Source organism: Sminthopsis crassicaudata, chromosome 1 (assembly GCF_048593235.1).
Source record: "Sminthopsis crassicaudata isolate SCR6 chromosome 1, ASM4859323v1, whole genome shotgun sequence".
Taxonomy (NCBI): Eukaryota; Metazoa; Chordata; class Mammalia; order Dasyuromorphia; family Dasyuridae; genus Sminthopsis; species Sminthopsis crassicaudata.
This window is the reverse complement of record NC_133617.1, coordinates 122,413,161-122,485,249: the sequence shown is the minus strand read 5'-3', so window position 1 is coordinate 122,485,249 and position 72,089 is coordinate 122,413,161. Positions and strand designations below refer to the sequence as shown.

Sequence of the window (72,089 nt, the reverse complement as noted above, 5' to 3'; positions counted from 1 at the left end):
CTTTTTCTGAAACGACCTCCTTCCCTTTACTACACCCCCCTTTTTTTCTTTTATATCAGTAAAATCAAATTATCCTTGTGTACTTTTTATATACCCACAACCGAGTTTCAGTTCTCAAGGGTTCTGTGTACCTTTTTATGTTTCTCTTCAGTCCTGTGGATGTAGATCAAATTTTTTGTTTAAGTCTGGTTTTTTTTTTTCTTAGAAACATATAGAATTCCTCTATTTCATTGAATTACCATCTTCTTCCATGGAAAAAGATGCTAAACTTAGCTGAGTAGTTCATTCTTGGTTGCAGTCCTTGATCTTTTGCCTTAAGGAATATCAGGTTCCAGGCCCTTCTGTCTTTTAATGTGGAGGCAGCCAGATCTTGAGTGACCCTTATTGTGGCACCTTGGTATTTAAATTGTTTTTTTTTCCTAGCTGCTTGCAGGATTTTCTCCTTTGTGTGGTAATTCTGCAGCTTAGCCACAATATTCCATGGTGTTCTTTTTTTAGGGTCTATTTTAGAAGGAGTTCTATGAATTCTTTCCACATCTACTTTCCCTTCTGTTTCTATTATCTCTGGACAGTTCTCTTTGATAATTTCCTGTAAAATAGAATCTAAGCTCTTTTTTTGGTCATAGTTTTCTGGAAGTCCAATGATCAGCAGATTATCTCTCCTAAATCTATTTTTCAGGTCTATAGATTTTCCCAGTAAGTATTGGATGTTGTTCTCCAGCTTCTCATTTTTTTTTTTGTTTTGTTTGACTGATTCTTGGTTTCTCTGTGAATCATTCATTTCTATTTGTTCCATCCTGACTTTTAAGGAGTTATTTTCTTCTTTCACAGTTTTAGTTCTTTTGTAAATGCCCAATTTCGTTTTTAAATGAATTATTTTGCTCTATTGAATTTTTTTCCATTTCCCTAATTTTTTTTTGAGAATTATTTTCTTTTTCCAATTCAGAAATTCTATTTTCTTGAGACTTTTTTATCTTTTCCAATTCAGAAATCCTACTTTCCTGTGATTTTTTAACCTTTTCTAATTCACAAATTTTGTTTCCCTGCATCTCCTGTGAATTCTTTATTTTTTCCAACTCCAATTTCAGGACGTTGTTATTCTCTATCATAGCTTCCCTTTCCTTTCCCCATTTTTCTTCAAACTCCCTTAACTTTTTAATAGTCTCTTCTAGGAGCGAGTTATGTGATGGGGGGCAGGAATCATTACCCTTTAGGTTGTTATCTGCTGTCTCTCTGCTGTTAACTTCCTCGGGGTTGGATACCCGCTCTTTCTCTGTGTAGAAGGAATCTTTGTTTTTTCTGGCTTTTTTGTTCATATTTAAAAAATCTTTTGTGGTCTGTCCCTGGGGTAGGAAATTAATTATTTACTTCTTTACCAGCTTCCTCCCAGACCGGATGGATGCAGCGGCTCTTGGGCCTGAGCTAAGAGATAGCTCTGGGAGAGAGTTCCCCACCCCTTCCCTGGAAGTGCCTCAGAGGTGATTAGCACTGCTGTGCCCCGAGGGCGCTGTGTTTTAGGGGCTTCCCTGAGGTTGAGACTGAACAGTAAAGGCAGCACAAAGCCTAACCTAAGTGTCCCGGTGGGGCGTGGATGTCTGCAGCAGGTGAGGTGAAAAGCCCCTGCGCTCAAACTGGAAGTGTCTACCAGAAACCTCGGTCCCTAGTTCAAAGGTTCCGCTTCTCTGGGACTTCCTGGAGCTGAGTTCCACTCCCTCCAGCTAAACTAGGCAGTGTGTGTTGCCTTGGGCCGTATTCACCCACTTGTCAATCTCTTAACTAGTCTCAGGAGGGAGCTGAGGCCACACCCCCTGGTGCCGAGATCTGCTGAGTCACCCCCAGGGTCCTGGAAAATCTAATCTATCTGAATTTTTAAGGTATTTTAGCTTTCTCTTCTGAACTGCTATATTATAAGCAGAGAAGAGCTAACAGCCTGTGCCAGATTCCTTTATCTCAGTGGCTTCTCTGATCCCAGAGCCCTTCCCAGCACGATCGGCGCAGTATGCTAGCACCCAGGCGTCTGTGCTGGCCTCTCTTCTTCCTCCCCTGGGAACTGACCTTTTCTGTTGAAACTCCAGATTCTCTTCAGCTGGTAAGTCGTGCTTCCAGTCCTTGTGGTATCTATCAGTCCAGGGCTATTTCTGAGGCTGATTTATCTAATTGGTTGTGAGGGAGTGAGGACGTTCACAGAGACATGTGTTTCTTCTCCGCCATCTTGGCTCCGCCCCTCTGGAAAGGTTTTAAAAGGATTTAAATTCAAATCCAAACTATAATACTATCATTATCAACTTGAGCAACTAATTTTGATATTTTGAATTTTACATTTCTCATCTTTTAAATGAAAGTTTTGAAATTGCTTATAATACAAGGTACCTGCGACCTTTGAACATAAGGTTCACATCATATGCTCAAAACATAAGGTAAATAATCATTTGACAGGATACATGAATTGTTTATAAATGAAAACACCATTTGCATTTAAATTGAAGGAAATGGATAAAGGCTTATTTTAAACCTTGACAGTAGGTAATCATAAAATTGAAAGGAATACATTTTCTTTTGTTTCTTAACTTACTTTATTGAGTTAGCAATGTAGAAATAACTTCTGGTACAAAAAGGGTGAATTGAGTAAAGAACCCTCTGAAACTCTCCCAAAGCCCATAAAAAAAAGAAAAAAGTAGAAAACCACCTCTAAATTGATATGGAAGGAAGGAAGCAGCTTACCAGCAGATAAAAATGAGCAAAAATGAACAAAAAGCAAATTACACACACACACAAACATATATATATATATATGTATATATATATATATATAAAATAGAAAATTACTAATATAACAGGATTGACCAAATCATAAAGTTGGAAGAAGATAATTGTGTTAAATTGCCTTTATGTGAAAACCCCAGACATGTAATTTGATCTTAGTCTGCCAAAAATATTTCCTCAAAGAATTTAAAATCAGAAATGGTAGCAATGAAGTAAAATAATGAAAAAAGTTACAGGAATGGGAAAGATAAAAAAATATATACATTCAGGAAAATAATTTTCTGAAAATTCAAAATGGCCTAAGGGAAAAGGAAATATAAAAGTTCCCTGAAGAAAATAATTTCCTTAACATTTTAGTTGAACAATTGGAAGCTAATGATGCTATGAGGCATCAAAATGCAGTATAAACAAATCAAAAAAGTTTTAAAAAATGAAATTTCTCCTTTGAAAAACAATTGACATAAAATGGAATCAAAAGATATATGGATTTTTAAATTACACAAATACTATGTTTGAGAAGAAAAAAAATCTGGAAAATATCTTTAAAAATGTTTCAAAATGAGAAGATTCTGGAAAAATGGCAGAGTAAGTCACTAAACTTCATATTCTCCAGATTTCCCATAAAAATAGAACAAATTTGAACTCAGGGTGAACATATCTTGGTGAAAAATCAAGGAAACTTGAGGCAGAACAGGGATCTTCCTAGTACAAACCAAGAAAATTCAAAGAAAGATCACAGGCAATGGATTAATCAATGTGAATTGCAAACATCCCCAGGCTAGCTCCGCATAAACAAGTGGAGATCCTTGGGGTTAGCTGGGTTTATCTGCTGTCTTAGCAGAAATCACAAAAAAAATTCACATCTGAGACATAATGGGGAGATTAAGTCTGAGTCTGGGTAGACTTAATTTAACCTTGACTTATTAGGAGCAAATAGCCCATCTGTACTACATGACTGTAGCCCTAGGCAAAAAGGAACAGGAGCACCTGGTGAATGAAGAAGCAATAGGGCAGAGATGCTAATGGATATCAGCATTTGCAAGAGGATGGAGCTTTTGATTTAGGGATCCAGGTCAGAGGTTAGTGCTGAAGTGAGACTAGAGAAACTATTCCCCTTATCACTTCAGGTTTGGAGGTGCTTATGCTAATATTTCTTATTAAAATTAATTGTCAATGAAAAAAATAATCCAAATAGAAACCTACAATGGGAATATGGAAGATTGGGGTTCATCTTCAAAGGACAACAAAAGTTAAAAAACAAAACAAAACAAAACAAAACTTCTACTCCCCAAATAAACATAAAATGGATCCCTGCCCAGAAACAAGTTATAAAAGAATTAAAAAAAAAAAAAAAAAAAAATCTAAAAATCAAATGACAGACACTAAGGTAAAACTAAAAATAAAAATCATTCAATAAAAATTAAGTTATGTTAAAAATGTTGATCAACTAGAAATAGAAATAGTGTCCAAAAGAGGAAAATAAATATTTGAAAATGGCAAAGAAAAATTGGGCTTTTATATCCTAATACATAGTTAATTTTTATGCAGGTTCCATATTCCACCAAGAAAATAGTATATCATTTTCTGTCTCCATTCAATTATCTCCAAAGATATCATGCCTAACTTTGCTAATATTCTATTTACTTGCTTAACTTCTTTGTTATTTTTTTTGTGTGTGTATGTGTGTGTGTTTTGATTTATCCAGTTCTGAGAGAACAAGGTTGAGATCCTCCACACGTAAAATTTTCTTGTCTAATTCTTACAGTTTTTTTTTATTTTTTCCTATAAGAATTTGGATACTATGCTACCTGGCACATGTATGTTTAGTTTTGATATTATTTTAGTATCTATGATGCCTTGTAGCAAAATGTAGTTTCCTTGCTTGTCTCTTTTAATTAGAACTGGTATTTGCTTTTGTACGATGTGAGATCAGGATGGCTTACCTCCCCCCCCCTTTTTTTTTTACTTCAATTGAAGCATAACAGATTCTGCCTCCAGCTTTTTACCATCATTCTATATGCAACACTCTGCTTTAAATGTGTTTCCTGTAAACAACAAATTACAGGATTCTAGCTTTTAATATAGTTTGCTGTCTGCTTCCATTTTATGGGAGAAAGAATTCCATTCACAATCACAATCACAGTTAAAATGATTAAATCTGCATTTTATGCCATCTCATTTTTCACAAGTTAATATATTTTTTTTCTTGATGGTTCAAGGAACCTTCACAAAAATTGACCATATATTATAGCATAAAATCCTCAAAATCAAATGCAGAAAGGCAGAAATAAAAATAAAAAAAAAACGCATTTTTTAAGATAATAATGCAATAACAATTCCATGTAATGAAAGGCCAGGGAAAAATAAACCAAAAAATAATTGGAAACTAAATAACCTAATGCTAAAAAATTAGTATACATAACAAATAATTTCATCTTGGAAAAGGACAATAATGATACAAGGTAACAAAATTTATGGGATGCAGCCAAAGCAACACTTAGGGGAAGTTTTCTAAATGCTTATTTGCATAAAGTAGAGAAAAAGAAGATAAATTAATTTGGGCATGCAATTAAAAAAAAAAACTAAAATCACCAATTAAATACCAAATTTAAAAATTTAAGAATAAAATGGAAGATTGATAAAATTGAAGGTTTAAAAAAAAAACAACCTATTGAACTGATAAAGAAAACTGAAGTGATTTTATGGAAAAAAAACCAAAATAGATAAATTTTTTGTTATTCAAAAAAGAAAAAAATAAAACTTTTAGCATCAAAACTGAAAAGAGTGAATTTTCCACAATGAAAATTAGAACAATATTTAGGAGGTATTCTGCCCAATATATGCCAATATGTCTGATAATCTATGTGAAATGAAGGAATACTTACAAAAAATAGATTGCCCAGATTAATAGAAGAAGAAATTTTACATAAATAGGCCCATTCTAGAAAAAGAAATTGAATAAACTATTAGGTAACTCACTAAGAAAAATGTCCAAGGACAGATGGATTCACATATGAATTCTACCAAACATAAAGAACAATTAATTTCAATACTATGCAAATTATTTTAAAAATAAGGAATGAAGGAGTCTTACCAAATTTATTTTTATGACACATATATGGTGTGGATATGTAAACCAAAAAGTCAAAACTTAAAAAGAAAATTATAGACAATTTACCCTTTTGAATATCGGTGAAAAAATCTTAAGTAAAATATAAGTAAGAAATGTTATCAAATCATCCCCAGGACAATACACCATGACCAAGTTGAATTAATACCAAACATATAAGGCTAATTGGATATTAGGAAAACTATTAGCATAATTGACTATATCAATAACTAAACTAGCAAACATCATATGATTTTATGAAAAAATGCAGAAAAATCATTTGAAAAAAGCCAACACCCATGTCTATTGAAAACACTAGAGTATATGAATAAATGAAGTTTTCCTTAAAATGATTGTAGAATCAATTTAAAACCACCAGCAAGCATGGTAAGTAACAGGGATAAACAAACACTATTCCCAATAAAAGCAGGGTAAAACAAGTTTGTCCACCATCACCATTACTATCCAGTGCTGTATTAGAAATGTTAGCTTTAGCAATAAAAGAAAGAAATTAAAGGAATTAGTGTAATACCTTTACCAAATTATCACTTTTTGCAGATGATAAGATGGCATACTGAGGTGACAGAAACCTTGAAAAACTACTAGAAACAATTCACAACTTTAGCAAACTGGCAGGATACAAAATAAATCCACATAAAACTCCAGCAGTTTTGTATGTTAACAAGTGATACAAAGAGAAATTCCCTTAAATTGGCTGTAGATAATATAAAATATTTGTGAGTCTCCCTCCCAATACAAAGTCAGGAACTATATGAACACAATTATCAGAAAGTTTCAAATAAATAAAGTCAGACCTAATCAATTGGGGAAAATATCAAATGCTCATGGATAGGTTGAGCTAATATAATAAAAATGACAATATCACCTAAATTAATCTACTTATTTAGTGCCATACCAATTAAACTCCCAGAAGTTATTTTGCAGAGCTGGGAAAAATAATAACAAAGTTCATCTGGAAGAACAAAAGGTAATGAATGTCAAAGTAATTAAAGAAAAAAATGCAAATATAGGTGGCTTAGCTATACAAGAGTTAAAACTGTATTACAAAGCAACAGTCATCAAAACCATTTGGTACTGGCTAAGAAGTGGGTAATCAATCAGTGGAGCAGGAAAAGTTTACAAAACAAAATAGTCAATGACTGTAGTAATATAATTTGATAAACCCAAAGACCCCAGTTTTTGAGAGAAGAACCAATTATTTGATAAAAAAAGTTTATTTGGAAAATTGGAAATTAGTATTGCAGAAACTAAGCTTTTACCTACACCTACCCTATACCAAGAAAAATTTTGATTGGATTCATGATTTAGACATAAGGAATGATGCTATAAGCAATTTAAAAGGAAACAAAGGATATTCTACTTCTCAGATCTGTAGAAAAGGAAGGAATTTGTAGCCAATGAAGAGCTAGAGTACATTACAGAATGAAAAATGGATAACATTGATCATATTAAGTTATTTTTTTTGTACAACCAAACCAATGCATATAAGATTAGAAGAAAAGCGATAAATTGGGAAAAATTGTTACATCCAAGTGTTTTAATAAAGGCTTCCTTTATAATATAGATAGATAGATAGATAGATAGATAGATAGTTAGATAGAAATAGATAGAGATAGAGATAGATAGATACAGATAGATGTATGTATATATATAAAATTTAAATTTATAGGAATTCAAACCACTCTCCAATTGATATGTGGTCAAAGGATATAAACATTAAAATTTTAGATGAAGAAATTAAAACCACCTATAATGATATGAAAAAAATAGTTAAATGATTATTAATCAGAGAAATGCAAATTATGCTAACTTGAGGTGCCAGTATATACCTCTAATATTGGTAAAATTTCAGAAAAAATAATGATGAATGTTGGAGGGAATGTGGGAAAACTGGGACACTATTATATTTTTGTTCGAGTTGTGAACAGATCCAACCATTCTAGAAAGCAATTTGGAACTATGCCCATAGGGCTATCAAATTGCACATACTTTTTGTTCCAGCAGGGTTTCTACTGGGGCTGTATCTCAAAGATATCTAAAAAAGGAGAAAAAAAAAACTATCTGTGCAAATGTGTTTGTAGCAGCCATTGTAATATAAGAAATAATCTGCTGGATGATTTCAGAAAAGCCAGGAGAGACTTACATGTCTAATTTTCATGCTAAATAAAGTGAATAGAACCACTAGAATAATGTACACTGCAACAGTGAGATTATACAATGATCAAGTCTGATGTATGTGACTTTTCAACAGTGAGGTGATTCAGAGCAGTTCCAATAATCTTGTAAGGAAAAGAACCATCTATACCCAGAGAGAGAACTATGGGAACTGAGCGTGGATCACAACATAGTATTTTCAACTTTTTTATTGTTATTTGCTTGCATTTTGTTTTCTTTCTCATTTTTTCCCTTTTTAATCTGATTTTTCTTTTTTTTTTAAATTTTATTAATTTTATAATTACACATTTTTGACAGTATATAAGCGTGATTAATTTTTTATAACATTATCCTTGCATTCATTTTTCCATATTTTCCCCTCCCTAACTCTACTCCCTCCCCTAGATGACAGGCAATCTCATACATTTTACATGTGTTACAGTATAACCTAGATATAATATATGTGTGTAAATCCAATTTTCTTGTTGCACATTAAATATTGGATTCAGAAGGTATGAGTAACCTGGGTAGATAGACAGTAGTACTAATATTTTACATTCAATTCCTAGTGTTCCTTCTCTGGGTGTAGTTGTTTCTGTATATCATTGATCAGCTGGAGGTGAGTTGGATCTTCTTTATATTGAAGACATCCATTTCCATCAGAATATATCTTCATACAATATTGTTGTTGAAGTATATAGTGATCTTCTGGTTCTGCTCATTTCACTCAGCATCAGTTCATGCAAGTCTCCAAGCCTTTATGAATTGATCCTGCTGGTCATTTCTTACAGAGCAATAATATTCCATAGCCTTCATATACCATAATTTCCCAACCATTCTCCAATTGATGGACATCCATTCATCTTCCAGTTTCTAGCCACTATGAAAAGAGCTGCTACAAACATTTTGGCACAAACAGGTCCCTTTCCCCTCTTTAGTATTTCTTTGGGATATAAGCCCAGTAGTAGAACTGCTGGATCAAGTATGCACAGTTTGATAACTTTTGGGGCATATTCCAGATTGCTCGCCAGAATGGCCAGATTGGTCACAACTCCACCAAGAATGTATTAGTGTCCCAGTTTTCCCACATCCCCTCCAACATTCATCATTATTTGTTTCTGTCATCTTAGCCAATGTGACAGGTGTGTAGTGATATCTCAGTTGTCTGAATTTGCATTTCTCTGATCAGTAGTGATTTGGAACACTCATATAAGTGGATATAATTTCAATTTCATTATCTGAGAAATGTCTGTTCATATCCTTTGACCATTTATCAATTGGAGAATGGTTTGGTTTCTTATAAATTAGGATCAATTCTGTATATATCTTGGAAATGAGGCCTTTATCAAAACTTTTAATTATAAAAAATATTTTCCCAATTTGTTACTTCCCTTCTAATCTTGTTTGAATTAGTATTGTTTGCACAGAAACTTTTTAGTTTGATATAATAAAAATCTTCTATTTTGTGATCAATAATGATCTCTAGTTCTCCTCTGGTCATAAATTCCTTCCTCCTCCACAGGTCGGAGAGGTAGACTATCCTCTGTTCTTCTAATCTATTCATGATCTCATTCTTTATGCCTAAATCATGGACCCATTTTGATATTATCTTGGTATATCCTGTTAAGTGTGGGTCCATATCTAATTTCTGCTACACTAATTTCTAGTTTCCCCGACAGTTTTTTTTCAAATAATGCATTTTTATCCCTAATGTTGGTATCTTGGGTTTATCAAACACTAGATTGCTATAGTTATACCCTCCCTTTTTTGTCCATTGTACCTAATCTGTTCCAATGATCGACCGAGCTATTTCTTAGCCAATACCAAATGATTTTGGTGAATCCTGCTTTATAATATAGTTTTAGATCAGGTATACCTAGACCACCTTCATCTGACTTTTTTTTTCATAAATTCCCTTGCAATTCTTGACCTTTTATTCTTCCATATGAATTTTGTTGTTATTTTTTCTAGGTCATTAAAATAGTTTCTTGGAAGTCTGATTGGTATAGCACTAAATAAATAGATTAGTTTGGGGAGTATTGACATCTTTATTATATTTGCTCAGCCAATCCATGAGCACTGGATGTTTTTCCAATTCTTTAAATCTGACTTAATTTTTGTGGCAAGTGTTTCATAATTTTACTCATATAATTCCTGACTTTTCTTTGGTAGATGGATTCCCAAATACTTTATACTCTCAACATTTGTTGGAATGGAATTTGTCTTTGTATCTCTTGCTGTTGCATTTTGTTAGTGATATATAAAAATACTGAGAATTTGTGTGGATTTAATTTGTATCCAGCAACTTTGCTAAAGTTGTGAATTATTTCTAATAACTTTTTATTAGAATCTCTCGGGTTTTCTAAGTATACCATCATGTCATCTGCAAAGAGTGATAGTTTGATTTCCTCATTTCCTACTCTAATTTGTTGAATCTCTTTCTCAGCTCTTATTGCCGAGGCTAGCGATTCTGGTACTATATTAAATTGTAATGGTGATAGTGGGCAACCTTGTTTCACTCCTGATCTTACTGGGAAAGGTTCCAGTTTATCTCCATTGCATATTATGCTTACTGACGGTCATAAATATATGCTCCTGATTATTCTAAAGAATAGTCCATTTATTCCTATACTCTAAAGTGTTTTTAGTAGGAATTGATATTTGATTTTATCAAATGCTTTTTCTGCATCTATTGAGATGATCATATGTTTTTTATTAATTTGATTATTAATATGGTCAATTATACTAATAGTTTTGCTAATATTAAACCAGCCCTGCATTCCTGGTATAAATCCTACTTGATCATAGTGTATTATCCTGGGGATGATTATCTGAAATCTTTTTGCTAATATCTTATTTTAGATGTTGGCATCAATATTCATTAAGGAAATTGGTCTATAGTTTTCTTTCTCAGTTTTTGATCTACCTTGTTTAGGTATCAGTACCATGTCTGTGTCATAAAAGGAGTTTGGCAGAACTCCTTCATCCCCTATTTTTTCAAATAGTTTATATAACATTGGGTCTAATTGTTCTTTAAATATTTGGTAGAATTCACATGTAAATCCATCTGGTCCTGAGGATTTTTTCCTGGGCAGTTGATTAATAGCTTGTTCTATTTCTTTTTTCTGAAATGGGACTATTTAAGCAATTTATCTCTTCCTCTGTTAATCTAGGAAGCCTATATTTTTAGAGAAAGTCATCCATTTCATTTAAGTTATCAAATTTATTGGCATAAAGTTGGGCAAAGTAATTCCTTATTATTTCTCTAATTTCCTCTTCATTGATGGAAAGATCCCCCTTTTCATTTATAAGACTAACAATTTGATTTTCCTCTTTCCTTTTTCTGATCAGATTTACAAAAGGTTTATCTATTTTATTGGCTGTTTTATAAAACTAACTCTAGGTTTTATTTATTAATTCAATAGGTTTTTTTTAATTTCAATATTATTTATTTCTCCTTTTAATTTTTGTATTTCAAGTTTGATTTTTGGTTGGGGGTTTTAATTTAGTCTTTTTCTAGCTTTATAAGTTGCAAGCCCAATTCATTAATCTTCTCTTTCTCTATTTTCTTCAAATAAGCCTCTAAAGATATAAAATTTCCCCTTATTACTGCTTTAGCTGCATCCCAAAGATTTTGGTATGATGTCTCATCATTGTCATTATCTTGGGTGAAATTGTTAATTGTTTCTATAATTTGCTCTTTCACCCAGTCATTCTTTAAGATGAGATTATTCAGTTTCCAATTTCTTTTTGGTCTATTTACTCCTAACTTCTTACTGAATGTAGCTTTTATTGCATTGTGATCTGAGAAGAATGCATTTATTATTTCTACCTTCCTACATTTAATTTTGAGATCTTTATGTTGTAATATATGGTCAATTTTTGTATAGGAGCCATGAACTACTGAGAAGAAAGTATATTCCTTTCTATCACCATTCAGTTTTCTCCAAAGATCTATCATACCTAGTTTTTCTAATGTTTTATTTACTTTTTTAATTTTTTTCTTATTGGTTTTGTGGTTTGATTTGTCTATATCTGAGAGTGCAAGGTTGAGATCTCCCACTATTATATTTCTGCTGTCTATTTCTTCTTGCAACTCTCTTAACTTCTCCTTTAGGAAGTTAGATGCTATACCACTTGGTCCATATAAGTTTAGTATTGATATGGCTTCATAGTCTATGCTATATTTTAGCAGGATATAGATTCCTTCCTTATCTCTTTTAATTAGATCAACTTCTGTTTTTACTTGATCTGAGATAAGGATGGCTACCCCTGATTTTTTGGTTATACATGAAGCATAATAGATTCTGCTCCAACCTTTTACCTTTACTCTGTATGTATCTCCCTGCTTTATGTGTGTTTCCTGTAAACAGCATATTGTAGTGTTCTGACTTTTGATCCAGTCTGCTATCCATCTCCGTTTGATGGGAGAGTTTATCCCATTCACATTTACAGTTAAAATTACTAATCCTGTATTTCCTGCCATCATATTATCCCCAGATTATGCTTTTTTCTTTTGACCCCCCCTGAACCCCTTCCCCAATATTTAATTTATAGACCCTACTTGTGACATGCAGCTCTCCCTTTTTAGTATCCCTCGCCTTCCTTCCAAATCCCTTCCCTTTTCTTGTATCCTTCCCTTATTCCCCTTTTCCTTTTGCCTTTTCCTCTCCCACCTTTTAATGAGGTGAGAGAGAATTCTATAAAAAACAAATATGTCAATTATTTACTCTTTGACCCTATTCTGATTTGAGTAAGATTCACACAATATTTCACCCCCTCTCTAAATTCCCTCAGATATGATATATTTTCTATGCCTCTTCCTGGAATGTAGTTTCCCTTTTTTTTATCACTCCTTCCCCTTTTTCTGATACTACACCCTTCCCTTTACTACTCCCTCCCCCCTTTTTTATATCAGTAAAATCAAATCCATGCAGACTTTCTATATATCCACAACAGAGATACAGTTCTCAAGAGTTCTTTTTACCTTTTTCTGTTGCTCTTCAATCTTGTGGATATAGATCAAATTTTTTGGTTCAATCTGGTTTTTTTCTTAGAAACAAATGGAATTTCTCTGTTTCATTAAATGACTATCTTCTTCCATGGAAGAAAATGCTAAATTTAACTGGGTAGTTTATTCTTGGTTGCAATCCTTGATCTTTTGCCTTTTGGAATATCAGGTTCTAGGCCCTGCGATCTTTTAATTTGGAGGCAGCCAGATCTTGAGTGAACCTTATTGTGGCACCTTGATATTTGAATTGCTTTTTTCTAGTTGCTTGCAATATTTTTCCTTTGTTTGGTAGTTCTGCAGCTTAGCCACAATGTTCTGTGGAGGTTTTTTTTTTTTTTTTTTTTTTTTTTTTGGGTCTTTTTCAGAATGTGTGCGATGAATTTTTTTGATGCCTATTTTCCCTTCTGTTTCTATTATCTCTGGACAGTTCTCTTTGATGATTTCCTGTAAAATAGAATCTAGGCTCTTTTTTTGGTCATAGTTTTTGGGAAGTCCAATGATCTGCAGATTCTCTCTCCTATATCTATTTTCCAGGTTTATAGATATTCCCAGTAAGTATTTGACGTTATTCTCCAGCTTTTTTTTTTTGTTTTTTGTTTAACTGATTCTTGGGTTCTCAAAGAATCATTCATTTCTATTTGTTCAGTCCTGATTTTTAATAAGTTATTTTCTTCATTCACATTTTAAAATTATTTTTGTATATTCCCGATTGAGTTTAGAAATGAATTATTTTGCTCTATTGAATTTTTTTCCATTTCCCTAATTTTTTTAGAGAATTATTGTTTTTTCCAATTCAGAACTCCTATTTTCTTGAAATTTTTTTATCTTTTCCAATTCAGAAATACTACTTTCCGGTGATTTTTTTAATCTTTTCTAATTCACAAATTTTGTTTCCCTGAATCACCTATGAATTCTTTATTTTTTCCAACTCAAATTTCAGGACATTTTTATTCTCTATCATAGCTTCTCTTTCCTTTCCCCATTTTTCTTCAAACTCTCTTAACGTTTTAATAGTCTCTTCTAGGACAGAGTTATGTGATGGGGGGCTGGTATCCTTCCCCTTTAGGCTGTGATATGCTGACTCTCTGCTGTTAACTTCCTTGGGGTTGGATACTTACTCTTTCTCTGTGTAGAAGGAATCAATAGTTCTCTTCAGCTTTTTACTCATTGTTAAAATCTTTTGAGGTCTCCCTTGGGGTAAGAAGTTTATTTATTTACTTATTTACCAGCTTCCTCCCAGAGCAGATGGATGCAGCAGTGGTTCATATGTCTGAGCTAAGAAATAGCTCTGGGAGAGAGTTCCCCTCCCCCTCCCTGGAAGTGCCTCAGAGGTGATTAGTACGACTGCGCTGTGAGGGTTTCCCAGTGAAGGTACCCGCTGTGTGTCCTAGCAACTTCCCTGAGGTTTAAGACTGAACAATTAAGGCAACACAAAGCCCAGCCAATGTGTCCTGTGGGTGTGGATATCAGCAGCTGATGTGAAAAGCCCCTGTGCTCAAACTGGAAGTGTCTGCCCGGAAACCAAGTCCCTATTTCAAAGGTCCTGTTTCTCTGGGACTTCTGTGGCTGAATTCTACACCTCTGGCCAAGCCCGGAACTATGTGGATTAGATATTGCCTCAGGCTGTGTCCCCACTGTTCAAGCTCTTAAGTACCCCAAGGTTAATCCCGGACAGCAGAAAGTGGCTGCACAGCCATGCTGAGATCTGTTAGGTCACTTTCAGATTGGGGTGGTTCTAGTATCTGGCTTTATATTTTAAAGTGGCTTGATTTCTCTTCTGAGCTGCTGTTTATAAGCAGAGAAGAGCTAATAGCCTGTGCCAGATTCCTCTATCTCAGTGGCTTCTCTGATCCCAGAGTTCTTTCTCCCCAGCCAGATCGGCACAGTATGCTAGCACCTAACCCTGTCTGTGCTGGCCTTTTTTCTTCATCCCCTCTGAACTGACCTTTTCAGATTCACTTCAGCTGGTACGTTGTGCTTCCAATCCTTGTGGTTTCTATCAGTTCAGCATTATTTTTGAGGCTGATTTAACTAAATGGTAATGAGGGAAGAAGGGATCTTACAGATTCATGTGTATTTTCTCCACCATCTTGGCTCCGCCCCCCAGGAATAATTAATTTTCTTGAAAGAGTTGATACCAAAAGAACCTTTACACAGTAATAAAAGGAATAATCCCAGAAAAATTGTCCTTGATTAAAAGATTATGAGGAAAAGTAGAAATAGGAAAAATCAACTGATCACCACCTCAAAGATGTATGTTGTGGAAAACACATAGGAATATCATTGCCCGATTTTGAAACCCCCAGGTCAAAAACAATATTTTGCAGGAAACAAGAAAATAAAATTCAAATACTCTGGAACTACAATCAGAATTATTCTGGATTTATCAGAAGCCACAATAAATGTCCAAAGGTCCTGGAACCATATCTACTGGGAAACAAAAGAGCTAATTTTATGGCCAAAAAATGTTATATCCAGTAATATTATCCTTACTATTGAATGACAAATTAGATATTATTATAGAAGAAAATGTCCCAAATATATAAGAATCGGGGGCCAAAATAGAAAATGAAATAATCTGCCCATCCCCTGCTTGAAGGGGATAATTCCTGAAGTAATATCATAATTAAATTTCAAAGTTCACAGATCAAGGAGGAAGTACTGAAACCAAATAAACAGAAACATTTCAAATATCATGGAATTACACTCAGAATTATATAATATTGCACAGTTTTGACAAAAAAAGAACTAGAGAGCTTAGAATAAGATATTTTAGAAGGAAAAAAATCAATGTAGAATCATTTACTTAGCAAAATAATTTAATATTTTAGTCAGAAAAATGAACATTTAATGAAAAGAAGTACTTTAAAATATGTCTAAATAAAAGTCTAAAACTGAATTAAAATTTTGAACTCAAAATACAAGATTTTATGATAACATACAGTAACATGAAGGAACAATTTGAAAAATTCAAAAGTTAAACTGTTTATATTTCTATATGGCAAGATAATATGTATAACTCTTAAGATCAATTAATTACACATGTAATTTTTAAGAGCAATTAGAGGGAATATATATGTATATATATATATATATATATATATATATATATATATATATATATATATATATATATGTAATATGAATATAAAATGACTTTGATGGACTGTTATTCTCCCTCCCCTCCCCAAAAAAGAAACAGAATGAGAAAAAAAATTGCACTAGAAAAAGAAAGAGGAAAAGTTTTAACAGGTAAATTATTACATACAGAACTCTTATATTATAATGAAGGCGAATATGGGGATACAGATTATATGATAATATGATTGGAGAATCCTAAAAATAAACTAAAATACTACTTGATTTTTAACATATTCTATTTATTTTAATACACATTGTTCCATAAATTATCTTGGGAGAGAAAAATCATTACAAAGGAGAAAACTATGGGAGAGAAAAAAATAGAAAAAAGAAGTGAACACAGCATACATTGATTCCATTCATCTTTATAATGCGTTTTTTTTTTTTTTGTTTTGTTTTGTTTTGTTTTGGGTTTTTTTGGTTGTTTTTTTTTGTTGCTGTTGTTGTTGTTGTTTTTTTCTTGGTGCAGATGACAATTTCTGTCCAAAGCCTATTGAGATTGCTTTGAACCACTGACCCACTGAGAAGATAGTTGATTATCATACCTACTGTACTTTATTAAGTGCAATTTATTTCCTCTTTATTTTTAATTCACTAGTATTAGTTTTTGTAAATCTTCCCAGGCTGTTCTAAAATCAGCTTGTTCATCATTTTTACAGCACAATAATATTCTATTACCTTCATATACCACATTTTTTTAGTGATTCCCCAATTGATGGAGATCTACTCATTTTCCAATTTCTTCTTACCAAATAACCAATTACTATAAACATTTTTAACATGTGGGTCCTTTCTCTTCTTTTATGATTTTCTTGGAATGATGATACCCATTAATGGCACCCGCTGCTGGGTCTAAGGGTATGTTCAGTTTTATAGTATTTTGGGCATAGTTGTAAAATTCTCTCCATAATCATTTTACAACTACACCAACAATGCATTAGTATCCCAGTTTTTCATATCCACTTCATTTATCATTATATTTTCCTGTCATCTTAGCCAATCTGAGAGGTATGTAGTACTTCAGAGTTGCCTTAATTAACATTTGCTTATTAATAATGTTTCTAAAACATTTTTCATATAATTAGAACTGCTTTTAATTTCTTCATATGAATATTTTCTGTTCATATCTTTTGATAATTTATTAATTAGAGAATGGCTTATATTATTATAAATTTGAGTCAATTATCCATATATTTTTAAAATGAGGCCTTTAGTAGAGCCCTTGGATGTAAAGATTTTTCCCATTTATTCCTTCCCTTTTAATGTTGTCTGCATTGGTTTTGTTTTCACAAAAAACTTTTAAATCTAAATATATTCAAAATCATCCATTTTCCATTTTGTAATTTACTCTAGTTTTTCTTTGTCCACAAATTTAGAAGAGGCAGTTTCCAGAAACATTGAATATTGGAAGTGATGTGGGAAAACTGATACATTAATACATTCTTGGTGGAGTAGGTGAATTGATCTAACCATTTTGGAGAGCAATTTGGAATTATATCCTAAAGAGCTATAAAACTGTGCATACCGTTTGTTATAGCAATACTCTACTAGTTCTGTATTTGAAAGAGACCACAAAAAAGGGAAAAGAATTGACAAGCACAAAAATCTTTATAAGCAGTTCTTTTTGTTGTGACAAATAATTGGAAATTGAGGGTTTGGCCATCACCTGTGAAATGACTGAATACATTGTGGTATATGAATGTATTTGAATAGTATTGTGCTATAAACAATGACGAGATGTTGAATTATAGAAAACCTTGAAAGTATTGTGCGAAATGATGCATAGTGAAGTGAATAGAACTAGAAGAATATTTTAGACAGTAGCAACAATATTATTTGTTGAACAATGGTGAATGACAACTATTCTTAGCAAAACAATGATAAAAGATAATCACAATACAATAGTATGATAAACAATTGTATTTCCTTCCAGAAAAAGAAATGATATTGTTTGAATACAAACTGAATTGTGCTATCTTTCATTTTCTTATTTTTTATTTGTGTAATTATTAAAATGAATACTGTGGAAATGTTCTACATAATTGCATATATATGACATATATGATTGTTTACTGTTTCAGAGACAGGACTGTATGGAAGGGAGGGAAAGATAAAATTTAAAATTCAAAACAAATTAAAAATGTATATAAAATATATGTATAAACAAGTTATACCCATGAATGGGAATTATATTATATTATATTATATTTGTTGGTGAGATGATATTCAGTATTCTCATTCAAATTAAGTATACTGATTGCTCCATTAAAATTTTATTAGATATATTATAAAGTATAGCAAATTATGTTTCCAGATTCTTCATCAGTGGCAAAATTCCAATAGCTTTGCTCTGTATATGTTTAATTAGTCATAATTTTAAAGACAAAATTCTCAATGAGTAAAATTGTGAATGTGGTTATTTAAGCCAAATGTTAAAAAATACCACATCAAAATTACTTAGAAAAATAAATACGAATAATAAAATATGCCACACTTATTTAAATATATTACTTATTGATATACTAATTAATAAGATAATATCAATCAATACATATATTCAAATAAAATTCACTGTCAAGATCAACTAAATCAGCTTGAGACAGTCATTTCTGACAATGAAAATTAGCAAGATACATAATTTCTCTTCACAACATTGATTATTTTTTCACATTTAATAAACTCATCAATTAAATAATAATAAAAAGTCTAGTATTATTTAATAGGCACACAACAAGTTAATTATTGGTGAGGAATTAATGCATTTTTCCAAAAAATTCTGAGTCTTCTAAATTTTGCAGATATGCTCTGCTGTCAATCTAAGAGAATATCAAAATTCACTTTCAGCTTGAAAGTAAATATTCATAATGTTTACTCATAAAATGAATTTAGCACAATTTTCATTAAAAATTCAATATACTCATCTAAGCATGCATATATAGGAAATTGTTCCTTCTTTCTAAATAATAAGAAAATAATTTCAGGGAGCAACTGGATGGAGATTATGGGTGTTCTCTATTTCCCTACTCTTGAATATGGCTTCCATGTTTGTTTAAGCATATTATGAATTTTTCATTTTTGTTTATGCATTCCCTCTCTTAGGTGAATGAATATCTGGAATAGATTTTAAACCATTATTTACCATATGATCTTCAAAATTTCAGAAAATTATCAAAGTTCCTTTTAGTACGCAGGGAAGAATAAAGACAAGTGGACTGTGTTGCAAGAGTTGCTAAATCAATTGAAAAACTAGCACAACAACAAAGTGATCTGCTGGAGTGATTCCATCAGTGAATTGAATATCTACTGAGATATCAAGCCCAGGAAAGAATCAGCCCATTTGATGAATTGTTCATCCAACATCAGAATTAAACTTAAGGCTCTTCAAACAGAAAAATAACTCCAAAAAAACCCAAACAAAAACAAAAAGAAAATTAGGTATGTCAAGTTATAATTTAACTGTACCTAATTTCTACATGGGCAAATGATTGACTTTGTAATTTCATTTAAACCTTCTCTTCTCAAAATCTTTAGTTTGAAAGGTAAGAGTGTGACCCTGCTTGTGGGCATAGTAGTTACCATAGTGCCTAGCCACAATCAGTATTTAACAAATGTTCTTTCTTTCTTCCTTCCTTTTTCTGTTCTGTTGAATTACACTTCTACCTACCTATCTATCAATCACCAATACATTTTTTTTCAACTGGATAGAGGCTCAAACATGCACTGGCTATTTGACCCTAGACAAAGTGATCTAACTCCCAATACCCTAAGCAATTCTTTAATTCTTAAGAAGAATATTAGTAAATGGTGTTTTCTTAAATAAAGTATACTATAATATGAAACTACAAGTACAATAATCATTCCAATTATATTAATTATATGAAATACCTCATCTCAATATCACAAAACCTCTGGTAACTTCACTTTCCCTTTACTTGTGTTGGTTTAGACCAATGTATTTGTCTCTTTCTTTAATGTTTATCAATCAGCTCTACAGACTACATTGTCTAAACCAGCAACAAAATAATCAAGCTCCAATATGTATGGTTTGCAGATTTCTGAGAAGTAAATACTCACACTGAAAATTTACTAATCAGGTTTTTGTGAACAAATACCCACATTATCTCACTTCAGTATGCAACTGAGTTCAGCATTTCTTTCCACAGGACTGTCCTAGAGAAATCTTGAACTGGCTTTGGTTATCTAGATTTAGAAACAAATGAAGAACATATTCTTAATGGAGACTAAGGTTAAAGGAGTATCATACATAGATTGTTTTATTTTTTATTTTCATTGAGCAGGTTGTATAAAATTTGCTAGTAATGGCCTGCCTAGTCTTTTTTTTTCACTCAGAGAGGCAAAATAAAACAAAAAGACTTAGAACTTGATATGAGGAGACATCTGGATTTAAATTCTGCGTCGTATTTGTTGTGTTCCTATTGGTATGTTACTTTGTATTTTAACCTCAGTTTTCCCATCCATAAAACAGAGATAAAATAATGTCTTCAGTATCTACTTCATACAGCTATTGTGATAATCTGTTATTTCAAAAACCTTAAAATACTCAAAAATGCCAATTTCCATTGTTTCCACTGTTCCCTTTCCTAGATAAACCTTGATACACTTACCTATAGCCACCCTTATTTCTCAACCCTGTGCCCACTTCCTTAATGCTCCTCTCTGAGGATGTCTTATTGTTGCTTAGCTCCTAATTCTTCCTCCATTTTATCCTTTATCCGCTTGTTTCTGCTCTCCCCGGTGTCTCAATTATATTTAGATCCACCAATCATTCCAATGAAAATCAATTTAAATAATTCTGTCTCTGATTGCCAAAGCTCAGGTTATCCTTGACCCTTCTCCTCAGTGCCCAGGGATGTATTATAAACCCAACTTTAAACCTATAACTTCTACATAGTTGTACTCAGTATTCCTTGCTCCTGACAATGACTGCCCAGAATTTAATTATTCCTTGACTCCATTAATTTCTATTGTGCACAAGCCAATGTTCTTATCTGCCTAATTTAACTCTCTAATCCTAAAGTCCACATTCTCTGAATCCAGCAAGGACAAAAATTCAATTAATATTATTTTTTCTTCAGAAACTCATTCCTATCTCTAGTACTTTTCCAACTGAAACTTTGTTTTTATGAAAGCACTTAATAAGACAGAGGGAAGAGAATATATTTGTGTATATACATATATATATATATACACACACACATATGCACACACATACATACAATTCAACATATATATGTATATATATACATATATATATATATATATTTATGTACATATATGCATATATACCTACATGTATTAAGTGTGTCTGTATGTGCATGTGGCATTTGCTGCAGATAGTGTGATTCTTATGGCCTGGCTACATTATTTGAATGTCTAAAAAAAATTTTACAGAGACCTCATGCAATGCAGACACACACATGGTGGTCAGAAGAAGCAGTACAAGGATACTTTCAAGGTCTCGCTGAAGAACTGTGTTATATATTTCATGGCATGAAATAAACCCCAAAGGACTGCCCATAATAGCAAACCTGTATCAAAGAATGCATTGTGCTTTGTGAGTGAAACACAATTTCAGCGGCTCAAAAGAAATGAGATACACAAATTTAGAGATTTCTTGAAATGTTCTTACAAAGTATTTGCACCAAACTTGCAGTAGATCTTTCTGAGTTTGTATCAATCTGATCACACATAGTTGTATACACTGTACCTTGACTCTGATATAATAAAATCATTTTAATCCTTTTAGAGGATTAATGACAATAACCCATCAACAATATTAAGCAAGATAGAGGACCAAATGAAGAGTGTGCATCCATTAGGTTTGACAATATTTAATATTGATACAGATAGCTTACTAATTTGGAATATAAGCTTCAAAGTATTACTAGAAAGTTAAAATGAGTGAGCATTAAAGGATAGTTAAAAATAATAAATATGAGATGCTAGGAAGAGAAAAACAAATACCTCAAAATCATGATGGGGAAAGAATAAGAAATATGGAATAATAATGAAACACAAAAGACTTCACTGTTTAATAGAAATGTTTTTGTTTGTTTTAAGTACCAAAGTCTGCTCTTTCCAATTTCAGAGTTGCTTCACTAATATATAGGGAAATTTACATAATACATTGTCAGTGGATATAATATGTAAGCAACAAAGTAATATGCAATGACTTTTTTGTTTATTGGCTTGGTTTTTGTTTACTTTTTTGAGGGGATACAAAGATTAATGAAAATTGAATAATACATCCCTGAGCCTCATAGGAATCAAATGTGATCCAGAAGTGTGTCCAACTTAAAGAGTTAAAGTATAGTTCTTAAAAGAAATATCCATAAGAGTTTTACACTATTATAGAGTTAATATCAATCAATTGGTGAGGTACCAACTTTTGTTCCCACCATAACATTTGTTGGTATGTTAGTGGCCCGTTTGAAAAATATTTCATTCCAATTAGGGACCACCCTCATTTCCCTTCATCAGAACAGGTCTCTTCTAGACTCCTACTAGTCAACCTAAATCAAGAAGTAGTTGGATGGTTTAGTGGAGACTGCTGAATATGGAAACAAGAATACCAAAGTTCAAATTTGGTCTTATACATAAATGAACTGTGTGAACTAGTTGTTTAATCTCTTATTTCAGAACTAATGTAAAATGGGAATAATAATAGCAGCAGCAATATGTCCCAAAGATTTTGTAAGAATCAAATGAGATAATATTTGTATATTATTCAGCTCAGTGATCTACAGATATACATGCTTACTAAATGCTTTCATTCTTCTTTATCGTTCTTCCTTCCATCTCTATGTTACTCATGAAATCACATTTTTTTTCATGTTATGTCCCCATTAAAAATGGGTGGATCTGAAGGGTCTATACTAAGCAAACTTCTATTCACAAATTACCCACTATCTATTATGATTTCTCATGCATTGCCATACATTAAATTATCTTTTCAATTAAAATATAAACAAAAGTTTTATATGTGTGTTTGCGTGTTTGAACTTCTCTACCAATTCTGCTTTATAACAAGTCATGAAAATCATAATAGAGTAAGACTCCTGAGTAGTTTAATAGAACTACATAATTTTAATTTCATTTATTTTTCTTCTCCCTCCCAAATACTACTTTGTTTCCACCTATAAAGTAATGTATTATGAAACATTTGCATATTAATATATATATATATATATATATATATATATATATATATATATATATATATATGTGTGTGTGTGTGTGTGTGTGTGTGTGTGTGTGTGTGTGTGTACTTTCATATCTATCTTCATAGCAAATCTGAGAGTTAGGTAGTTCAGATAACATGCCTATTTTACATAGCTGGACAATGAGTCTCAAAGTAGTTAAATGACTTCCCCAAGTTGACACAGCTGATCAAGCACAGTATGGTCAAAAGAGAACTTTTATTAGAATTAGAAGATGCATATCTTTTGTTACTTTCTGCCTATTAAACCATAGTTTATAACATCAAAATTTGGATCACATTATCCCTTGCTTTTCACACTCTTAGGATTCTAAGACCTAGAATTAGATCCCACAATTCTTTTCCAATGACATTTGTAAGTGATTCAAGGAACTGTAACTTGCAATACAAATAGAACACAGTGGGCAAATGTCAAATATTTTTTAATGAGTAGTACTATCATATGAGTAGAACAAGGCTTATCAAGAAAGTATCCTGGGAATCTATGATAAAAGGATTCTACAAATGTTGATTTTGGTTTCTTAGATTTATTTAAAAATAAACCATTATGAACTTACTCTTGGTGATGCTATTAAACATATTTTTTTTCAAAACAGAACAAATGCAAATAATTTTTGAAATACATTTTACTGATGGTAATTTAATCTACAAAGGTTATACTAGTTATCCTACTAAGGGAATAATAATAGTTATTATTTAGTAATTCAAACTTTACAAGCTGCTTTCCTTCCTAAGCCTTGTAAAGTTCATCATATAAAGAATTATCATCCTCATTTTAAAGTTGAGGAAATAGTTTGAGAGTGGTAAAGTAATTTGGTTAAGGTTACATAATTGATAAAAGGAAATATTGAATTTAAATTTAAGTTTGCTCTATCAAGGACTAATATTTGATCTTCTTGGCTTTCACTGTGCTAACTGTTCTATTAAACAGTATCTTTTTTAAAAAATCTGGAGGAAAAGTAAAATGAGCTGGAATATGGCCAAAGAAAGTGATAACTTATGGCTATCTTTTGTGTTTTGATGAAAAATGAAATAAAAGAAAAGTCACTTAGATATGTCACATAGGTAAGCATTAGAAAATAGAATGGGTAGCCATTGGTAGACTTGCATTACTTAATGGAATACACCTATTAATCAGATTCCTGATTTGTTTAAAGTTATTCAAGTAAGTACTCCATTAAAATGTAGGTCTGCTGAAATTGGCCTAGTCTAGATAATATTTGAAATTCATTTGGGGGGCAGAGCCAATATGGCAGAGGACATATTCATCTTTCTGAACTCTACCTTCAAACTATTTCTACAAAACTCAGCCTCAGAATTGGTGCTTGACTGTCAAAACCCACAAATATTGGGAGTACACCATATCACCAACCAAAGATAATCTCGAAATTCTCCAGGAAACATCTGTTTTTGCTTGTGCAGAGACAGAACAGGGCGAAGTCAGGCACAAACTCAAGCAAATAGACAGTGAGAACATGGAGAACAGCTTACACTGAGCATACCTGAAAGGTGCAGGGTGTGGTCTTCCTCAGTAGAAAATCTATGGGGAGACCTCTACCAAAAGGTTGACTATTATGCCCTGGCAGCAAGCTAGTAGATAAGCAGAAAAGACATAAACACAGAGAGTAAAGACTAGAACCCCAAAATGCTAGAGGGATTCAGCACAATCTCAGAGTGCAATTGCTGATCCCAGCACAGCCACTGCTGCCCCACAGCCAATTCACTGCTACTTCCTATTGTCAGTAGAGGCAGCTTGGAAGTACCTCATTACCCCATAAGCAGACAGCAGTGTGTTTTGTTTGTTTGTTTGTTTTGTTTTGTTTTGTTTTGTTTTTTCCTTTTAAAATGAGAAAAAGGCAAAGCAGGCTCTTACTATAAGTAGCTTCTATATTTAAAAAGAGCAGACTTCAAACACTGAGGAGAATAAAACCAGATTGTCTCTAGCTAAAACACCAAAGGGGCATATGATCTGGTCCCCACCACATAAGGCTCTCATAGAAGAAATTTAAAAGGCCCTTAAAAGAGAACTAGAAGAAAAATGGGAAAAGGAAGGGGAAGATTTGAAAGAGGGTCTGGATAAGGCATGCAACCCATTTAAATATAGAGTCGAAAAAAGAAAACAACATCTTGAAAAACAGAATTAGTGAATTGGAAAAAGAAAATAACTCCTTAAAAATAAAATTGGTGAAATGGAAAAAAAGTCATAGAACAAAACAACTCATTTAAAAACTCAATTGGACAATTATAAAAAAAAATGTTTTTAAAGTAAATGAAGGAAATAATTCATTAAAATCAGAATTTGACAAATGAATGATTCAATGAGCCGACAAAAATCAATCAAGCAAAACCAAAAATAACGAAAAAATAGAAAAAAAATGTTAAAAAAAACTATGTGGGAAAGCAACAGACCTGGAACATAATCTCTCTCCTATTGGATTCCCTGAAAATCATGATGAAAAAAAAGAGCCTAGATACTATTTTTCAGGAAATAATTAGAGAACTGCCCACATGTGATAGAAATAGAAGGTAAAATAGACATTGAAACAATTCATTCATCACCTACTGAAAGAGATCCCTAAATTGAAAACTCCAAGAAATATTGGGGCTAACTTCCAGAACTATAAGACCAAGGAAAAAATACTAAAAGCAGCCAGAAAAAAACAAATTCAAATACCGAGGAGGCACAATAAGGCTCATTTAGGATCTAGCAGCATCCACATTAAAGGATAAAACAGCCTGGAATATGACATTCTGAAAGGCAAAGGAACTTAGTATGCAGCCAAGAATAACTCAGGTAACTGAGTATTTTCTTCCAGGGAAGAAGATGGACATTCAATGAAATAGGAGAATTCCATTTATTTCTGATAAAAAAAAAAAAAAAAAAAAAAAAAAAAAAAAAAAAAACAGAGCTAAACAAAAAGTTTGACCTAACCTCAAATTCTGAACTCAGGAGAAGCATAAAAAGGTAAAAAAAATAAAATAAACCAACTCTTGAGAACTATATTTCTGTTATGGGTATACATAAAATGTGTATGTATAAATTGGTTTTACTATTATAATATAAAAAAGGATCTAGAGGTGAAAAGAAATTTGTACCAGAAAAAGGGAAAAGTGCAGATACTACATCTCACAAGGAGACAAAGGAAACCTATTATAAATAAGGGAAAGAAGGGATGGGAATAAACATAGTGTAAATCTTACTCTCATCAGAATTGGCTCAAAGAAGAAATACTTTATTTGGTTTTCAAAGAGAAAATACATATTTGGTTTACATAAAAAAATTATATAAAAACTTCTCTCACCTCATTGAAAAGTGAGAGGTGAAAACAGAAAAGGGAATGGATAGACTCATTCTGGAGAGCAATCTGGAATTATGCCCAAAAAGTTATCAAACTGTGCATATGCTTTGATCCAGCAGTGCTACTACTGGGCTTATATCCCAAGGAAATACTAAATAAGGGAAAGGAACCTGTATGTGCCAAAATGTTTGTGGCAGCCCTTTTTGTAATGGCTAGAAACTGGAAGATGAATGGATGCCCATCAATTGGAGAATGGTTGGGTAAATTGTGGTATATGAAGGTTATGGAATGTTATTGTTCTGTAAGAAATGACCAGCAGGATGAATACAGAGAGACTTGGAAAGACTTACATCAACTAATGCTGAGTGAAATGAGCAGAACTAGGAGATCATTATACACTTCAACAATGATACTGTATGAGGATATATTCTGATGGAAGTGGATATCTTCAACATAGAGAAGATCTAATCCAGTTCCAATTAATCAATGATTGACAGAATCAGCTACACCCAGAGAAGGAACACTGGAAAATGAGTGTAAATTGTTTGCATTTTTTGTTTTTCTTCCCAGGTTATTTTTACCTTCTGAATCCAATTCTTCCTTTGCAACAACAACAACAACAAAAAATCCAGTTCTGCAAAATATACATATACATACATATATATATATAGTATCTAAGATATACTATAACATACTTAATATGTATGGGAATGCCTGCCATGTAGGGGAGGGGGTGGAGGGAAGTAGGGGAAAATTAGGAACAGAAGGGAGTGCAAGGGATAATGTTGTAAAAATTACATATATACTGTCAAAAATGTTATAATTATAAAATTAATTTAAAAAAGAAAAGAGAAGGGATAGGCTAAATAGAAGGGAATACAGAAATAGCAAAGGAAAGGTTTAAGAAAAGAGAAAGGACTCTAAGGAGGAGAGGGATACTAAAAAGGGAGGGCTGCCTGAGGCATGGGGTGCTCATAAGTTTACTTACTAATATTGTAGAAAGGTTTAAGGGGGAAAGAAAAGAGAAAAGCATAATTTGGGGTTAGCAAGATGACAGGGAATACATAATTAGTAATTTTAACCATAAATGTGAATGGGGTAAACTCCCCCATAAAGAGAAGATGAATAGCAGACTGGATTTAAAAAGCCAGAATCCTACAATATGTTTTTTCTCTACTTTCTTTCTTTCTTTCTTTCTTTCTTTCTTTCTTTCTTTCTTTCTTTCTTTCTTTCTTTCTTTCTTTCTTTCTTTCTTTCTTTCTTTCTTTCTTTCTTTCTTTCTTTCTTTCTTAACACATGAAGCAGGGTGACACATACACAGTAAATGTAAAAGGCTGGGACAGAATCTCTTATGTTTCAGGTGAAGTCAAATAAGCAGGGGTAGCCATCTGATCTCAGATCAAGCAAAAGCAAGAGCTGATCTAAGTAAAAGAGATAACAAAGGAAACTATATCTTGCTAAAGGGTAGGGTAGATAAGGAAGCAATATCAATACTAAACATATGCACCAAGTGTTATAGTAGCTAAATCCATAAAGGAGAATTTAAGAGAGCTGCAAGAAGGAATAGACAGCAAAACTATAAGAGTGGGAGATCTCAACTTTGCATTCTCTAAACTAGATAAGTCAAACCACAAAATAAATAAAAAAAAAAGTTAAAGAGATAAATAGAACACTACAAAATTTAGTTGTGATAGATCTTTGGAGAAAACTAAATGGGACAGAAAGGAGTACACTTTTTTCTTAGCAAGTTATGGAACATATACAAAAATTGACCATATGCTAGACATTAAAGACCTCAAATTCAAATGCAGAAAGGCAGAAATAGTAAATGTCTCCTTTTCAGATCACAATGAAATAAAAACTACATTCAATAAAAAGCCAAAGGAAAATATACCAAAATATTTGGAAACTAAATAATTTCATCTTAAAGAATGAATAGGTGAAACAGCAAATCATAGACACAATTGAAATTTTCACCAAAGAGAAGGACAATAATGAGAGAACATACCAAAATGTGTGGGATGCAGCCAAAGTGGTAATAAGGGGAAAGTTTAATCTCCAGAGGCCTACTTGAATAAAATAAAGAAAAAAAAAATCAATGAATTAGGCTTGCAACTAAAAAAAAAAAGGTAAAAAAAGAGCAAATTAAAAATCCCCAAACATTAAAATTGAAATTCCAAAAATAAAAAGAGATTAATAAAATTGTAAATTAAAAAAATCTATTGAATTAATAAATAAAACTAAGAATTGGTTCTATGAAAAAAAATTGATAAACTTTTGGTAAATTTGCTTAGAAAAAGGAAAGAGAAAATCATATTGTTAGTCTTAAAAATGAAAAGAAAGAAACATTATGCTAATGAAGAGGAAATTAGAGCAATAATTAAGACTTGCTTTGCTCAACATTATGCCAATAAATTTGATAATTTAAATGAAATCAATGAATACCTCCAAAAATATGGGTTGCACAGATTAACAGAGGAAGGAGTAAATTGGTTAAATAGTTCCATTATAGAAAAAAAAAGATAGAACGAGTTATTAATCAACCCCCTAAGAAAAAATCCCCAAGACAAGAGGGATTTACATGTGAATTCTACCAAACACTTAAAAATGAACTCCAATGCTAAATAAACTATTTGCAAAAGTAGGGATTAAAGGGGTCCTACCAAATTCCTTTTGTGACACAGACAGGGTACTGATGCCTAAACCAAGTAAGATGAAAACACAGAAAGAAATTATAGACCAATCTCCCTAATGAAAATTGATGCAAAAATTATAAATAAAATATTAGCACACCGATTACAAAAATCATCCCCAGGACAATGCAACCTGACCATGTTAGATTTATACCAGACATGCAGGGTTTGTTCAACATTATGAAAACTGTTACCATAATTGACTATATCAATAACTAAATTAACAAAAAACATATGATTATCTTAATACATGCAGAAAAAAGCATTTGATAAAATGCAACACCTATTCCTATTAAAAACATTAGAGAGTATAGGAATAAATGCACTTTTCCTTAAAATAGTCACTAGCATCTATTTAAAATCATCAATTAGCATCATATGTTATAATAACAAACTGGAGCCATTCCCAATAAAATCAGGAGTGAAACAAGTTTGCCCACTAACGCTCTTACTATTCAATATTGTGTTAGAAATACTAACTTTGGCAATAAGAGAGGAAAAAGAGATTAAAGGAATTAGGGTACATAATGAGGAAGCCAAATTATACCATTTTGCAGATGACATGATGGTTTACTTAGAGAACCCCAGAGAATCAACTACAAAGCTATTAAAAATAATCCACAACTTTAGCAAATTTGCAGGATACAAAATAAATGCACAGAAGTCATCAGCATTCTTAAATAACACTAACAAAATTCAACAGCTAGAGATACAAAGAGAAATTCCATTTAAAGTAATTGCTGATATTATAAAATATTTGGGAATCTGTTTGCCAACAGAAAGTCAGGAACTATATGAGCAAAACTGCAAAACACTTTCCACACAAATAAAGTCAGATCAAAACAATTGGAAGAAAATATTAAGCATTTTTGATAGGTTGAGCAAATATAATAAAAATGACAGCACTATGTAAACTCTTCTATTTATTTTGTGCTATACCAATAAGACTCCCAAAAATCTATTTTAATGACCTAGACAATTTTTTAAAAAATCTGTGGAAGAACAAAAGGTCCATGGCTTTCAAGGGAACTAATGGGAAAAAATCAAATAAAGGTTGCCTAGCTGTACCAGATCTAAAACTATATTATAAAACAGCTTTCACGAAAACCATTTAGTATTGGCTAAGAAATAAACTAGTTGATCAGTGGAATAGATTAGGTTCACAGAACAAAGTGGAAAATAACTATAATAATTTAGTGTTTGACAAACCCAAAAACCCCAGCTTTTGGAATAAAGAATCACTATTTGACAAAAACTGCTGGGAAAATTGGAAGTTAGTATGGCAGAAATCAGGCATTGGCCCACACTTGACACCATACACCAAGATAAGATCTAAATGGTTTCATGATCTAGGCATAAAAATGAGATTATAAATAAATTTGAATAATATAGGATAGTTTACTTATCAGACCTGTGGAAGAGAAACAAATTTGTGACCAAAGAAGAACTGGAGATCATCATTGATTATGAAATGAAAATTTTGATTATGTCAAATTAAAAAGCTTTTGTACAAACAAAACCAATGCAGGGAAGATTAGAAGGGAATAAATAAACTGGCAAAACATTTTTACAGTTAAAGATTCTGATAAAGGCCTCATTTTCAAAATATATAGAGAGAATTGAGTAATTTATTAAAAAAACCAACAAGCCATTCTTCAATTGATAAATGGTCAAATATATGTACAAAAACCTTTGGGTGATAAAATTGAAACTATTTCTACTAATATGGAGATATGTTCTAAATCATTATTGATCAGAGAAATGCCAGTTAAAACAACAGTAAGATACCACTATACACCTGTCAGATTAACTAGGATTACAGGAAAATTTTATGAAGAATGTTGGAGGAGATGTGAGAAAACTAAGACACCAAGGCAATTTTGGTGAAGTTGTGAAAGGATCAAAACATTCTGGAGAGTAATTTGAAGGTATGCTCAAAAAGTTATTAAACTGAGCATACACTTTGATCCAGCAGTATTACTATTGGGCTTATATCCCAAAGAGATCTTAAAGAAAGGAAAGGGACCTGTATGTGCAAACATGTTTGTGGCAGCCCTTTTGGTGGTGGCTAGAAATTGAAAAATAAAAATTTGCCCACCAATTGGAGAATGGCTGAGTAAATTGTGGTATATGAATGTTATGGAATATTATTGTTCTGTAAGAAATGACCATCAGGATGAATATAGAGAAACTTGAAAAGACTTACATGAACTGATGCTAAGTGAAATGTGCAGAACCAGCAGACCATTATACACTTCAACAACAATACTATATGAGGATCAATTCTGATAGAAGTGGTTATCTTCAACAATGAGAGGATCCAATCAATTATTATTGTTCAATAATGAACAAACCCAGCTACACCCAGCGAAAGAACACTGGAAAATAAGTGTGGACCATCACATAGCATTTGCACTCTTTGTGTTATTGTTTGCTTGTCTTTTTGTTTTTCTTTCCAGGTTATTTTCACCTTCTTCCTAAATCCAATTTTTATTGTGCAACAAGACATTTGTATAAATATGTATACATATATTTTATGGGACTATCTGCTTTCTAGGGAAGGGGGTGGAGAGAAGGAGGGGCAAAGTTGGAACAGAAGTTTTTGCAAGGGTCAATGTTGAAAAATTACCCATACATATGTTTTGTCAATAAAAAGGAATAATAATTTAAAAAAATAGATAATAAGATTGGGGGGGGGAATTCAGTATTGATGGGACAATTGTAATTGAATTAATCTGATTTTTTCCACAACTGAAAACACAACTGATACAAATAATTATGGGAATATAAAGCAGAATCAAGGCATATTGTTCCAAAATAAGTTGTTAAATGAAAATCATTAACAATTGTTTTCAAAAACTACATGCTTTAGATTAAGGATTTTATTTTATTTTATTTTTAAAGCATTATTACTTGTGCTAAACTCTTTATCAGTTTCTACTCTTTGGGTCTCCATACCTAAAATTCAAGGTTGAAATTAAATTCATATATATATATGAATGATGTATGAACTCTGGATGTGATAGTTTCTTGAAGGTAAAGCAAAATAAAATGATATATACATTTGGTTGCTAGCTTGATAAAATAGTCCACTATCTGAACTCACACATCACAAGAGATTTCATAATTCTCCATTAACATTACTATTGAATGAGAATTAGAAAGTATGGATAGGTGGGTCATCTGATACTAATAAGCATTCTCATCACATGATTATAAAAGCATATTAACTGAATTTTCTTGTTTTTGAGGGGAAAAATGATCTTTCTCAAATTCACTGGCCCAAAGTAGTAAGACACTACTTAAAAATAGATATTTGTCCTAAAATACACAATAAAGTAATTCCGTAATAAAAGGAAATTGTCGATAAACTTTTCTTATTTGAAAGAATAAACAGATTATGAAGGAAAATATATTAGATTTGGAATGAAGAAACTAGATTTTAATTATGTTGCCAATACTAACTGCTCATGTGAATTTGGCCAAGATAAGCTTCCCCTCATCTTCATTTATTTAGAAGTAGAAGAATTTGAGATTATTAAATCAACAATTAAAGAATCCCAAGCTCAGCAAGGTAAATTGGTTTACTAAAATCCTCCCCAGTATGAGGTAGAGACAACATTTGGACCCAAGTTTTAATCTTCAATTCCAGAACCAATCTGTTCCCCACTGTGCAGTGCTAGTTCCTATGTTTCCTCACATGTAAAATAAAGGAGTTAATCTTGGCAATCTCTAATATTGTTTCACCTAAAAAAAACAATAAATCTAAGTATTTCATACCAGGAAACCGGTATGAAATCTATGTCAGAAGTTAAGGTCTGGTTTTGCCTCCATTGACTTACAAAGTAACTTGACATCCATGGGATTATTTCTTCAAATTAAAAAGAAATAAAATTAGTTGGGGGCAATTAGGTTGTATATTGAATAGAGCACTAGCTCTGGAGGCATGATGACCTGGGATAAATATGGTCACAGATATATGAAACTTACTTGTAATGTGGCCATGGATATTTCACTTACCCCTGATTACTTCACAAAAATAAATAATTGCAATAAAATAAAATGCAATCATTTTTGTGCTAAAATACATTTATTTGGAATTCCCCCCCATATACTGCTTTCTTTGATACTGCAGTGGCTATGTAGACTGCTTTTCCTAGAAGTGACTTTGGCTATGTCCCTAATAATCGATAAAATTGAGAAAAAATAAGAATACGATTTTATTTTATACTATGGAAGATTATATATACAAAAGCATGGAAATATGAAAAGAAAAATAATAACAAAAGAGTAATAGAAAATTATCTCTCTTTTGAAAAACATGACATTAATAGTATTAATTATTGCAGAACAAGTTGCTCTCAGAAGAAATTCCTCTCATACATATACTAAGTGAATTGGTGTCTGCATTTGGTATTTTCTACTAATTAAGTTATTCACATTCCTTAGAACCACTATACACTTTTTATAATTACCACAGTATAATGATGACCTATAATTTAATGAGTATGAGTTTATCTTCCACTCCCTTGTAATACAATCCTAATATAAGTTAGTAAATATGTTTCAAACATTTTTATGGTAAAAATTTGATTCTTGAGAGTTTCTGATAAGGATGAATGGAATATTGTCCCAGGATACCAGATTTAGATGGGACAGAAAGCTGTTTGACAATAAACATAAATATTTCGGCAAATTGTAAGAAAAATAATTAATACAGATAGCTGCCAAAGTGCCTACTTCTCCCTCTGTAACATTAATATGAACTTATTGGCTTGTACCTATCTCATTCTGCTTGCCTTTTTCCCTTTTGTGGCAATAAGTTTCCTAGGAAGAATTGTGATGTTCCCTTAGCTTTATAAACACCATGAATATTATTGGTTCAACTTTTAAAATTTGTTTTAGAGTGTATTTTTATGTCATTTCCTTCATTTGCCACCTAAGATGACCTGGAATGAAGGTGGGGTGAATTAGTTAATGATTTGCGTGTATAATGATTTCATGTGACGTATTTGAGAAACTACTTCAATGCTGAATTTTGCTTTATTGAGTCAAATGTTATTCGATATCTGTTAAAAGAAGATATAGCAGAATTAAGGAATCCTGAATGAATCTTTGAAGGATTTAAGAATGATAAGAGATGTAAGTGAGGTAGACTTTCATTTCAGGTTTGGAGAAGAGCTTATTAGGGCAGGAAGATAAAAAATAGAAATTTTCACTCCTAAAATAGTTAGTAGGGTATTTAATTAGAATATGAAGTATAAGAAGGGAATATTTTTAATTCAGCAAATAGTTGTTCCTATAAAAGTTAAAAAAAAAAGAAAGAAAAAAAATGTTTTCCTGCCCTCAAAGGGCTAACTTTTTACTTATGATATATGACTTGTTTGTCTTTAAATTATATATATATATATATTTTAAATTTTATTTATAATTTTTGACAGTATATATGCATGAGTAATTTTTATAACATTATCCCTTGTATTCATTTTTCCAAATTATCCCCTCCCTCCCTCTACTCCCTCCCCTTGATGACAGGCAATCCCATACATTTTACATGTGTTAAAATATAACCTAGATACAATATATGTGTGTAAATCCCATTTTCTTGTTGCACATTAAGTATTAGATTCCGAAGGTATAAGTAACCTGGTTAGATAGACAGTAGTGCTAACAATTTACATTCACTTCCCAGTGTTCCTTCTCTGGGTGTAGTTGTTTCTGTCCATCATTGATCAACTAGAAGTGAATTGGATCTTCTTTATGTTGAAGATATCCACTTCCATCAGAATATATTTTCATACAACATTGAAGTGTACAGCAATCTTATGGTTCTATTCATTTCACTCAGCATCAGTTGATATAAGTCTCCCCAGGCCTCTCTGTATACCTCCTGCTGGTCATTTCTTACAGAGCAATAATATTCCATAACCTTCATATACTATAATTTACCCAACCATTCTCCAATTGATGGACATCCATTCATCTTCCAGTTTCTAGCCACTCTGAAAAGAGCTGCCACAAACATTTTGGCACATACAGGTCTCTTTCCCCTCCTCAGTATTTCTTTGGGATATAAGCCCAATAGCAGTATTGCTAGATCAAAGGGTATGCACAGTTTGATAACTTTTTGGGCATAGTTCCAAATTGCTCTCCAGAATGGTTGGATTCTTTCACAACTCCAGCAGCAATGCATCAGTGTCCCAGTTTTCCCACATCCCCTCCAACATTCATCATTATTTGTTCCTGTCATCTTAGCCAATCTGACAGGTGTGTAGTGGTATCTCAGAGTTGTCTTAATTTGCATCTTATCAGTAGTGATTTGCAACACTTTTCATATGAGTGGATATAATTTCAATTTCATCATCTGAGAATTGTCTGTTCATATCCTTTGACCATTTATCAATTGGAGAATGGTTAGATTTCCTATAAATTAGGGTCAGTTCTCTCTCTCTCTTTTTTTTTTTCAAGGTGGACAAATAATTTTATTTTGTGCATGCAAATACATGTCAAGTACTGCAAACTTTTTCCATTAATTTTCTCTCAAACACTGAAAACCATGATGCTCTATTCTGTGAACAGCCAAAGCTAATATCTTTTTACTTCAGTGCTACAGCAAAAACACACAGAATTCACTCTTTGCTATTCAGTATTATCACAACCCTCATTGTTCCATCTCTGCCCTCCCCCCAAATACAGGCCTGTATAGAGTCCAAGCCTTCCCCCATTTAATCCTATTCCTATAGCACAAAGAGAAACATTACAATTTGGAAATTCAAATTGAAATAAATGGAATAGAATTTATTCCCATATATATCCCCCATTTCATTGTACAGAATTATTTAAATTATAGTTTTAAATAGAAGCTGAGTATATGCCTTAAAAATAAGCATTTAAATCCATCTTAGAGATGGTGCCTGCTTTATACATGATGGGTGTACACCATCTTTAATTTCATTTACATTTCAGTCGAACAATAGATTTGCAAAGAAAATGTCTAATACAGACGTAAAAATATTCACACTAGAGCTTCACAATCGGTTGTACAATTGACAAACAGGCCTCTTTTCCCAAACTTTCCAGCTAAGCAAATTTATAAAATGTAATCAATGAAACAAGAAAAAACATTTTCTTAAACTTTCAGGGAAAAGAATATGCGATAAACAGTATAAATGCAGACAGCAGATGCTGCAAGCTAACCACGATACTCCCAAGTGGCTGTACAGTGGGTATGTGCAGTACCAATAAAAGCCACATGTGTTGTATCACAACTACAGTATAATTGTTTGCCCAGCTAAAGAGAACACATGAACTTCCATGCCTTAGATTAACTGAGGCCTAATTCTTGATAGATTGATGGGATATGTGCAAATGACCTTGGCTTTTGGCAGTACTATATGCAGCCAATGTTTGTGTTTTGCTGGTTTGATATTACTTTAGAAAATTGTGGGGGGGTGGGGGAAATGCTGATTTAAGATTCACGGGATTACTGTTAATGTAACTCCATTGTCGTTAGAATAATATGGGAAATTTTGACATACTAACCCTTGATACTAGGTGTCTAGGACATTCCCTTGCCAGCAAAGGGATACTGGTGACTTCTAGTACCAAGGGATTAATTGCACATTTAATCAGAAATATAGACACATCTGTGTTATGCTTGCAGAAGGGATCCATATGTTGGAGGGATGCTCTAAAATAAGTGATCCCACCAACATTATGTTTACTAAAAGACTAGAAAACACACTTCCCAGGAATTTCTCCATTGGTTGCCCTTTCTCCTTTAATGATTATCTGTCAATACTGGTGACATCCTGCCGGGAGATTGACTAAAAATGAAGTTAGGTACTACTCAGACACTCTGCAAAAACCACATGCAGCTCATACTTAAAACATGTACTTCATGCTAACAAAACAACTTGGGCTTTTGACAATTGTCAAAAGTCTGCTACATGAGATTATAGAGACACTTGTCAAATGATTCAACTTTCAGATCTTGCAAACGGTTGCACACCACTTATCAACTCATTCTATAACAACTAATTTGGAATAGCACATAATTTGGATGTGCTATATATACTTAGCATCAACTTCAAATTCAAGGTAAAGTGATTAGATTCATGTCAATGGTAATTACTCAGTATTAGAAAGTGAAGTAACATTCATTGTATCCCTTCACACAATGAAATTATTTGAAAAATTGCTGCCACTTGGTGACTTAAAATAAAATTTTCTTTAAAATATATGGTGCACAATTTTTATCCATGTCATTAAGATACTGATCTCTTAAATGCTTTTGAAATCAAGTGTTTTACAAATTGTCATCACCTTTAAATTTGCTTGGGAGAATACAACAGTAATAATTTATGATGACCTATGTATGAAATGAGGCTACAACAGGATTGTCCATACTGTTCAGAAAGATATTAAATTCAAAATTAACAATGTTATACTCTCTGGACTGTTGTCAATCCTTTTCCTGGTCAAGTCTTCAAGTCCACAGGCTAAAAGAATTAAATATTTCTGATCAGAGGCAACATACAGAAATTTTACCATGCAATTATTGATGTTTAGTTTCCTTGATGCCTGAGATTTTTTTGATTCTCAATTCACGTAGGTATACTTGTTTATTGAGAAAGGGACAACATGACAAGAAATTATTGTCAAACAGAGCTAAATTCTGGTTTTTAGCTTCTTTTCCATGGCACTTTTGTGTAAAAGGGTCACTTTTCTGCTCTCTTCAAGTGGCACACATCCAAATCCTTTGCCTCATAATACACCCACAACTACAAAAACGAGGCTGCTACTACACATAGTAAAGATTCAATACAGAATAAATTCCTATGCTAGTAGTAAGAATTTTCAAGTTGGGGAGATATTGTTCTGTGGGACCACCTGTTGCAAGAAAAGCATTTTTTTTTTGTTTTGCCTTTTTTTTTTAAAAACAATATATCTGTTCTGAGACATACCAATAAGGTTGGCAGGTATACACTAAATGCAAATGTAATTTCACCGGACAAGTAGGCAAACATCTAAGCAGTTATCCCAACCCCCTCCAGCAGAGCACAACCAAGTTTTAACATTGCAATTTTAAAATTAAAAAGATACAGTTAAATACACAAGATCAATTTATGTAGTATATATTCACGCCCAGAACATGCTGAAGATGGTCTGTGTAGTTCTGTTGCACAGAGGGTTCTTTCCCTGAGGGCGCATAAGGAGCTCTCAAACTGTTAATAGGTTTCTAGGTTTTTGTAACAAAATAGTAATTTAAAAATCTTAAAAAAAAAAAAAAAAAAAGAAAAGAAAAGAAAAAAGAAAATACATCACCTTCAACATGGAAGATCTCACTATTTAAATATCCAAGAAACAGACATACTGATTTGCATATATTTGAGAAGGATCACATACAGCAAAGAAAGTATGTCGGAAGCATTTCAAATGTAGTAAGTTCATATTTATAGAAAGATTCTGATATAAATTATACAACAATCATGTTCCTGTAATATTCTAGGCTAATTTATAAACATCAGAAATAAGTTAATGTAACATGGTTTACTTCCTATTCATTTCAGGCTATAAGGTGAAATAAATAATATTTCTTTGCAGGGATGGGGAACAATGGCCACTGCAACAAACAATATTAGCCAAAGGAAACTACATAAAGGCTACTGTGCTGTTATGCCACAAATATCTTCATACATCTGAGTATTAAAAAAAAGTGTAAGATCTTCCATACTGACACTAGAATATCAAAACTACCCCCCTTGTTTCTCAGATATATTTACAACTTAGTCATTTTTATGGGCATGTTCATTAAAACAGATATCAAACACTGGCATTTTCTTATTCTGATCAGGAAACCTCAGGGAAAAAGCAGTCCTCCCACCCTGACCCACCCACCCACCCCTGGAAATGTGCACAAAACTTTTGTTATCAAAATCTTATCTGATACATTGCTGTGGTTTTGTAAAACAACTTAACAACTCAGAAGACCAATAACATGATCCTGTTTAAGCATTTTGCTAGCAGGAAAAGCCCTTACATACAGTACACCTGGTGAAAGATTGGCTTGGCTTAAAATATTCGAGTACAATTCTCAGAATAAACAACTTCACAGAAGTTAATTAAAAAAAAACAAAACAAAAAAAAACAACAACAACAACAACAACAACATAATAAAAAGTAAAATTCATCTCAAAGAAACAGGGGAAGAAAAGAGACACAAACTACATACAGATAAGGTCACCAGGAAGGAGTGTCCTGCTTTTGTTTTCAAAATGTTGACTGTGCAATTTTAAGCTTCAAAAAAAATAAATAAATAAAATAAAAATAAAAAAATCTATTTCTAAAAGAACACTTGGGGATAATCAGTTGACACTATCTACCTTCAGATGCCATGTCAAAACAACCTTTTCCAGTCACATTTCAGCAGGGCAAAAAAGCATTCTTATTTGGTTGGAGTTTGTTTTTTCAGTCTAACTGGAAGTCAGGTAATATATTATTTACACATTTCACAGCCTTCTGAAACTCAATAGCCAAAAAACATGCAAAATTAATTGTTAACATGAAATTATGGTGAATAATATTTAACCAAGACAATTCAATGAACGTTTTCCCACCCCATCCCAAATTAATTTAAATTAAAACCCAGCACTACCATCTCGTTAGTCAGTGCAAACACTACATACAGGGTTTCCACAAGAAAGCCTAAAAGCACCTGATTCTTTTGCCAAGTCATTGGATTCAATAATGTACAGGTGTAAATCTGCATTAAAAAAAACAGCCATTACATTAGTGCAAGGTTCCATAACAAAAGATAAATAAAGCAGCTACAGCAAGAAGATGGAAAATTCTCCCTCAGTGAAACAAAAAAGAAACAAATAAGTTAGTTACGTTGACTTTCACTAGATGTATCATTGTAGGATCCTGCTAGTTTAATAACTGAGTTGTTAATTTTTTTTAATAGAAGCCATTTAAAAGAGGAATGACTCAGTTACTGCACCGGATTGCTACAAACTCATAAAAAGCTGCTTTAAGCTTAAGTAAAATGTTGTCCAAATTCCAATCATTTCTAGAAAGTGAACTTATTACCCTAATAAAGTAAATTCTTATTTTTTTTTCAGAATGCTAATGTAAGAGGGCTCAAAGTATCAAAGAGTCCACAGGAAATGGATGCCCCCAGTATTATTTTTTTAAAAAAATATACATTATATAATATATATATATATATATACATATATATATATATATATATATATATATATATATATATATATATATATATATACATATATATATATATATAAAGCTAGTGTAAATGCTTCCATTGTATGGTCACAAATTTCAAAGATGGACCTCATTTCAGCTGTTAACCATCTTCCCATTTGCAACAGGCTTTAAAAAGTCATTTTTATCTTCAGACATAATATGAGCCATTTTCAAGATGAGATTGCTGACACTGACAGATGTAGTGACGGGCAGGCAACTTGCATTGCTAATAGATGCTGGGATTGGCTGGCTGAAGCAAGAAGTTACTGGCAGGACTGCTTTTTGTTCCTCCAGAATCACATGGTCTTCACCTAAACTTTGTCTCTTGGGCTCCACAGGTTCCTTTGGGTGTTGTTTTAGTGGGTGGCCATTTTCTATTGTAGTTCCATTCAGTAGTTGATCATTTTGAGACGTGATACCAAGTTGTATGTCCAGAATTTCTTCTATTTGTTCACTTTGTCCATCAGGTTCATCAGTGTCGAGTGCTGAAAGTTCTAATTCAATATCTCTATCAGGCTTAGTATCTGTGTGTCTTCTGTATAATCACTCTCTCCATTTCTCAATTCCATTTCCTTGCTTAGGAGATTTAAGGTAAGGTGACTGGCTTCATCTAAGGAATTCCATTTCTGTTGCATGGCTAGTGCATTGGCCTCCCTCTGTAGCAACAATGAGTTGCTCTTTGCCTGCTGAAGTTCAATGCTTAGAAGATCTCCAGTACTGGAATGCTTTCTATGACTGGATAAATCAGTAACAATAAATCTATCCCGTTCTATATAATGTGCTGAAGTAGTAGAATCAGAGCCATATGAACTCCACCTTGAATCAACAGCATTGACATAAGGGACATAATCTGATACACTGATAGGTTTAGTAGCACTTCCTTGGGAAGCAGTGGCCTGTATAGGATCTGTGGTATGGTAACCTGTTCCGGAAGATCTAGAAATTGCACCCCATTTTGAGATAATGGGTCCATCACTAAAAGGAATTATAGGATCTTCTTCTTTCACCCTTCTTTGAGTTTCAAATAAATGTACTCTTCTTTTAACATCTCCACTGTCCAAATCCATTAATACAGCATTTGAATTAGCAATTACATCCTTGGGCTCTGAATAAATGGCATTTATACAAGAGCCTATGGTGCCACAGGACCAAGGTGAATAATGGGAAAGATGATCTTCCTCAAATTTTGTACCACGCACATCACTTACATTCTCAGAGAACTCAGTACGAAACTCTACACTGAACAGAGGAGAAGGTGGTGTCGGTGACTGTGTTGCCATAGGAAGAGTTGAAGAAACAAGGGGTGCTTTCTGGGTATGATACTGCGCCCACTGTTCTGGTTTTTGTCTTAACTGATCCTCATAACTAGTCTTCAAATGACCACAAGGTTCCCTCGTAAAGGTACACTTGTTCTTGGTTCACTAGGTGGCTGACATGCCATTGGATAATATCCATCTAGAGAATTACTATATCTTTCTTGCAAAGATGTTTGATAGACAGATGAATGCATCACATCCATTGGAGGTAAAGAATTGCTCCTAATAATGTCATCTCGTTGGTACATTGGTGGACGCCAGATGCGCCGACTGTCATATACAGGAGCATACATTCCAGAAGGTACTGGGGGAACTGGTCCATATGGCTGCAGAGGAGGAGGCTGGTAAGGAGAGGAATTGACTCGATCTCGAGGGGGAAATGTACTGTAATGATCAGCATATGCACAGAAGCAGGTGGGAGGGAAGATTCTGGAACATTATTGGATCTCACAAAACGAGGAACACAGGGAGCCACACCAGCTGGTACCGTTGGAGGTGGTGGGTAGTATCCTGTCTGTGGGTACTGTGGAACTTCAAAGGATATCTGGGTCCTTGGATCTGGAAAATACTGGATGCTTTCAGAAGGCTGAGGATACACAGGTACTCTAGTTACAAATGAGCTGGATTTCGGAGGTACTGAATTCAGCTCTGTTCCAACAGTAGGGGGCCCAGCTGAGGTAGCTGCTACATTACTTACAGGAGTCTTGGGTGGAGAGCCAATTTTATTTTCAGTTACAGATTCTGCAGAAGCCCCAGAGATATTCTGACCACTGGAGCCAACCTTCCCTACTTTCTTCACATTCTCCAAAGCTCTTAATGTGGTGTCAGCACCACGAGGGATTAGCTGGGAAACACTATTTTCTGCACTTGAAATCCCATTGGTACTTGGAACAAGTTTCCCAGTTGTTTCAGTACTTCCTATGACAGAAATGACATTTCCAGCTGTAGTTGTGACAGTGTTGTTTACGCCAACTTTATTTAAGAGAGGAAATGTTCGTACAGTTGCTGTGATCTTTTTGTTCCTTAAACGATACTTTTCAAGCTCTTCCTGAGAATGAGCAAATGTACAATTTGTTCCTCGTGGACACCCCCCCCTGCTGTCGCAGATCTCGGCACATACTAGTTTTATATTTGCTATTTGGCTGCGGCTGTGGTGTTTCATGGCCTTTACGACTATAGTTCTGAATAAAGTCCACAAGTCCATGCACCACAGTCTTGACAGCAACCATTGCATTTTCTAATTGCTCCCAAGTTGGTGAGACAGCATCTGGATTAGGATCTATGTTTGCAAGAAGTTCCAAATGAGGTCTCAATCGATTTAAGTTTGCTGGATCACCTGTATGCTGCAAAACAATTGTCAACTCCTGGACACTCTTTGCAAAGGATTCTGGAGACTGCAGCTTATCAATGATGGATTGCATATGTGATTTATGTGCCAAATCACCATAGGGAAGTGAAGACCACTTTTCTGGTGGTATACGAAGCCCTGTTTCCATAGCAATATGAACTATCTGGTCATCATGCTCCCTTCTCAAAGCCTCATAACTTCTAAATTCTTCCTTTAGCTGCATCAGAGAAGAATCTTCATCTCTTTTTGTGACCTTAAAACAAGAAGCACGATACAGTAGCTGCACAACATGGCCAATACTTGTTTTTGATGCCTGAGGAAATCTTGGTTCCAGTCTTTGGACAACAAAAAGTACTAAAACTTTCCTTGAAAGAGCAGAACCATCTTCCAGAGCCAGTAATACCAACTTTAAGGCCTCTTCTTGCATAGCTGGTCCTAAGAACTGGCATCCCCGAGCCCTGACGGCAGCCCATAGATTGGCAGATAATTGCTGAGGGTTCTGGTGTTGTAAAATCAATTCAGTTACAGTTCTTTCCCCAAGTGATCGTGCTGCTCGCATAGCTCTTACACGACCTTCTTCTTCCACAAGCTGACAATTTACAAGAGTCACCAGTTTCCTTTGCATTGGACGGCTCAGTGCACTCTGATTCAAACTAGCAACACCCTTCCCTCCACTTAGTGGTTTTAAGTAGAGTGCCAAATCCTCAACACATTTCTTTGCAACCTCATAGTGCTTATTCTCCCCGAGATTACTTAATTTTACTGTTTGATGATCTGGTACCTGGGCTCCAACTAATTGGAGAAGTGCAAAGTTTACAGGAAGCACATCAATATCTGTGTTGATGGCAGTCTGATCAAAAGGGCATGGTTTTCAGTGAAGTTTATTTAAGCAGGTCTTGCAAACGGTGTGTGAACAACCTAAACTGATGGGCTTGTGCACATTCTCATCAAATTCATTATAACAGATTGGACAGGACAGGAATTCTGTCCACTGAGCAGCTTGCACAGGCATTGTGGAAACTGGATGCTTGTTTAGCAGTCTAGCAGACCATTATTTCACTGTGTAGTGTTATGTTAGCTGAGGGCCCGGGCGGGGTCGCTATGGACTGCTCCGGGGAGCCCCGGGGCGACGGCAGTGACTGGGGTCGGCTACAAAGGCGCCTCCTTTCCCCGGGGCACAGCTCGGCTGCAGCTCCACAGCCTCAAACTCCATCGGGAGCAAGCGGGAAAGCCCCGTTGGCATTGAAGGTGTAGGCGGTGGCGGCGGCGGCGCCTCCTCCTCCTCCTCCTCCCTAGAGTCAGTTCTCTATAGATTTTGGAAATGAAACCTTTATCAGAAACTTTAACTTTAAATATATTTTCCCAATTTGTTACTTCCCTTCTAATCTTGATTGCATTAGTATTGTTTTTTCAAAAACTTTTTAGTTTGCTGTAATCAAAATCTTCTATTTTGTGATCAATAATGATCTCTAGTTCTCTTCTGGTCATAAATTCCTTTCTCCTCCACAGGTCTAAGAGGTAGACTACTCTCTGTTCCTCTAATCTATTTATGGTCTCATTCTTTATGCCTAAATCATGGACCCATTTTGCTCTTATCTTGGTATATGGTGTTAAGTGTGAATGCATATCTAATTTCTGCCATACTAATTTCCAGTTTTCCCAACAGTTTTTTCCAAATAATGAATTTTTATCCATAATGTTGGTTATCTTTGGGTGTGTCAAAGACTAGATTTCTATAGATGTACCTTTTTTGTCCTTTGTATCTAATCTGTTCCACTGATCAACTGGTCTATTTCTTAGCCAATACCAAATGGTTTTGGTGACTGCTGCTATATAATATAGCTTTAGATCAGGTACACCTAGACCACCTTCATCTGACTTTTTTTTTTCATTAGTTCCCTTGCAATTCTCAACCTTTTATTCTTCCATATGAATTTTGTTGTTATTTTTTCTAGGTCATTAAAATAGTTTCTTGGGAGTCTGATTGGTATAGCACTAAATAAATAGATTAGTTTGGGGAGTATTGTCATCTTTATTATATTCGCTCGGCCTATCCAAGAGCACTGAATGTCTTTCCAATTATTTAAATCTGATTTTATTTTTGTGGCAAGTGTTTTGTAATTTTTCTCATATAATTCCTGACTTTTCTTTGGTAGATGGATTCCCAAATATTTTATACTCTCAACATTTGTTTGGAATGGAATTTCTCTTTGTATCTCTTGCTGTTGCATTTTGTTAGTGATATATAAAAATGCCGAGGATTTATGTGGATTTATTTTGTATCCTGCCACTTTGCTGAAATTTTGAATTATTTCTAGTAGCTTTTTAGCAGAGTCTTTGGGGTTCTCTAAGTATACCATCATGTCATCTGCAAAAAGTGATAGTTTAATTTCCTCATTTCCTACTCTAATTCCTTGAATCTCTTTCTCGGCTCTTATTGCCGAGGCTAGTGTTTCTAGTACTATATTGAATAGTAATGGTGATAGTGGGCAACCTTGTTTCACTCCTGATCTTACTGGGAAAGGTTGCAGTTTATTTCTATTGCATATTATGTTTACTGACGGTCTTAAATATATACTCCTGATTATTCTAAGGAATAATCCATTTATTCCTATACTCTCAAGAGTTTTTAGTAGGAATGGATGTTGGATTTTGTCAAATGCTTTTTCTGCATCTATTGAGATGATCATATGGTTCTTATTAATTTGATTATTAATATGGTCAATTATATTAATAGTTTTCCTAATATTAAACCAGCCCTGCATTCCTGGAATAAATCCTACTTGATCATAGTGTATTATCTTGGAGATGATTTTCTGAAGTCTTTTTGCTAATATCTTATTTAAGATTTTAGCATCAATATTCATTAAGGAGATTGGTCTATAATTTTCTTTCTCAGTTTTCGATCTACCAGGTTTAGGTATCAGTACCATGTCTGTGTCATAAAAGGAATTTGGTAGGACTCCTTCATCCCCTATTTTTTCAAATAATTTATATAACATTGGGGCTAATTGTTCTTTAAATGTTTGGTAGAATTCACATGTGAATCCATCTGGCCCTGGGGATTTTTTCCTGGGGAGTTGATTAATAGCTTGTTCTATTTCTTTTTCTGAAATGGGACTATTTAAGCAATTTATCTCCTCCTCTGTTAATCTAGGGAGCCTATATTTTTGGAGGAAGTCATCCATTTCACTTAAGTTATCAAATTTATTGGCATAAAGTTGGGCAAAGTAACTCCTTATTATTTCTCTAATTTCCTCTTCATTGGTGGAAAGATCCCCCTTTTCATTTGTAAGACTATCAATTTGATTTTCCTCTTTCTTTTTTTTGATCAAATTTACCAAAGGTTTATCTATTTTATTGGCTTTTTCATAAAACCAACTCTTGGTTTTATTTATTAATTCAATAGTTTTTTTACTTTCAATTTTATTGATTTCTCCTTTTAATTTTTGTATTTCGAGTTTAATTTTTGGTTGGGGGTTTATAATTTGGTCTTTTTCTAGCCTTTTAAGTTGTAAGCCCAATTCATTAATCTTCTCTTTCTCAATTTTCTTCAAATAAGCCTCTAAAGATATAAAATTTCCCCTTATTACTGCTTTAGCTGCATCCCAAAGATTTTGATATGATGTCTCATCATTATCATTATCTTGGGTGAAATTATTAATTGTTTCTATAGTTTGCTCTTTCACCCAGTCATTCTTTAAGATGAGATTATTCAGTTTCCAATTACTTTTTGGTCTATTTACCCCTAACTTTTTACTGAATGTAGCTTTTATTGCATTGTGATCTGAGAAGAAGGCATTTATTATTTCTGCCTTCCTACATTTAATTTTGAGATCTTTATGTCCTAGTATATGGTCAATTTTTGTATAGGATCCATGAACTGCTGAGAAGAAAGTATATTCCTTCCTATTGCCATTCAGTTTTCTCCAAAGGTCTATCATACCTAGTTTTTCTAATGTTCTATTTACTTTTTTAATTTCTTTCTTGTTTGTTTTGTGGTTTGATTTGTCTAAATCTGAGAGTGCAAGGTTGAGATCTCCCACTATTATAGTTTTACTGTCTATTTCTTCTTGCAGTTCTCCTAACTTTTCCTTTAGAAAGTTAGATGCTATACCACTTGGTGCATATATGTTTAGTATTGATATGGCTTCATTATTTATGCTACCTTTCAGCAGGATATAGTTTCCTTCCTTATCTTTTTTAACAAGATCTACTTCTGCTTTTGCTTGATCTGAGATAAGGATAGCTACCCCTGCTTTTTTGGCTTTACCTGAAGCATAATAGGCTCTGTTCCAACCTTTTACCTTTACTCTGTATGTATCTCCCTGCTTTAAGTGTGTTTCCTGTAGGCAACATATTGTAGGGTTCTGCTTTTTGATCCAATCTACTATCCGTCTCCGTTTGATGGGATCGTTCATCCCATTTACATTTACAGTTAAAATTACTAATTCTGTATTTCCTGCCATTGTATTATCCCCAGCTTATGCTTTTTTCCCTTGACCCCCCTGATCCCCCTCCCCGATATTTAATTTACAGACCCCCCTTGTGCCGCACAACCCTCCCTCTTTTTTTTTGGATCCCTCCCCCCTCCCTCCAAGTCCCTTCCCTTATTCTCCTTTTCCTTTTCCCTTTTCCTCTCCCCCCTTTTAATGAGGTGAGAGAAAATTCTCTGAAAAACAAATATGTTAATTATTTACTCTTTGAGCCTCTTCTGATGAGAGTAAGATTCACACAATGATTCTCCCCCTCACTAAGTTCCCTCAGATATGGTGTATTTTCTATGTCTCTTCCTGGGATGTAGTTTCCCTCTTTTTATCACTCCTTCCCCTTTTTCTGAACCGACCTCCTTCCCTTTACTACACCCCCCTTTTTTTCTTTTATATCAGTAAAATCAAATTATCCTTGAGTATTTTTTATATACCCACAACAGAGTTACAGTTCTCAAGGGTTCTGTGTACCTTTTTCTGTTTCTCTTCAGTCTTGTGGATGTAGATCAAATTTTTTGTTTAAGTCTGGTTTTTTTCTTAGAAACATATAGAATTCCTCTGTTTCATTGAATGACCATCTTCTTCCATGGAAAAAGATGCTAAACTTAGCTGGGTAGTTCATTCTTGGTTGCAGTCCTTGATCTTTTGCCTTTCGGAATATCAGGTTCCAGGCCCTTCTATCTTTTAATGTGGAGGCAGCCAGATCTTGGGTGACCCTTATTGTGGCACCTTGGTATTTAAATTGTTTTTTTCTAGCTGCTTGCAGGATTTTCTCCTTTGTGTGGTAATTCTGCAGCTTAGCCACAATATTCCGTGGTGTTCTTTTTTTAGGGTCTATTTCAGAAGCAGTTCGATGAATTCTTTCCACATCTACTTTCCCTTCTGTTTCTATTATCTCTGGACAGTTCTCTTTGATAATTTCCTGTAAAATAGAATCTAGGCTCTTTTTTTGGTCATAGTTTTCGGGAAGTCCAATAATCCGCAGATTATCTCTCCTAGATCTATTTTCCAGGTCTATAGATTTTCCCAGTAAGTATTTGACGTTGTTCTCCAGCTTCTCATTTTTTTTTGTTTTGTTTGACTGATTCTTGGGTTCTCTGTGAATCATTCATTTCTATTTGTTCCATCCTGACTTTTAAGGAGTTATTTTCTTCTTTCACAGTTTTTAGTTCTTTTTGTAAATGCCCAATTTCGTTTTTAAATGAGTTATTTTGCTCTATTGAATTTTTTTCCATTTCCCTAATTTTTTTTTTTTGAGAATTATTTTCTTTTTCCAATTCAGAAATTCTATTTTCTTGAGACTTTTTTATCTTTTCCAATTCAGAAATCCTACTTTCCTGTGTTTTTTTAACCTTTTCTAATTCACTAATTTTGTTTCCCTGCATCTCCTGTGAATTCTTTATTTTTTCCAACTCCAATTTCAGGACATTGTTATTCTCTATCATAACTTCTCTTTCCTTTCCCCATTTTTCTTCGATCTCCCTCAATTTTTTAAGAGCTTCTTCTAGGAGAGAGTTATGTGATGGGGGGCAGGAATCGTTCCCCTTTAGGTTGTTATCTTCTGAATCTTTGCTGTTAACTTCCTCGGGGTTGGATACCCGCTCTTTCTCTGTATAGAAGGAATCTATAGTTTTTCTAGCTTTTTTGCTCATACTTAAAAAAAATCTTTTGGGGTCTGTCCCTGGGGTAGGAAATTATTTACTTCTTTACCAGCTTCCTCCCAGACCAGATGGATGCAGCGGCCCCTGCGCCCGAGCTAAGATAGAGCTCTGGGAGAGAGTTCCCCACCCCCTCCCTGGAAGTGCCTCAGAGGTGATTAGCACTACTGTGCTTCCAGGGGGTAGAATAGTGAAGACAGCAGGAAGCCCAGTCTATGTGTCCGGGTGGGGAGTGGATGTCTGCAGCAGGTGACGTGAGAAGCCCCTGCGCTCAAACTGGAAGTGTCTGCCAGAAACCGCGGTCCCTAGTTCAAAGGTTCTGCTTCTCTGGGACTTCCTGGAGCTGAGTTCCACTCCCTCCAGCTAAGCTAGGCAGTGTGTGTTGCCTTGGGCCATATCCACCCACTTTTCAGTCTCTTAACTATTCTCAGGAGGGAGCTGAGGCCACACCCCCTGGTGCCGATTCTCTGCTGAGTCACCCCCAGGGTGGGGGGGGGGGGGAATCTAATCTGAGTTTTAAAATATTTTGGCTTTCTCTTCTGAACTGCTAAATAATTAGCAGAGAAGAGCTAACAGCCTGTGCCAGATTCCTTTACCTCAGTGGCTTCTCTGATCCCAGAGCCCTTCCCAGCGCAATGGGCGCAGTGTGCCCCTACCCCACCGTCTGTGCTGGTCTTTCTTATTCCTCCCCTGAGAACTGACCTTTCCTGCTGAAACTCCAGATTCTCTTCAGCTGGTAAGTCGTGCTTCCAGTCCTTGTGATATCTATCAGTCCTGAGCTAATTTTGAGACTTAATTTATCTAATTGGTTGTGAGGGAGTGAGGACGTTCACTGAGTCGTGTGTTTCTTCTCCGCCATCTTGGCTCCGCCCCCCTAGACTTCACATCTTTAGAGAGCAAATATAAGGATGAAAGGAAAAGCTTGTTCTTGGACTTTGAGAAATTCACAACTAGGAAGGACTCCAGGAGATTCATGATTAGGACTGACTTCTGGGAGATTCACAAGCCCACCCACAAGACCACTGCCTGGGAAGACGAGTCAAGAGTCATTCCCATTTCCACTTTTATGCTGACTGGAGACATTCAGACAAGAGCTCTCAGGAACCAAGGAGAGAGATAGGTGTCTAAAAAACCTAACTGGGCCCAAGAAAATTTTCAGGATTTTGAAGGATCTGGAATTTAATTCCTGTCTGCATTTGAGGTGACTATTGAAATTGAACTGAAACTAAGGCTATTCCCAGAAGCTCCTCAAGAAAACTGCTCTTAAGAGAATGATTACAATTCAGAAAAGAGAACACTACAACTTCACACTTAGAGCATTTACTTCTACTTTATGTTGTTATTAATAATATTTTCCAAACTTTTCTTTGGTTAAATAATTATGCTTTATATTTATGCCCAGAACTTGTGTGCTGAGGTCAGTTTGTTTACCTTTCTTAGCCCAAAAGAATAAAGTAAAGATAATTGAAATGTGCTATAAAAACGTATTTTAGAAAAAAAGAGAATTGTCTTCACCCATACTCTTTCTTCCCCCTCCCCCATTATTTCAATGTTGATTCCTATTAAAAAATCTCTTTTCAAAGCACAGAACAGGAATTTTTATACCTGGGGTCTATGAGATGTATGCTGATAGCATATCTATTATACCACACAACCACAAAGTTATACATCTAGGATTCCTTCAATATTCCATTTGCTTTTCTTATCTTTAAAATAAAGATAGAAATATCAGAACCCTACCTGCTAGGTTGTTTTGAGAGTAAATTAGATAATATTCAATTCCAAAAGAGCACATTGATCTCTTTAGAGAAGGCAATTAAATCAAAGAAGCTTTCTGTTTAAATTAACTAAAGGCTTTCATCAATCTTTGCCCAAGAATGCATGAGAGAACACAGCAACAAATAGTCTTCATGTCATAGTGCCATGCAACCTGTCAGAGAATTAACAAATAGTAATTGTAATATGAATTGCATAAGTTGAAATGAGCACATGTACAGCATTTCATGATTGTCACTTTAGTAAACCACTTACTACATGTCAAAATACATGGAAAAATATCAGATACACAGTTGAGGTGATAACAGTCAACAAATAAAAACAGAGTAAGCCAACGTTCATCATTTGCAGGTTCTTCTTAGCACTGTAAGTGAAAAAAAAAGTTCCCTACCTGGTCAAGATATGGATTTTTGTTTTGTTTTGCTTCTGATAAAAATGCTGCTGCAAATGAAATCAAGATGGACAAAATCGCATCCCCATATAAAAAGCCAAACTGCATAGATACAATGGCAGCTAGGTGATGCAGTGTATATACTATGGGTTCTGGATTAAGGAAGACCTAAATTCAAATACAGCCTCAGGCACTTACTGCTGTGAGCCTGGGCAAGTCATTTAAAGTTGTTTGTCTCATTTTCCTCATTTGTAAAATGAGCTAGAGAAAAAAAATGTCAAACTATTCAGTATCTCTATCAAGAAAGCCATGAATGAGTTCATAAAGAATCAGACATGACAGCAAACGACTGAACAACAGCAACATCCATAATCCATAGGTACAGTTAGATGCTACAATGTATGTTGCTGGGATTGAATTGGAAAAGTCTGAGTTCACATCTAGTCTCAGTCCCATACCAAATGTGACCCTGCAAGTCATTTAATATCTATGTCTGCTAGTTTCCTCATTAATAAAGTGGGGATAATAAAAACACAAGCCTCATTAGATTGTTGTTAGCATCAAATGATATAATAGTAACAACATACTTAGCATACTACCTGACATATAGTTGTCAGTTATATTTTTGCTGATGGAGCAATTGGTTTTACCTAGGACTTCTAAGGACTAGCAATAGAATTGCTCAGATTAGTGCTCCCTAGTCAGTAATATAATTTACTTCATAATGTTTGCCTAAGTAAGAATAGTTAATACCAAGTCTAACATAGATGATTGTGATTTCACATTTATTGAATATATTATAGCCTTTTTTCAGAAGTGTAAAGGTCATGGGGTGCCAAGGTCTCTCTTTAATGCCTTGACAATTAAAAGAGAGATATAATAAAAGTAAGGTAAGAAAAATACTATATAGGAAATGTGCACAGCAGGAATGCTTTAGGGATAGTCTTTGGGGATTGGACCATAAAAAGGGAAAAGTGGAGGTAAAAAGAGGGAAATTATATCTCACAAAATGGAATAAGAAACCTATTATAGCTGAAGGAAAGGAGGAAGGATGATGAACATTGTGTGAAACTTATTCTCAGGGGGCAGAGCCAAGATGGTGGAGAAGATACAGGCAGATTTCTAAACTCCCTTCTACTCTCAATACCAACTAGTTAAATCAGCCTCAAAAATAATAGTGTACTGATAAAAACCACAAGGATTAGAAGCACAACTTACCAGCCGAAGAGAATCTGGAATTTCAAAAGAAAAGGTCAGTTCCAAGGGAAGGAAAAAAAAAAAAAAGACCAGCACAGATAAGGATGGACTAGGGGCTAGCATAATGTGCCAAATGGGCTGGGGAGAACTCTGGGATCAGAGAAGCCAGTGAGATAGAGGAATCTAGAATAGGCTGATAGCTCTACATTGCTTGTAAAACAGCAGATCAGAAGAGAAATCAAAGCCACTTTAAAATAAAAAAACTGAAAATATAACTACCCCAAACCAGAAGTGACCCAACACAGATCTCAGCACAGCTGTGCAGCCATCTTCTGCAGTCCTGGACTTTTCCTTGGGGCATTTAAGAAACAACAACAGGGGACAGCCCAGGGCAGCACATATGTAGGGGGAAACTACATCACAGGAAGAGGAAAAAAAAATTTACCACATCTGAGGGAATTTGGAGAGGGGGAGAAACACTGTGTGAATCTTACTATCATCAGAGTAGGCTCAAAGAGTAAATAATTGACATATTTGCTTTTCAGAGAATTCTCTCTCACCTCATTATAAGAGGGGGAGAGGAAAATGAAAAAGGAAAAGAGGAATAAGGGAAGGGTACATGAAAAGGGAAGGGACGGAAAAGGAGGGGGGAAGAATATTAAAAAGGGAGGGCTGTGCATCATAAGTGGGGTCCATAAATTAAATACTTGGGAAGGGGTTCAGGGGGGACAAGGGGAAAAAAGCATAATCAGAGGATAATATGATGACAGAAAATAGAAAATTAGTAATTTCAACTGTAAATGGGAATGGGATTAACTCTCCCATTAAACAGAGGCAGATAGCAGACTGGATCAAAAGTCAGAACCCTACAATATGTTGTTTACAGGAAACACATTTAAAGCAGGGAGATACATACAGAGTAAAGGTAAAAGGCTGGAGCAGAATCTATTATGCTTTAGGTGAAGCCAAAAAAGCAGGGGTAGCCATCCTTATCTCAGATCAAGCAAAAGCAGAAATTGATCTAATTAAAAAAGATAAGGAAGGAAACTATATCCTGCTAAAAGGTAGCATAAACAATGAAGCCATATTAATACTAAGCATATATATACCAAGTGGTATAGCATCTAACTTCCTAAAGGAGAAGTTAAGAGAATTGCAAGAAGAAATAGACAGCAAAAGTATAATAGTGGGAGATCTCAAGCTTACACTCTCAGAATTAGATAAATCAAAACACAAAACAAATAAGAAAGAAATTAAAGAGGTAAATAGAACATTAGAAAAACTAGGTATGATAGATTTTTGGAGAAAACTGAATGGTGATAGAAAGAAGTATGCTTTCTTCTCAGCAGTTCATGGAACCTATACAAAAATTGACCATATATTGGGGCATAAAGATCTCCAAATTAAATGCAGGAAGGCAGATATAATAAATGCCTTCTTCTCAGATCACAATGCAATACAAACTACATTCAACAAGAAGTTAGGGGTAAATAGACCAAAAAGTAATTGGAAACTAAATAATCTCATCTTAAAGAATGACTGGCTGAAATAGCAAATTATAGAAACTATTAATAATTTCACCCAATATAATGACAACAATGAGACATCATACCAAAATTTGTGGGGTACAACTAAAGTGGTAATAAAAGGAAATTTTATTTCTTTTAGAGGCTTACTTGAAGAAAATAGAGAAAGAGAAAATCAATCAATTGGGTGTGCAACTTAAAAAGCTAGAAAAAGACCAAATTAAAAAAACCCAAAAAAGACTAAACTTGAAATTCTAAAATTAAAAGAAGAAATCAATACTATTGAAAGGAAAGAAAAAACTATTGAATTAATAAATAAAAGCCAATAAAATAGATAAACCTTTGGTAAATCTGATCAGAAAAAGAAAAGAGGAAAATCAAATTGTTAGTCTTAAAAAATGAAAAGAGGGAATCTTTCCAACAATGAAAAGGAAATTAGAGCAATAATAAGGAGTTACTTTGCCCAACTTTATGCCAATAAATTCGATAACTTAAGTGAAATGAATGACTAACTCCAAAAATATAGGCTTCCTAGATTAACAAAGGAGGAGGTAAACTGCTTAAATAGTCCCATTTCAGAAAAAGAAATAGAACAAGCTATTAATCATCTCCCCAGGACAAAATCCCTAGGACCAGATGAATTTACATGTGAATTCTCCCAGACATATAAAGAACAATTAACCCCAATGTTCTATAAACTATTTGAAAAAATAGAGGATGAAGGAGTTCGGCCAAAATCCTTTTATGACACTGACATGATACCTAAACAAGGCAGGTTGAAAACAGAGAAAGAAAACTATAGACCAATCTCCTTAATGAATATTGATGCTAACATCTTAAATAAGATATTAGTAAAAAGACTTCAGAAAATCATTCCCAGGATAATACACTATGATCAAGTAGGATTCATACCAGGAATGCAGGGCTGGTTTAATATTAGGAAAACTATTAGTATAATTGACCATATTAATAATCAAATTAATAAAAACAATATGATAATTTCAATAGATGCAGAAAAAGCATTTGATAAACTACAACATAGATTCCGACTAAAACACTTGAGAGTAAAGGAATAAATGGACTATTCCTTAAAATAGTTATGAGCATATATTTAAGACTGTCATTAAGCATAATATGTAATGGAGATAAACTGGAATCTTTCCCAGTAAGATCAGGAGTGAAACAAGGTTGTCCACTATCACCATTAATATTCAATATTGTATTAGAAATGCTAGCATCGGTAATAAGAGTCGAGAAAGAGATTAAAAGAATATGTGTAGGAAATGAGGCAATCAAACTATGACTCTTTGCAGATGATATAATGGTATACTTAGAGAACCCCAGCGATTCTAATAAAAAGTTATTAGAAATAATTCACAACTTTAGCAAAGTTGCTGGATACAAAATAAATCCACATAAATCCTCAGCATTTTGATACATCACCAACAAAATACAACTGCAAGAGATAAAGAGAAATTCCATTCAAAACAACTGTCAAGAGTATAAAATATTTGGGAATATATCTACCAAAGGAAAGTCATGAATTATATGTCCAAAATTACAAAACACTTGCCACAAATCAAAGTCAGATTTAAATAATAGGAAAAGCATTCAATGCTCATGGATAGGCCGAGCAAATATAATAAAGGTGACAATACTCCCCAAACTAATCTATTTATTTAGTGCTATACCAATCAGACTCCCAAGAAACTATTTTAATGACCTAGAAAAAATAACAACAAAATTCATATGGAAGAACAAAAGGTTGAGAATTTCAAGGGAATTAATGAAAAAAAAAGTCAGATGAAGGTGATCTAGCTGGACCTGGTCTAAAGTTATATTATAAAGCAGCAGTCACCAAAACCATTTGGTATTGGCTAAGAAATAAACTAGTTGATAAGTGGAACAGATTATGTACACAGGACAAAATAGGGTACAACTCTAGCAAACTAGTGTTTGACAAACCCAAAGAAACCAACTTTTGGGATAAGAATTAATTATTTGAAAAAAAACTGTTGGGAAAACTGGAAATTATTATGGCAGAAATTAGATATGGGTCCACATTTAATATCATATACCAAAATAAGATCAATATGGGCCCATGATTTAGGCATAAAGAATGATATCATAAATAGATTAGAGGAACAGAGGATAGTCTACCTCTCAAACCTGTGGAGGAGGAAGGAATTTATGACCAAAGGAGAACTAGAGATCAAGATTTATCACAAAATAGAAGATTTTGATTACATCAAAATTAAAAAGCTTGTGTACAAACAAAACTAATGCAAACAAGATTAGAAGGGAAGTAACAAAATGGGAAAATACTCTTGCAGTTAAAGGTTCTGATAAAGCCCTCATTTCCAAAATATATAGAGAACTGATTCTAATTTATAAGAAATCAAACCATTCTCCAACTGATAAATGGTCAAAGGATATGAACAGACAATTCTCATATGATGAAATTGAAACTATATCCACTCATATGAAAGAGTGTTCCAAATCACTAGTGATCAGAAGAAGACAAATTAAGAAAACTCTGAGATACCACTACATACCTATGAGATTGGCTAAGATGACAGGCAAAGATAATGATGAATGTAGGAGGGGATGTAGGAAAACTGGTTCACTAATGCATTGTTGGAGTTGTGAAAGACTCCAGCCATTCTGGAGAGCAATTTGAAACTATACCCAAACAGATATCAAACTGTGCATACCCTTTGATCCAGCAGTACTACTACTGGGCTTATATCCCAAAGAAATATTACAGATGGGAAAGGGACCTCTATGTGCCAAAATGTTTGTGGTAGCTCTTTTTGTAGTGGCTAGAAACTGGAAAATGGATGGATGCCCTTCAATTAGAGAATGGTTGGGTAAATTATGGTATATTAATGTTATGGAATATTATTGCTCTATAAGAAATGACTAGCAGGATGAATACAGAGAGGATTGCAGAGATTTGCATGAACTGATGCCATGAAATGAGCAAAACCAGAAGATCACTATACACTTCAACAACAATACTGTATGAAGATATATTCTGATGGAAGTGCACATCTTCAACATAAAGAAGATCAAACTCACTTCCAGTTGATCAATGATAGACAGAAACAGTTACACCCAGGTAAGGAACACTGGGAATTGAATGTAAACTGTTTGCACTACTGTCTTTCTATCCAAGTTACTTCTACTTTCTGAATCCAATTCTTACCATGCAACAAGAAAATTGGTTTTACACACATATATTGTATCTAGGTTATACTGTAACACATTTAATATGTTTGGGATTGCCTGTCATCTAGGGGAGGGAGTAGAGGGAGGGAGGGGAAAATTTGAAAAAATGAATACAAGGGGTAATGTTGTAAAAAAAATTACTCATGCATATGTAATGTCAAAATTATAATTATAAAATTAATTTAAAAAGAAACTTATTCTCTTCAGATTTGGCTCAAAGAGAAAATATTAGACATATTTGGTTTACCGAGAAATTTCTTTCACCTTATTAAAAAGTGGGAGGGGAAATGCAAAAAGGGACGTTGTAGGCTAAATTGAAGGGAATACAGAAATAGTATGTGAAAGGTATAAGAAAGAAGGAGGGACTCTAAAAGGAGAGGGATTCTAACTGGTGAGGGCTGCTTTGGGCAAGTGGAGCTCATAAGTTCAATACTGGGGAGGGAAAAAGGAAAAAGGAAAGAAAAATGTGTAATCTGGAGACAATAAAATGGGAGGAAATACAGAATTAGTAGATTTAATGTTAACTGTGAATGGGGTGAACTCTCCCATAAGGCAGAATTGGATAGCAGACTGTATTAAAAGCCAGAATCATATAATATATTGTTTTAAATAAAAACATTTAAAGCAGAGTGATAGATACAGAGTACATGTAATTGGCTGGAGCAGAAACTATTATTCTTCAAGTTAAGTTAAAAAAAAAAAAAAGCAGTATTAGCCATCCTGATCTCAGATCAATAAAAAGCAAAAAAATTGAAATAATTAAAAGAAATAAGGAAGGGAGCTATATCTTGCAAAATGAAGCAATATCAATACTAAAAATATATGCAGCAAGTGGTATAGTATGGAAGTTCTTAAAGGAGAAGGTGAGAGATGTAAGGAAAAATAGCAAAACTATAATAGGAGTTTTTAACCTTGTTCTCTCAAAACTAGATAAATCAAATCACAAATTAAATTTAAAAAGTGAAAGAGGTAAATAGAATACTAGAAAGTTGCATATGATAGCTCTTTGGAGAACAGTGAATGAAGATAGAAAGGAATACACATTTTTCTTGACAGTTCATAGAATCTATGCAATCATTAATTATATATTAGGGTATATAGACGGCAAAGTCAAATGCAGCAAGGCAGAAATAATAAATGCATTTTTTAAGATCATGATGCAATAAAAAGCCAGGGGAAATTAGAGGAAAAAAGTAATTGGAAATTAAATTATCTCATCATAAAGAATGAATGGGTGATCTATTTTTGTCGGACTGCATTTCTGATTTCCTTCACAGGCTAATTGTACATTATTTCAAAATCTGATTCTTTTTATACAGCAAAATAACTATATGGACAAGTTTACAAATATTGTATTTAACTTATACTTTAACATATTTAACATGTATTGGTCAACCTGCCATCAGGGGGAAGGGGTGGGGGAATGAGGGGAAAAGTTGGAACAAAAGGTTTTGCAATTGTTAATGCTGAAAAAATACCCATGCATATATCTTGTAAATAAAAAGCTATTTATATATATATATATACATATATATATATATATATATATATATATATATATATATATATACATAGACACAATTATATGTATGTGTATATATATATATATATACATATATATATATGTATATATATATATATATATATATATAAAGAGAGAGAGAGAGAGAGAGAGAGAGAGAGAGAGAGAGAGAGAGAGAGACAATTAATGATTTGATCCAAGAGAATGACAATACTGAGAAAAACATACCAAAATTTTGGGATGCAGCCAAAGTGGTAATAAAGAGAAATCTTATATTTCTAGAGACTAACTTGCATAAAATAGAGAAGGAGAAGATTTAATGAATTGGACTTGCAATTTAAAAAGCTAGAAAAAGAGCAAATTAAAAACCTCCAATCAAATACAAAATTTGAAATTTTAAAACTCAAAGGAGAGATTAATAAAACTAAAAGTAAAATGAACTATTGAATTAATTAATAAAACTAAGAGTTGGTTTTATGACAAAACCAACAAAATAGGTAAACCTCTAGTAAATTTGATTAGGAAAAAAGGAAAGAGGAAAATCAAATTGTTAGTCTTAAAAATGAAAAGGGAGAACTTTCCACCAATGAAGAGGAAATTAGAGCAATAATTAGGAGTTATTTTGCCCAACTTTATGCCAATAAATTTAATAACATAAATGAAATGGAGAAATACCTATTAAAATGGGTTGCCCAGATTAACAAAGGAGGAAGTAAATTGCATAAATAGTCCCATTTTAGAAAAAAAAAAGATATAGAACAAGCTATTAATCAACTTTCTAAAAAAATTCCCAAGATCAGATGGATTTGCATGTGAATTTTACAAAAAAAAAAAAAAAAACACTCTATTACTATATAAAATATTTGAAAAAAAATAAAGAAAGAAGGACTCCTAGAAAATTCCTTTTATGACACAGACATGGTACTGATACCAAAAACAGGTAGGATGAAAACAGAGAAAGAAAATTATAGACCAATAATGCCCTGGATAATATACCATGACCAAGTAGGATTTATACCAGCTATGCCAGGAATGCAGGGCTGGTTCAATATTAGAAAAAACTATTAGCATATTTGATTAAATCAGTAACCAAATTAACGAAAACATTATGATTATCTCAATAGATGCAGAAAAAGCAGTTGATAAAATCCAACACCCATTCCTATTAAAAACATTAGAAAATGTAGAAATAAATTGATTTTTCCTTAAATTATCAGTAGCATCTATTTAAGACCATCAGTAAGCTTCATATGTAATGGAGATAAAAAATATAATAAATATAATAAATCAGCAGTGAAATAAGTTTGCCAATTATCACCATTACAATTCAATATTGTATTAGAAATGCTACTTTTGGCAGTAAGAGATAAAAAAAAATGATTAAGAATTAGAGTAAGTAATGAGGAAACCAAATTATGCCTCTTTGAAGGTGATATGATGATATATTTAGAGAACCCCAGAGAATTAACTACAAAGCTATTAGAAATAATCTACAACTTTAGCAAAGTTGCAGGATACAAAATAAATCCACATAAATCATCAGCATTCTTATACTTCACTAACAAAATCTAACAGCAAGATATACAAAGAGAAATCCCATTTAAAATAACTGCCAATAGTATAACATATTTGGGAATCTATCTGTCAAGGGAAAGTCAGTAATTGTATGAGCAAAATTATAAAATACATTTCACACCAATAAAGTCAGATCTGAACAATTAGAAAAATATCAAGTGTTCTTGGATATGTTGAACATATATAATAAAGATGACAATACTACCTAAGTTAATGTATTTGTTTAGTGCTATATCAATCGAATTCCCAAGAAACTTTTTTACTGACCTGGAAAAAAAAAATAACAAATTTCATCTGGAAGAACAAAAGATCAAGAATTTTAAGGGAATTATTTTTAAAATGCTAATGAAGGTAGCCTAGCTGTACCAGATCTACAACTATATTATGAAGCAGCTGTTATCAAAACCTTTTGGTACTGGCTAAGAAAAATAATAGTTGATCAGTGGAAAAGTTACATTCACAGGAAAAAAATAATCATTTACTATAGTAAGCTAGTGTTTGACAATCCCAAACCCCAACTTTTGGGATAAGAATTCATTATTTGACAAAAACTTCTGTGAAAATTGGAAACTAGTAGGGCAGAAACTAGACATTGACCCATGCTTAACACCATATACCAAGATAAGGACAAAATTAGTTCATTATCTAGATATAAAGAATATCATAAATAAATTCGAAGAACTAGGATAGTTTACCTCTCAAATCTGTGGAAGGGGAAGGAATTTGTGACCAAAGAAGAACTAGACAGCATTATTATCACAAAATAGATAATTCTGAATATATTAAGTTGCAAAGTTTTGTACAAACAAAATTAATGCAGACATGATTAGAAGGGAAGTAATAAATTGAGAAAATATTTTTTTCATTCAAAAGTTATGATACAGGCCTCATTTCCAAAATATATAGAGACTTGACTCAAATTTATAAGAAATCAAGCCATTCTCCAAGTGATAAATGATCAAAGGATATGAACAGACAATTTTCAGATGAAGACATGGAAAATATTTCTAGCCATATGAAAAGGTGCTCCAAATCACTATTGATCAGAGAAATACAAATTAAGACAACTTTGAGATAACCAATACACACCTCTTAGATTGTCTAAGATGACAGGAAAATATAATGATGAAGATTGGAGGGGATGTGGGAAAACTGGGACACCGATACATTATTGGTGGAACTGGGAACCAACCACTCTGGAGAGCAATCTGGAACTATGATCAAACATTTATAAAACAGTATATGTCCTTTGACCTAGTAGTGTTTACTCAGCTTATATCCCAAAGAGATCTTAAAGAAAGGAAAGGCACCCACATATGAAAAAAAAATGTTTGTGGCAGCCGTTTTTTGTACTTACTAGAACCTGGAAATTGAATGGATGCCCATCAATTGGAGAATGTCTGAACAAAATATGGTATATGAATGCTATGTAATACTATTGTTCTGTAAGAAATGACCAAAAGGATAGTTTCAGAGAATCCTGGAGGGACTTACATGAATTGTAAGTCTTACATGAAAGAAGTGAAATGAGCAGAACCAGGAGATCATTATACATGGCAATAAGAAGACTACAATGATCAATTCTGATGGACTTGACTCATATTCTTGATATGATTCAAACCAGTTCCAATAGTTCAGTAATAAGGAAAGTCATCTACGTACAGAGAAAGAACTATGGGAAATGAATGTATACCACAACATAGCATTTTCACTCTTTCCATTATTATTTGCTTACATTTTTGTTTTCCTTCTCAGTTTTATTATCAGGCTTATATAATAATGCTTGTTCAGTTCTTATCTTGATATGTTATATTTCTTGTCTATCAACTCACCTAACTTCCTTTTATGACCCAAGAAAAAGTTTCCCTCTGTGAAAATGTTACTCAAAAGAAAGCTAATATTAAAATGAAGAAGACTTTAACACATAATTGCATAATCTTCTATTGAGAATGAATCAGGGAAAGATGGAACTGATTTCCAGGGATAAAAAGGAAAAAAGGAACCCTTATCATCATTGAGTAAAGACTAACATGAATAAATAAGCGAACTAAGGTCCATTTTCCAAATCCAAATTTAGATTATACTTGCCAAATGTTTTCTACAATCCTACTTAGTGATGTTCGAATGTTTTAGAGACAGTCTGATTCCACAACCAATTTATGATATATAAGTTTAGTTGGAACCTCATTACTATCTATTTTTTCTTCCTAGAGTGCTTAGTCATACATTAAAAATAATATCAAGAATGGGTCCCAAAATATTGCAGTTTATATATTATAAAGCAGCAGTCACCAAAACCATTTGATATTGGCTAAGAAATAGACTAGTTGATTTGTGGAACAGGTTAGGTTCACAGGACAAAATAGTGTACAACTATAGCAATATAGTATTGGAAAAACCCAAAGATCCCAACTTTGGTGATACGAATTCATTATTTGACAAAAACTGCTGGGAAAACTGGAAATCAGTATGGCAGAAATTAGATATAGACCCATACTTAACACCATATACCAAGATAAGATCAAAATGGGTCCATGACTTGGGCATAAAGGACGAGATCATAAATAAATTAGAGAAACATAGGATAGTTTACCTCTCAGACTTGTGGAGGAGGAAGGAATTTGTGAGCAAAGGAGAACTAGAGATCATTATTGATCACAAAATAGAAAATGTTGATTACATCAAATTAAGAAGTTTTTGTACAAACAAAACTAATGCAAACAAGACTAGAAGGGAAGTAACAAATTGGGAAAATATTTTTTTTGTAGGTAAAGGTTCTGATAAAGGCCTCATCTCCAAAATATACAGAGAATTGACTCTAATTTATAAGAAATCAAGCCATTCTTCAATTGATAAATGGTAAAAGGTTATGAACAGACAATTCTCAGATGATGAAATTGAAACTATTTCCACTCATATGAAAGAGTGTTCCAAATCACTACTGATCAGAGAAATGCAAATTAAGACAACTCTGAGATACCACTACACACCTATCAGATTGGCTAAGATGACAGGAAAAGATAATGATGAATGTAGGAGGGGATGTGGGAAAACTGGGACACTGATGCATTGTTGGTGGAGTTGTGAAAGAATCTAACCATTCAGGAGAGCAATGTAGAATTATGCCCCAAAAGTTATCAAACTAAGCATAGCCTTTGACCCAGCAATGCTACTACTGGGCTTATATCTCAAGGAAATACTAAAGAAGGGAAAGCGACCTCTATGTGCCAAAATGTTTCTGGCAGCCCTTTTTGTATTGGCTAGAAACTGGAAAATGAATGGATGGCCATCAATTGGAGAATGGTTGGGCAAATTATGGCATATGAATGTTATGGAATATTATTGTTCTGTAAGAAATAACCAGCAGGATTAATATAGAGAGGCTTGGAGAGATTTACATGAACTGATGCTGAGTGAAATGAGCAGAACCAGGAGATCACCATACACTTCAACAGCGATACTATATGAAGATGTATTCTGAAGTGTATATCTTCAACATAGAGAAGATCTAATTCAGTTCCAATTGATCAATGATGGACAGAATCAACCATACCCAGAAAAGGAACACTGGGAAATGAGTGTAAACTGTTTTCATTTTTATCATTTTTCCCAGGTTATTTTTACCTTCTGAATCCAATTCTTCCTGTGCAACAAGAAATTTGGTTCTGCACACATATATTGTATCTAGGATATACTATCACACATTTAACCTGTATGGGACTGCCTGCCATCTAGGGGAGGAGTGGAGGAAAGGAGGGGAAAATTTGGAACAGAAGGAAGTACAAGGGATAATGTTGTAAAAAATTACCCATGCATATGTAGTGTCCAAAATAAAAATTATAATTATAAAATTAATAAAAAAATTAAAATATTGCAGTTTAAGTTATTAACAATAAAATGTATGTATGAGTCTCACAATTCAAGTTTCTGGTGAAAAACTTTTATCTATGAACAATGAATTTTTAAAAATTCTATATTATGGAAATTAGCTTATATAAGTAAACCTATTTCCAAATAGCAATATTTTTTCACTATATTTACCCATTTTACCAGTGGGAAGCAATTTATCTTGATAAGTTTACAACTACTTTATGAAATCAATTGAAAGATATCCATTTTGCAGAGAGACGAAGGTATCCATGGAGATTATATACCAGATTACTCTACAAACTGAGACAGATGCTCTCCAAAAGTAATATAAGATGCCTTAGGAAGTAAAGGAGCCCATCTCCTCAACTGAAAGTATTCAATTAAAAAGTAATATAAGATGCCTTAGGAAGTAAAGGAGCCCATCTCCCCAACTGAAAGTATTCAATTAAAAGAGGAATAACCACTAATTGGGTATGTTGCAGTGGAAAATTTGGGTTTTATGGTATGGGTGGGATCAGAATTAGTGGGACCACTTGTTATCCTAAAATTCTGTAATTATATGATAGATAGTATCACAAAAATTTAAAGAGTTTGAAAGGTTTTCTGTGCCTTTCCTGTATGTACCTGGATCTTAGAAAAGTTAAGATGATCTAATTTCATCTTGAGCATTTTCAGTAGATAATGATTTCATTTTTATTGATGCAATTAATTGACTGTTTTGTAATTCTTAGATAGTTCTCTTGATTTCAATCTGAATTATACTTCTTTATAATTTCTACCCAAATATATAAATATAATTCTGTCTCCAGATGATTTCTATTCTAGATAATTACATTTCGCTAATAATGTCTCAAATTACAGCATACTTTATTTGCTTTTCTTATCACCGTTTCCCCATTTTCAAATCGAAATTTAGATCATCCTTGTCAAATGCTGCCATGATCCTGCTTAGTGCTGTTGTAAAATTTCAGAGCCTCTCTAGTTCTACTACAAATTTATGGTAACTAACCTTAGCTGGAAAATCACTAGTACAAAATTTTTTTTCTTCCAGGACTTCTCATTCCCTATGACCCTCATTTTGAAACTTATCTTTTATATTTTATTTTAAAAATGTACATACACACATATAAGCTCTATCTAAATACACATACATATGTACACAAATACATACATTCATATATATATATATATATATATATATATATATATATATATATATATATATATATATATATATGTACAAGCAAGACACATCCCCAAATAGCCTTAATAATATCTTACTTTTTCCTCCGCCTTTGTTCCAGCTGAGGGAAAGGTCTTCATCTTTTGACAATGATTCTGTTTACGTGAGCCTTTAATTTTCTTTTATATCTATCTTCTAAGAGTGTTCCACTTTAAACATCTCTTCTCTCTGAACTTTTTATTTGTTCAGCAAGCTCCTTTTCTTTGCTTATAAATATAATGAGGTTACACTAAAAAGATAACCATTAAGTTGTTTTGTCAATTACAAACATGAAAAGATTCATCACAGCCTAATACTAAGCCCTGCACACTGTTCAGTGAAGTACTTAAACGTTTGTATCCTTATGTTTAACAAAAATTGGTACTTCTAATGCTAATGAAAATATGTTCCAAGAAAATATTTGCATGACAGAAAATAAGCAAATGTATATTTTAAGAATAAATAGTTCATGTGTTAACATATATTACTATTTTAAATAGATATTGATAATATTATAATCAATAATATATTCGTTTTTAAATCATTTAACAATTCATAATACATTTCCCCTATTTTTTGCAATCCATATATACTTAATATAATTATAAGAATATTTGTTTTCATTAAATCTGATTCTTTATACATGGAAATTTTGAAAATCACTGCTTCAAGTTAATTATAAATACAGATTCTAAGATTGACTATCCCATTTTGGAATAGATTAAGCAGTTAATAAATGTGTTATCAATGTCTTTCATTTCTTCTATATATGTAGATACTTATATATCTCTCTGTCTATCTATCTCTGGGCAGTTTTATTTTTAAACCTAAATGAAGGATGATATATTTATTTTACTTTGTTAAATTTGGCTCAACACTGGAGATTATAAAGATCTAACTGGATTATAATTTGCCAATAAATATCTATATCTTTACCTTTTTAACTTAATAAATCATATATATGCATATGCATATATGTGCATACATATATACACAGATACACACACATACATATATATACACATATATATGTATATATATATATATATAATTACTCCTAACATGCATTGTGCTGGACAATGGACTGATATACTTTAATGGTTTTTCCCCTTTTCTTATTCTATTTATCTATTTATCTGATATGTCCTGAAATGTCTTTCACCTTGCCTTGAGTTGTACTGGAACTTCCATCATTACCTCTTAAGGCTTTTTTTCAAATATTTATTTTTGAAAACACCACTAACACCACCTCTTCACACTTGAAAATATGAATTATAAATATTTGTTTTGAAAAACGTATACAAAGATACATAAGCAAGCAAAAAATACATAAGTATTCACATGGGAACATCACAATGTCATTCATACTACTTTCCATGTTGGCTTTAGAATCCCTTGCACTGTCAGGATGCATAATTATAAGTAGTTTTCTCTGAATGTTTTTGCTTCAACAGTTAAATATAAGCTATGTGAAACTTGTTTCAAGTCCCAGTTACAAACATTTATTTTATAATTTCAATTAGCTTAAAAATCATTATAGGGCACCACCAGGCCAGAAGATAAAAGAAAAAGCAGCATGGCCTGGTAGTAGATTAAACATTAGCTTGGTAGTCAGCAGCTGGAGAATTTTAGTTATTTCACTTCAATTAGACTTATTTTTTTTATTTTAAACAAGCAATTTATTTCTGAAATCCATTTTATTCTGTGTATAACAGAGAAACTACTGTTCTTATGTTTTCACAACAACTTTACTTGGTTAGTCCTGATCTGTAAGAATAGTTAGCAACTTTTACGTAGGATTTACACTTTAAGTATAAAGTATTTGGGAATCCATCTACCAAAGAATAGTCAGGAATTATATGAGAAAAATTACAAAACACTTGCCACAAAAATAAAGTCAGATTTAAATAATTGGAAAGACATTCAGTGCTCTTGGATAGGCCGAGCGAATATAATAAAGATGACAATACTCCCCAAACTAATCTATGTATTTAGTGCTATACCAATCAGACTCCCAAGAAACTATTTTAATGACCTAGAAAAAATAACAACAAAATTCATATAGAAGAATAAAAGGTCGAGAATTGCAAGGGAACTAATGAAAAAAAAAAGTCAGAGGAAGGTGGTCTAAGTGTACCTGATCTAAAGCTATTTTATATAGCAGCAGTCACCAAAACCATTTGGTACTGGCTAAGAAATAGAATGGTAGATCAGTGGAACAGATTAGATACAAAGGGCAAAAAAGGGTACATCTATAGCAATCTAATCTTTGACAAACCCAAAGATACCAACATTAGGGACAAAAATTCATTATTCGGAAAAAAACTGTTGGGAAAACTGGAAATTAGTATGGCAGAAATTTGATATGGATCCACACTTAACATCATATACCAAGATAAGATCAAAATGGGTCCATGATTTAGGCATAAAGAATGAGATCTTAAATAGATTAGAGGAACAGAGAATAGTCTACCTCTCAGACCTGTGGAGGAGGAAGGAATTTATGACCAGAGGAGAATTAGAGATCATTATTGATCACAAAATAGAAGATTTTGATTACATCAAACTAAAAAGTTTCTGTACAAACAATACTAATGCAAACAAGATTAGAAGGGAAGTAACAAATTGGGAAAATATTGTTTAAAGTAAAGGTTCTGACAAAGGTCTCATTTCCAAAATATATAGAGAACTGACCCTGATTTATAGGAAACCAAACCATTCTCCTATTGATAAATGGTCAAGGGATATGAACAGACAATTCTCAGATGATGAAATTGAAACTCTTTCCACTCACATGAAAGAGTGTTCCAAATCACTACTGATCAGAGAAATGCAAATTAAGACAACTCTGAGATACCACTATACACCTGTCAGATTGGCTAAGATGACAGGAACAAATAATGATGAATGTTGGAGGGGATGTGGGAAAACTGGGACACTGATACATTGTTGGTGGAGTTGTGAAAGAATCCAACCATTCTGGAGAGCAATCTGGAATTATGCCCAAAAAGTTATCAAGTTATCAAAACCCTCTGATCCAGCATTGCTGCTATTAGGCTTATATCCCAAAGAAATACTGAGGAGGGGAAAGGGACCTGTGTGTTGCAAAATGTTTGTGGCAGCTCTTTTTGTAGTGGCTAGAAACTGAAAGATGAATGGATGCCCATCAATTGGAGAATGGTTGGGTAAATTATGGTATATGAAGGTTATGGAATATTATTGCTCTGTAAGAAATGACCAGCAGGAGGAATACAGAGAGGCTTGGAGAGACTTAAATCAACTGTTGCTGAGTGAAATGAGCAGAACCAGAAGATCACTGTACACCTCAACAACAATACTTTATGAGGATGTATTCTGATGGAAGTGGAAATCTTCAACATAAAGAAGATCCAACTCACTTCCAGTTGATCAATCAATGATGGACGGAAATAACTACACCCAGAGAAGGAACACTGGGAAGTGAATGTAAATTGTTAGCACTACTGTCTATCTACCCAGGTTACTTATACCTTCGGAAGCTAATAATTAATGTGCAACAAGAAAATGGTATTTACACACATATATTGTATCTAGGTTATATTGTAACACATATAAAATGTATAGGATTACCTGTCATTGGGGGGAGGGAGTGGAGGGAGGGGATAATTTGGAAAAATGAATAAAAAAAATAAAAAAAGGATTTACACTCTAAGAATCTCATGCTCTTTATTCAATTGGAACATCTTTGAGCAAGAATCACTTCTAATGTATAACTAGATCTTATAAATATGTATTTAATAAACCTCAATGTAGCCAGCCTTCTAATTCTGGCTATAAAACACTTGGCTATTATCTTTGACTTTGGCTAGAATTTTCAAATCATAGGTTCTTGATGTGCAGCCATTTCGAATATGTCTGACTGTGACCTCATTTAGAGGTTTCTTAGGAAAGATACTGCAGCGGTTTGTCATTTTCTTTTTCAGCCTATTTTCTAAAGGAGGAATTGAGGCAAACAGGTTTGCATGACTTTCCCAGAATTACATAGTTGGTAAGTATCTTAGGTCAGATTTGAATTCAGAAAGATGAGTATATTGTGCTACTTACAGAAAATAATAGAAAGAGATGAAAAATTGGACAAGTCATACAACTATGATATTGTGATGAATCTGCTGAGCTTAGATAACAACCATAACCAGCATTCAATTTCCCTACTCACTTCAACATAACTTCATGAGTTTTGGGATGGGAATAGTGTATTTTCCCTCAGTTTGATTATATAGAAAAGCTATTCCTCTAAGGTATCCTATAGACTTAAAGAAAAATAAAAACCAACAGAAAACATACATTTTTTAAGAAACAATTTTTCTCCCAACACTTTCCATTCAAATCCATTGTTTTGTGCTGTTAATGACAATTTTGCTATAACATAAATTTTAAAATGTCATATTCCTTAAAATATACTATTTCTTCCCATTTATTTCAATCATTCTCTCACAGAATTTATGAGATATTAACAAAATGATGGTAATTGGAAAACTGGGTTAAAATTGCAAAAAATGTGTTGTAGCACTAACAGTATGTATTGCAATGGATTAACAGGATTAAAAACAGCAATGTTAAAAGAAATGTCATAAGAGACTAAGCAAAATTTTGAAAGACTTGTGAGATATGCATCAAGAAGTAAAATGAACTTGGAAAAATTCTGGTAAAAAAAAGATCACAAATATATAAATGTATACCAAAATTATTCTTTCTTATTTTTAACTTTAATTTAATAGAGATAGCTAGACAATGGAGTTCTGGACCTAGATTCATGAAGATCATAATTCTGATCTAGTTTCAGACACTTACTTGTTATGAGACGATGAGTATATCACTAACTCTATTCAGGCTTTGTATTTCTATAAAATAGGGTTAATAACACTTGTATCATAAGGTTATTGTAAAAATCAAATGACATAATATTCATATTATAACATATTATTATATAACCATTATATAATAATATAATATGTTGTCCTATATTATAGGACAGTGTCTGGCATGTAATAGGGTTTTTTTTCTACTCAATCCTCTGATCCAATGATATCAATAACAGCAGTGGAACACACTAACATAAAACTTGATGGTTTAGAAAACAAATCTACCACTACATCCTGTCTTATTATAAGAATTGTTTTCATTTTACAGATAAGCAAATTAATGGTAGTGGATTTTAATTACATTGTGAAAAAGTCTGTTGCTAACAATTGTTAAATTAATATCAAATTAATATCATGTCTTATGGTCTTTCCATTTAGCTACACTGTCTTAAAAGCACAAAAGTGGTTAGTAAATAGATTTGTAGCAAGATAATCAAATAGTGATAAAAGAGAAGATCTAAAATAGATATAAAGATTTTTAATATGAAGCAGTCACTCAAGTTGAAAAATAATATATGAGTCTATAATGAGGACTAGAGGATCAATTGATTTAAAATTATCAATTTCATTTGATGATATGTCAACAATAAGCAATTATGTATTATGGCAAAAATAATGTGTTATTAATTTTGGGAAGAGAGTTGATTTGCAGTCTTCTGACCCTTAGTTATAAGGGTCTATCTGTGGAGATCATGTGGCTTCCTTGTGTAATAAACTTGCTCTCACTGTACTCTGTCAAATTTCCAGTTCAATTCCCTTTCACTTAATGGGTGACAATCCTTACAAACAGACAATATTACTAAATTGGTATCACTCTTTTGAAATATGAGTCAGAAATATTTAAAAAGAAATGTCCTCAATTACATTCTAAGATAGAATTTAAATTGCTTCTTGTATTAAACCATAATCCTAGGAAATTAATACCTCACTTATAACAACAGTACAATGGATGGAGAGACGGAAAGAGTGGAAAAATAAAAAGGAGAGGGAGAGGGACAGAGAAATAATTTTTTTGGATTGAAGAATTGGATTGAGCTATTGGGAAACTCCGGTCTAGCTTCATGAAGGAGGTGGTGCTTGAAAAAAGGCAAGGATTTAAAAGCAAAGATATGAAGAGGAAATAATGAAAGAACATATACCACCTGTGCAAAGGCATGAAGTTGTGATGTATAAAATATAAAATATAGTCATCAAAAAGAAGACCATTGCAGTAAAGGAGAATAATAGGTAATTTGCTTGTTTAGTAGATAATAACAGGAAGATGGATAGGGAGAGTATCAGTGAAAGTTCAGCAGAGGAGTAAAATTATTACATCTGTGCATTAAAATAACTATCTTGATTAGTGTATAAAGAAAAGAATGGATAAG

The 72,089-nt window shown here is 33.2% G+C and overlaps 1 pseudogene; it reads right to left on the bottom strand.

Moving 5' to 3' along the window:
• Positions 1-40,743: 40,743 nt before the first annotated feature.
• LOC141542359 (roquin-2 pseudogene) lies at positions 40,744-44,477 on the bottom strand (annotated as a pseudogene).
• Positions 44,478-72,089: the final 27,612 nt, after the last annotated feature.